Source organism: Micrasema longulum, unplaced genomic scaffold, assembly GCF_059751315.1.
Source record: "Micrasema longulum isolate JH-2025_06_02 unplaced genomic scaffold, ASM5975131v1 h1tg000460l, whole genome shotgun sequence".
NCBI classification, from domain to species: domain Eukaryota; kingdom Metazoa; phylum Arthropoda; class Insecta; order Trichoptera; family Brachycentridae; genus Micrasema; species Micrasema longulum.
The window spans coordinates 80,904-152,992 of record NW_028277658.1 but is presented as its reverse complement, the minus strand read 5'-3'; the positions used below and the strand labels follow the sequence as shown (position 1 = coordinate 152,992).

Sequence of the window (72,089 nt, the reverse complement as noted above, 5' to 3'; positions counted from 1 at the left end):
AATGTTACAGTGTGTAAAATGGCCACTTAAAACAGCCAAAGACAGGTTATAAGGCTTGTAAATACCTAGACTTCCACATTCCTTTCTCGAAAATGTTTTCCTTTTGTTGCAACAAATTTCGATCTAAATAACTCCCTAAGGAGGAAATCCAGCCAGTCTGCAAACATATGAATATATTTTTTCAATTGAAATGTTTTTTGACAAATAACTACGAGTATTTAATACTTTAAAATTCAGAAAATTAAATTCAGCACTCTTTTAAATGTTCTTCAACAGTTTTTTTTTTATAGATTGATTTAGTGTATATTTTTGTAGAACTCCATATTTAAACTTATAATATTAGAAATCAAACACTGATTAAAATCTGCTGAACACTCTATTTTATTTTTACAAATATAAAAAAAAATAATCATGACAATTGTTTCGCCTTGTTAGGGCATTTTAAAACGAATGTAAATTTGACAGGCGTCGTGGTGCAGTTAGTAAGACGGCCGACTGTAAAACTGGCGTCACGGGTTCGATTCCCGCCAGTTGTAAGAAAAAATCCATGAATGATTTTTTCCTCAATTGGTCTGGGTGTTGTGGTGAATTTTTCATTACCTCCTTTTTCGCACCTGCTGACAAGCCTCTTAAATAAAGGTTAAGCGGGTCATTCCTTTTTAAAAAAAGAATTAGATGGATTGAATGTAGTTATTTCATTTAAGGTACTTAAGTCAAAAATAAAAATAATCCTATTTAGTATAGCATGAACATTAATCATAATTATTCGAAAAACTAATAGTTAAGGGCAAGGCTAAGTGTTTAATAGGTAATGGGGAATTTAGGTATTTATATTTGAATTTGGGAAAATTTTATAACAAATTTAGTATTTATTGACATGCTTGTATGTATTGTGAAATAATTAATGAAGCTTTATGGTTTTATATTTTTTGATAACTGTTGTGGAAAGTAAATAAATAATATTTTAATAGGTTGGTGTTCTTTATAATTTTAATAAATGATTGAAATATTGTGAAGAAAGATATATAAACAAAAATAATTTCTAAACACATAAATGAATTTTAAAATTTTATATGAAAACAAAAATAACATTGAAACGACTAAAACCATTAACAATGACGTGCAAAAACTATGAGAATGGACCAACAAAAACTTCTTAACACTAAATGCCAAGAAATGCAACATAATACATTTTGAAACACAAAAGAAGAACCATAACATGAACATAAAAATAAACAACGAAACTCTTAAAGAACTAGAACATGTGACTTACCTAGGACTCACAATGGACAGACAATTAAAATGGACAAAACACATAGACGGACTCACTAAAGTAATGGTATCACTACATAGCCTATTCTACAAAATTAAAGATTTTATACAGAGAAAGGAAAAAATTATGATGTACGAAGCCTATGTCAAAAGTAAATTGAGTTACATGATCGCCTTCTGGGGAACTGGTAACAAGACAGACATAACAAGAATACAAAGACAACAAAATAAAATTCTTAAACTAACATACAACCTACCCTACCTGACCTCTACGACTGAACTGTACAAAAAAACACACCAGTTTGACATAAACTACTTGACTAAAATTGAGACCTTAAAAATTGTTCACAAAATAACACTGGGAAACATACAAGACGACGATATAATATTAGTCAAAAATGCTAACTTACACAAATATAACACCAGACAACAACAACACTATCCCATTGAAAAAGCAAAGACAAACACAGGACAGTCAAAAATACTACATAATGGACTTAATGTTACAACGACCTACCTTACTACTTGAAAACTTTTACTGGAGACAAATTTAAAATCAATCTGAAAAAGAACATGATGACTGAACTAACTAGACTAGACGAGACATAAAATGACTTGACAATATTAAATTTCTAATGTAACCCTAACGGGTTTTTTAAAATTGTAAATAAATAAAAAAAAGCAATTTCTTGTAAAATGATTCATCTGTTAATAACGCATCGTGCAAGCGTGTACATAAAGAGACATAGTGAAAAATAACAGTATATTTAAATATGTATAATAGTAGTGAAGATACATATTAGATTGACACAATTATGGTTAATGTGCTTGCTATATTTTATAAGATTATTTTTATTTTTTAAATAAGTGCCTTGAGTTATACAACTATATAAGGATATTTAATTCATCTTATTTTCACATAAGTTTGAATATGCCCTAACAAGGCGAAACAATTGTCACGAAATTTTTGTTTTTATATTTGAAAAAATAAAATAATGTGTTCAGTAGATTCAAATCGGTGTTTGATTTTTTAGTACTTAGTACTTTGACTTCACATTTTTTTTAAAATAAAAGTAGTGATAATTTTACCATAAATGAATATATTGAATTTTAATTTTGGCTTAATTTAATCGTCTTTTAACGAATGCATTTTGGTTTAAACCCTTAAACTTCCTCATTGTGTGATATATTTTTAAATACAAATTAGTTGCTGAAATCAGTTTTATTAAAATATGGAGTTTTACAAAATACACGCCAACTTAGTAAAATAGCGAGAGCTTAATTTGATTACTACACGCATACTCATAAAGCATGTAATGCCTTTCTCGTTTTGCCTCGAAACTTTAAAAGGGTTGTGTTAAACGTTGGAAAAACTCGGCCTGTCAGCGCCTTATCTCTAGTGCAAGCAATAACATGCTTAACGGAGCAGATGTCGTGAATGTAAACTGTCACTAATTCGGTAGAGAAAAAGTATCCCCTGAATACGGAATGAGCATCTCTCGCAAAGGATATTACGGCGTGCTTATGGGGTGTTCATAACGACAAATTTAGCTTGGCAGGAAAAGGCTAAACGATGCAAGCAGATTTGCATTATATTTTCGAAGGTTGTTTGCACAGTAATTGCTAATAAAAATAAGTAATAATAAGTCTGGTCATGTCAAAAGCCGACAGAACCGAAGGGCGTAACAAGATGTATGAATGTGGAAGAAGCTAGGAATATATGCCAGGATAGACGTGTGTGGCGGTCCATTCTCTCTGCCTGAAATGGCGTGATGGTAGCAGTAGTAGTAGTAGTTGAAAAATATTGTTATTTATTTACGTCAACAATATTTTGAGATTGTCCAATTTTTTGTAGACAAGGACTGGATTCAACTCCCTAGGAAGTTGTCAATATCAACATATTACAACAGAGATGAAGAACATTTGAGACAATGTAATATAAAAGTCTAGGCATCTACAGGGCTTATGACCTGTCATTGGCTGGTTTAAGTGGCCACTTTACACACAGTGTAACAATAACCATTCTGCCCATATTTTAACATCTATGTTTCTTCAACTCGTTCAATCAGTTTATGTTAAATAATAAGATAAGTTATTTTTTGTTTTGTACACCACTTTGTGAAAATGACCTAAATTATTTTGTTATGGTATTTGTTACAATCAATATAGTGTAAAGTTTCCGCAAACCAAGCACAATATGTAACATTCACCATTCTGCCCATATTTGAACATCTATATTCCTTCAATTCTTTCATCTGTTGATGTTTGTGATAGAGATACATCTAATTGAATTATTTCACCCACATACTAGGCAAGGCCTGAAAATTTTATTTTTTCAATTTCTATACTTCTTCATCAACCAGGTGGATTTATCAACAATCATCAAATATCAGAAGTATGATTGTACACTACATTTGCAACTCAACTCATGATTTTTATAAAAACAAGTTTTATAAACTACAGAATGACATCATAAACTACAAAATGACAGAAAAAACTGAACCGAATAGATTTTTTTAGAAAGAGTATTTATTTTATTCATACAAACACATACATATTACAAAAAATACAGTAATAACGTATCCCAAACTCTATGAGGCCAAGCGCCCTGTGTTGAGTTTTGATACAACATAATGGAAAGTGGAAGCACGTACATAATTAAACAATAGCAAAAATAAAAATTAAATATTATTACATAAACATATATGTATTTCAAAGGGCATCTGGACAACACGCTTAAAAGTATATAATTCTATGCAATATCTACCTATAAAAATGGAATTTTCTATGCCGGTACTTTCACCGTTTTTCAAAATTATTCACCATTATTCACCACCTTCCATGGAACCATTTCTCTACAATACCGCAGAGTGCGTGCGGACCAACTACTGCTTTACAAAATTATGACAGGAATGGTTGACTGTACAGAGCTGCTTGGTTTAATAACAATACATGTGCCAGCCAGGATTTGTAGACGGTACCACCTGTTTCATGTACCAATAAGTAAAACATCGTATGTTAAAAATGCTTTTTTTTCGTAGGACTTTACAATACAAAATTTTAAAATAAAGATTACACAAACATCACTCTGTCAGATTTAAAATTTACACTTAAAATGTATTATGTAACTTAGTAGACATTTTAATAATAAATATGTACATCTTCCCTCCCCTCCTTATCCTGTCTTCAAGCATTTTTGTCCTTATCCCGCCCAATTTACAGTAACTTAATGTTCTTAAAATAAAAATTTAAAAAATCTTTTATTATTGAGTACATGAAAATCACATTTTTATATGTATAAATTGTATGTATTTATTTGATGTGTAATATATTTTCTTTACTAACTTTTAAGTTAGTAAGTGAAAATTCTTGATGGAAGTTCATTGTAATTTATTATATAAATAAAACACGAGTGATACTTTAATCCACAAATTTGAAATATCCAGTGACCGGTTTCATCGCTTTCGCGACATCTTCGAGACTGGTATCATTATTAAAAAGTTAAATGTATTTTTACAAAACAGAGGTAAGGATACATAATTCAAAGTTATATGTAAGTAAATTAAATAAAGTTATTTTAATCTTAAGGATCATTATCAACAAATTTTCTTTGGTTTAACTAATGAATTCATTAGTTTTCCATATCTGTTTGTTTACTAAAAATATGTATGTAGAATTGTTGATTTCCCAAATAAAATAAAATAAAATAAATATGATACAAATGTATACCGTACGTCTAAAGACGGCAAATAAAACAAGTAACTTTTGTGGGTTTTTTATGGTCCAAGCTTCAATAAAAAACTATTTATAAAAAAATAATATACAGACAAAGCAATGGTAAATATATATAGTGTGTAAAAATATCACTATTTTAGGGCCTTAATCCTGGGAGGAAATACGGGAATATATTTGGATGAAGAAAAGTCAAACATGACATAAACTTTTTAAAATAAATGGAATTTGATTATTTTCCAAGATATTTCGGTCTTATTTAAAATGTTTATTAGCAAATCGGTACATTTTTCCTTCAGTAAGATCAAATATATTTTTAATGTAATTTGAATCGAGTTCTACGACATTCTTTTGTTCTTTCGTCTTCGGACTTCTTTTGTTATGCCATCGTCCAATCAGAAAGCATACAATTATTTTCTATTATACCTAGTACCGTCTGTTCCAGCTATTTTCATTGTTTACCCATTCTTTGTGCGTTCAAATTAATAATGTTATTATTTCTTTCAATCAAGTAATAAAATCAGTAACGGAATATGATTTTTTGTTGTTAGCTGAAATAATAACCCTCGATACCGGGTAATAAAAAGGGTTAAAAATTCAATTAAAAAACTTCAAAAATACCTTGATTAAAGATAATTCATTAAGACAAAATAGTCTTGACCACTAAGTAAAACTCAAAACACCAAACTGCTTGAGGTTAGGCATAAATTAATCACATTTAAAAAAAAATCTGATTTGCATTCTTTTTTACATTATTTGTAATGTCAGCTTCGTTGTGGAGTGATCTGCGTGTTGGCCTACCATCAAGCGATCTTGGATTTGATTCCCGACATGGTGACATGGAATATGTATTTCTATATGTGTCTTCACACTAGAATATTGCATAGCTCCTTGAATGGCACCTGAAACGTAAAACTAGTTATTGTACCTTCATGTAATGAGAATGATCAATATACACTGCGATTAGTGTACCAGTACAGTGCCCTATGCATCATTGAGTGTGGAAAGAGAAAGATAATGATGGTAATGTACAACGTTTATATTTACTTTAAAATGATCATTATTTATTTGTAAAAAATTATATTAAATTTACTTTAGTTAAAAGGTGTATTGTGTTGAAAGTTATTTTTTTAATTTCGTTTATTTTATTTTATTAAGGATGAGTGGAGGGAGGCACCATTTTACCAGGACCCATTTAAAGGTCTTGTGGCCTTACACATATATAGTTGGAGCATTGCATTCGCAAAAATGTGAAGTTTTGTTGTACAGCGTCATTTTTTCAATGTCATCATCTCAAATTTAAAAGTCATCTCAATCATAAAAAAAATGTGAATAGTACATTGTTCAAAATACATATTTCAATAGGGAAATATCACATGCAATAAATATTAATAAAAATATATGGAATAGATCTAGAATAGCTAATTGTATTTTCAAAATTGTAAGTTATCTGTATGGTGTTCTATTAACAACCTTCAATTGCATATAAAAAAAATTCCATATTATGAGATTTTTCACGATAAAAAATCCTATTTTATTTGACTACTCAATCGGTAGCACTGCATTGGATTCAGTTACTGAAATGCGGGATTTGGGTGTGATTTTTGATCAGAAATTGTCTTTTATCAGTCACATTAATGATATTAGTAGTAGATTTTTGAAGACGCTTGGGTTTATTTTGCGCATCACTAAGGACTTTAAAAATAAAAACACTTTAAAAATTTTATGCACCTTCTTGGTGAGAAGCATATTGGAGTATAATTCTACAATATGGAGCCCTTATTATGCCTCTCACCAAATTACCATAGAAAGAGTTCAGAATAAGTTTTTGAGATACGAGTATGTTAATTTTAAATTAGGAATACGTTATGAATTTCTTAACTATGATTATTTATTAAATATATTAAATTTGATTAAATTAATGAACAGCAGAACTATTTATGATTTCGGGGGCTTAGGGTCATAAGGGCGAAACTACAAAAAATGCTGTTTTGTGTTAAGTACTAATCTGATATCCAAACAAAATATCCTGTTAGTGACAAAAAGATGAAACTCATCCGATAAGTAAGTACTTAGATAAATTTGTGTGAAACTACAAATGAAGCGTTTTGTTTAAAGTCAGAAGAATAAAACACCTTTTACATTATTTTGTTAATTTTCTAATGTAAGCGCAAGTTAGGGTCATATAGACGAAAGCGTAGTTTCATATTTTTGTCTCTAAAACATTTTATGCTCTATTAACTGTATTTTTTATTTTCTTTATTTGTTACCCTTAAAAGACAGTATTATTTTTTGAAAACTGTTTTATCATTTATCTCAAAACTTTGTTTTTGTAGTTTCGCCCTTATGACCCTTAACCCCCGATTTATAAGTTCTATTTAAAATCGTTAATTCAGTATTGGACAGCCCTTAAATTTTGGACCTCATTGGTTTTAAATTACCAGTTAGAGTGACTAGGCTAGTTCAACTTTATCACTGCAACAATCATATCTCAATATATTCTAGCAATTCAGTACTGAAGCGTCTACATGCGCTGGGTTATAAACATTCGGATTTAGGTGACATATTTTTATTGAAATTTCCAGCTTATAAACAATTACTTGTAAAACATTTTAGTGTGGAATCAATATTTTGATTATGTTCTTTCTAAGTAAGCATTGAAAAAGTTGTTACTGTATATACTCCACTGTAAATACTTATGTATGTATGTAATGTGAAAGGTACTTGTACCGTTAATTTTAAAAAAAAATAATTTTAAAAAAAATGAATGTAGATATTGTGGAGAAATGTGTAAGTACATAACTTTTAAGAAAATATAATTGAAGTTGACGTTCTTGAGAAAGGGGTGCTGCGTCGGTTTGGACATGTAGAGTGAATGGACAGCGAAAGAACGGCTAAAAGAATCTAAGATGCGAATGTTGATGGATGCAGAAAACGAGGAAGACCGAGAAAGATATGGCACGATAAAGTCCATCAAATACTTACAAATGGACATGTCAAGAGTAGGAATAATCGGCGTGCATGCATGACAATAGGTATGAATGTAGAGGAAGCGGGTTTGTATGCAAAGATAAAGTGAAATGGCATTTTTTCCTCTCTGCCTACCCCTACGGAGTAACGGCCTAATGGTTTGTTTGTTTGTGTTCGAAGATTCGTGACGATGTTCTATGAAAATTTAACGGTTCCTAAACAAAGTTTAAAATTAACATAAATTGTGACATACAATCCCTATTATGTACACAAGAATTGTTTATTTCTTTTATGTAATGGAAAACGTTAATGTTAATATATGTTTTTAATTAATGTAAAATTGTAGTTAGTTGTAATATTGTATTTGTATTTGTTATCTGAAATATAAATATAAAAGAAATAAACAAAAAATTGTTCATAAATTACCTTAAACCAAAACTATACATAACGGGAAAAAGAGGAAAGGGGAAAGAGGAAAGGAGGAAAGATTAAGGAAGAGAAAGAAGATGTTTCTTCAGACGTGATTTAAACAGAGATACTGTAGTAACATCTTTAATGGTGGATGGGAGCAATGACCGTTTTTGTGGGAATTCAAAATCACAAATTCAAAAATATCTTTTAAGCTTCTAATAAGTTTTTTTTGAATAATGGTCTACTCGACAGTATTTCATAGACAAAGTTATTAAAAAAAGCGTCATTTTTCCTTATTCTTATTATTTACTAGAATATTTAAAACTTCATTATAATAGTCGTGCTAGAAAATATGGGATCGAGTTGTGGTTGAGCGGGGTTCAGACCCCGGACCTCTGATCCGCGAGTCAGTGACATTTCCACGCGACCTCAACCGGGTCAAAATGTTTAATTTATTAATCGACTCATTTTATGAAATCCACTTTAACGGAGTTTTTCCGAAAGAGATATATTTGATTTTAAAGGCAAGTCCCAGGTATCTTTAATTAACCTTCAACGTAACACAGTATCTAGTTAGTTAGTCGAGACAAGGAATTAGTTAGACGGAACCAAGATAAATACATATTATGTAGTTTGAATTAAGGTTGTGACACGGTACAACTAAAAACAGGGTTGGCAGCATTACTCGTTTTTATTTTTTTTGCTTTATTATTTATCTTGCTTATAATGCCAGTTCTCCTATATGGGTGTGAATCTTGGCACCTTGCCAAAGCTCAAAACACCAAACTTCTGAGTTTTGAGAGTAAGTGCTTGAGGGACGCAGCAGCCTCCTATAACGAGCGTCTTGAAGATGCAGCGGTGGACATCGTTTGGACACGTGCTAAACCCTAGTTGCCTCTTCTTTAAACCTGCGGGATTACGCCGTCCTGGAAGGATGTGGCAAAGAAAAAGAAGGTGTTTAGCGGGTACAAATAGTTTAGTTTTGGAATTCAACAGGGCTCAATTTTTAAATGTCAGAAACACTCGCCGACTTGAACTCGTGACATCGCGAGCGGTATAATTTCAAAGTTTCAGTGAGGATTTTCAAAATTATAAATTTTTAAATATCATGCCTCATCAATCATCATCATTCCCTTCCCGCACTTAATAATGCATAGGGCACTGCATTGGTACACCAATCGCAGCGTATCTTGATCATTTTTGTTTCATGAAGGTAAGGTGATCAGTCTTACGCTTCAGGTACCAGTCTAGGGACTTTAAAATATTCTAGTGTAAAAACACTATTTCAAATAATTTTTCATATCAACCATGTCGGGAATCGAACCCGAGACCACTTGCATGGTAGGCAAATGCGCTGACCATTACACCAAGAGGCAGTACATATTTACTTTTTTCGATTTACTTTGATAGTATAACAAGTTTTTTTTAAAAGCAGTTGAACTTCTACATTGACGTTAAGTTTTAAAAACAACAACACATTACCAACGGACATACACCTAATAGAAAACGCCTTTTTTTTTTTTTCAATTGTTGAAAATTTCAAAGTTTAAAAGTTACAATATTTTACGTCCAAACTTCCAGGAATCGAACTTAAGACATCAAAATCACCAGGCAAACGCGCCAACTCGTTCACCATCTCGGTTTTAATATGTTAAAATATTGAGTTAAATAGTGTAGTCATAAAAAAATACTTCATTTCCTCATTAGATCATCTAACGGGTAATGCTAAAAAGCTCGGGAGACTACGCTCAAGAAGACAGCCTGCAATTTTGCCGATTTTCCGCTCAGCTTTGCCAAAAGGAAAATAAAAAGCAGGACCCTTCAACTCTGGAACGATCGTTATTTGAGTGAACCTGCCGGAAGTATTACTAAAATGTTTTTCCCTACCATTTTCTATGTCTATGATTTCAGGAGAATGCAGAATGCTGGCTACGAGCTCACCCAGATGCTTACGGGTCATGGTGGGTTCATGAGCTTCCTACATCGCTTCAAGCTCTCCGAGATCGACAGCTGCCTATGTGACGACGAAACTTTTCAAGATGTCCACCATCTGTTGCTGCATTGCCCCTTTTTCAGCTTTCAGAGACAACAACTGGAGGCGCGATGCAGAAGCCTGGGTGAAGATCTTTGCGACATCCCATCGGTGATAGATAATAAAAACTCACACGAGAGGTAGTATCATACACGATCAATGTAGTGTAGGCAATTGGTAAAATGAACCAAAGTAGGGAAGAAAATGCCGAACACTCCTCTAGTGGAACGGAAGAAACTGAAAATCACCAACACACTTTTCAAAAAAGACTGCATCAGCTGCATATTCCACGTCGCACAACTTTAGGGGGGAGTTCACTTCTATATCTCGATCAGGTGGTATTGATTTGCATAAGATAAAATCCATCAGTATGATGAATAAGAACGGTGCAAGGGCGCAGCCTTGCCTCACTCCAGTGGAGACTCCGAACCAATCAGTCAAAGAGCTACCGGTTCTCACACGGGAATTGCTATCTATGTGAAGTGCTTTTATAACAGCAATAATCTAAACATCAAAACACCCTAACTATGAAAAATATGGCTATCCCGGAAACCAATAATATGTTGACGCTTTCCACAACACCATTTAACGCTTTTTATTTATTTATTTAAAATAATTTTCTACTCATATTTTGAGACAAAAGTCCCAACTCCATGCGATCGAAAGTCCTGTGTTAATTTGGGACGAGTTATTAGTTGACACATGCATACGAGACTATCACCTAAAATATAAATAAAATAAAAAATATATGGCATAAAAAAAGCAAACTTTTGGAGAGTCATCAAAGAGTTTTCCATTCAAATCCCTCCCAATTTTTTATTTTTTTTATTTGTTTTTTTTTCATACATATACATGTATACACTTAGGTAAAATACATTCACTAACTCCTCTCTTGAAAATAGTTTTTTTTATATTTAAGAGCCTACTACGCTTTTCCAGTGTATTGAATAATTGATTCTTGCTAAAATTGATTGATTATTGTAGACACGTGTTCACATGAACCTGCGACGTTGCAAAGAAGTTCATATTTATTAAAAAATGTTTTTTTCATGAATTTTCAAGATACTTGAACGATTACATGCTCTATTTTTTACAGCGCGTAACAAAACATTTTTATTTCTTATTTCCCGTAGCACTGAACTTTTGAATTAAAGAAACAATTATTTCTAATTTACGTACATAACAGCTTAGAGGAAGACAAATAAAACACTATAAAAAAGGTTTATTTTTTTTCAGCCTTATTCTCTCCAGTGCTGGATGGCGGCTTCTTCCAAACGTCTCCATTCCTTCCCATCACCCGCTTTTATCATCCATGTTTTCCCGGCTATCGGGGCAACGTCATCGACCCATCTTTTCTGTGGCCTTCCAACACTTCTTTTGTTTGCCCATGGTCTACACTTTATTATTCTGGGTGTCCACCTGCCATCATTTTACCTCGCCAAATGTCCTGCTCACTGCTATTTTAATTTTGCTGCACGATCCACGATGTCCATGACTCCGGTTCGGCGCCTTAGTAAGTTTTTAAAGTAAAAACCCATCACGTGAAACTTCATTGAAACCTACAAAACTTGATTTCAGCTTCGAAAAAAACTTGTTCCGTATAAAATACAGAGATTATCCTGTTGACAAAAATATTCATTAATCTTACAATAAATTTGCATAAATTTTTTATTTATTATTGATAAATTTAAAAAAACTTTTATTTCAGATAAAAACCACAAGGTGGATTGAAATTTTTTTTTAATGTGTATGGTTAAAATACTTAAACTATTCACAGAAAATGTGATTAACGGTAAAATTTTAATAACTTGTTAAAATATATTTTTTTAAATAAATATTTGTGTTCTTATGATAAACCCAAATATTCAATTTTGGGGGCCATTTTCAAAGAGTTGTAAATAATTTACTATTAAAAAATGGAAATCAAGTTGGAGTTGAGTAGAATTCGAACCACGGACCTTTGAGCTGTGAGTTCACGACACTAATCACTTGACCACAACCCGATTCGATATCATAGTAATATAAAACTACCAAAATTAAACATTAAAAATTCTGAAAATATTTTTCAAATATTTGGAAACTTTTTATTAATTTGTTAAATAAACTAGTTCAACATATTTAATCATTCAAAATAAAAATACAACGTATTTAATTATTTATGCTTATATTACCATATACATAATTTCATGTTTTACTCCGTAAATGCGGGCAGTAACTCAACGGACATGGTGAATATGTTTTGTGATAACTTTAAAGCATGGTATTCAATTTATTTATTTATTAACGCCCAAAGGGCTTTTACACATACCGAGGTTTTAAACAATTTGCAAATATAAAAATGCAATTAAAAATTAATAAAAAACAAATAAAAATGATAAGAACGTATACATTTTTTTATAGTTTTTTTATATTGATTTATCTTGTACATCTGTTCAAATAAATTAATGAAATCAAATTAATAAATTAAATGAAATGAATAAAATAAAATAAAGAACAATTAACCGTAGTTATGCGGAAAGCAGCTAGCCATATACTGAGATAATAGTACTTTTGAAGTGTGAATAATCAAATCAACAAAAAAATAAATTGCAGAGTTATCTGCAGGCGATTACTAGTACTTAATTTAACTCGAAAGAGTCTTAACTACATAAAATAAAGTAATCTGCTAATTAAAATACTTAACTTCAATATCAATACATAGATGGCGCTCCAACTCGCTTGTGAATGGTTTCTCGTTTAGTAACATGTATACAAAAATCAAAAATGTTACCTGTGTGGATATTCGCTAATAAGCGGAATGGGGAATGTTGTAGTACCTACTTAAAGTGGCCACTTAACCCAGCCAATGACAGGTCATAAGCCCTGTAAACGTTCGAATATCCATAATCCTGAATTTGAAAAAATTCTACCTCATCTCTGTAGGGATATAAATAAAAAAAATAAAATAAAAAATTACCAGTTTTAGTGATGTTTAAAGTCTGGCCAACCACACAACCTTAGATGTGAATTTTGCAAAAAACAGCCAACCTTACTCAAACTCTGAAGTATGTTGTTTGATTTTTTATTGAATTATTTTTTTAATATGTACATATATTAAATCATTGAGTTCACTTGTTAAAATAACTTTAGAAGTACCGAAATTTGTTGCACCAGAAGGAAAACATTTTTAAGATGGGAATATGGAAGTCTAGGCATTTACAGGGCTGATGACCTGTTGCTGGCTGGTTTAAAGGTTAAAATATTCACATTCCCTCATTACTTCCATCTGTTAACTTTTGTGAAGTAAAAGAGCTGAACCTATATCATGTGGGTGAGATTCATCCGTCTGAACCAAATCACTTACTAGGCAACGCCTGAAAACAATTTTCTATTTTTTATACTTCTTCTTTTACCAGTTAAATTATTTAATAATGCTTTGAGTTTGTTCAAATGTTTGTAAACTGGTTGGATTTCCTCCTAAGGGAGTTATTCAGATCAAAAGCATTGTAAATGCCTAGAATCTCACCCACATGACAAAGGTTTCAGTTCTTTTACTTCATAAAAGTCAACAGATTGAAGAGTTGAGGAAATATAAATGTTTAATCATAGGTAGAAAAGAGAATGTTACAAAATGTGTAAAATGGCCACATAAACCAGCCAAAGACAGGTCATAAGCCCTGTAAATGCTTAATCTTCCATTTTCTTCTCAAAAATGTTTTCTCTCTGTTGCAACAAATTTAGATCTGAATAACTCCCTAGGTAGAAAATTCTGCTAGTCTGCAAACATTTGGACATACTTTTTTGACTTTGTTGACTTTAAAAAAAAATTATCGTTAAATTTTCCTAATGCTAACAATGTTTTCTGCAAAATGAGAAATTCCGTTTTTGTGATCAACACTGTTTTCAGAAGGTGATTATTACAGTTTTTGTATGGAAGCGGCCTGGTTGTTTTTATGAAAAAAAAATTTATTTAATCTTACTGCACCCGATAACACCAATATTTGTTTTTTTTTAATTTTGGGCCAGCTGCTTTCTGCATAATTACGTTCAATTGGTTCTTGAAGTTTGATCAAGTTATAGCAAATACAGAGAATGAATTCTCGGGAACTAAATTAATGGTGCCAGGCACCTACTCAGCACCGCTATGTACTCATCCTCTCCGTCCGCTAAGCCGCTTCGCCCGGCCGAACACCTCGGCACCCCCATGCACCAGGCGTCTACGGAGCCATCTAGGTGTCCACCGTAACAGATAAGCAACACCATCTATTTCATATCAAATCCGCTGCGAGGCACCGTGCCCCTGCGGGAACAGTCACCTTAAAGTATGTTATATATTAGGTCATGTAGGCATCCGCCCATATTGAATGACGCCACGACAAAATATTCTTGTCTCCATGTCTTCTTCTTCTTCCTTTCTACATCTGCTCCTAAGTGGAGCATGTGGGTATCACCAGTTGCTTTCAGGAGACCCTATCGCCAGTCAGCGCTCTCGCTTCTTCCCATGTCAATCCGGCGCCCCTTAAGTCCGCCAAATAAAGTCTTAAAATCGTCATTGATGGCCTTCCAGGACTTCCAGCCTTGCCTCACTCCAGTGGAGACCCCGAACCAATCAGTTAAAGAGCTACCGATTCTCCATGTAACTAACTAACTAACTAACCATCACGCCATTTCCCCGGAGGGGTAGGCAGAGAGGATAGAACGCCACACCACTCTATCCTGGCACACTTCCTTTGCTTCCTTCACATTCATACATCTTCTCATGCACGCACGTCGATTATTCCGACTTTTCACATGACCACTTTCAAGAATTTGTTGTACTTGATCATGCCATGTCTTTCTCGGCCTTCCTCGACTTCTACAACCAGACACATTCGCATCATAAATCTTTTTAGCCGTTCTTTCATCATTCATTCGCTCCACATGACCGAACCATCGCAAAAGACCTTTCTTAATTTTGTCGATAATGCTTAACTCAGCCTTGCATTCTGCTCTAATTTCGACATAAGGGCACCTATCATACATTGTAACTATTTTAATACTTGTGCAAGCCTCACCATACTTTATTATGGTGATAAACTGTATCTAGTTCAGTAAACATGATATAAGGTGTCATGTCATTGTCTCCATGTAACCATTTAAATACTTGTACATGTCTCACCCTTTGTACTAATTTATTGCAATAAACTGTCTATGGTCTAGTGAATATGAATTATTAATAATGAGATAGTCTCCCTACGCCTCGAAGAATACAGCAGAAGAAGATGCTTATCATCAGGTTAAAAGAATCCGCCCCCTTTGGTCTCATGCCTGCCGAAGCCCTACTTTCTATTACCTATCAAATTTAAAAAAAAACAGATGAGATATTTTCTATCACTAATTTTAAGTAGATTAAATGTATCTTTTTAATAGAAGATTATAGTTTATATTTTAAATGCCCGCGGTAAACGCAGTTTAAAATTTATGAACCGGAGAAATTCATGTTGGATTTTGTTTTTTTTAATTTTACTATTTTTATAATTTTTATATTTGAAGCACTTACTTAGAAGTAATTCATTATAATTAGATAAATAAAATAACTTTGTTTTTAAACACCTTTTTTCCATCAACCGGTTTCAAAGCAAACAAGTTTCTTCGTCAAGGTTTACGTAGCTAATTAATAATTTTCTATTTTACTATATCCATGTTTACAAAATACCACCATTTTAGGGAAAAAATGACTTGATTATTTAGCTTCACACGTAGTATTTAGTAATGATTCATTAGTTACGTAAACCTTGACAAAGAAGCTTGTTTGCCTTGGAACCGGAAGGAGGAAAGAGATCAAAAATTAGTAGCTAAAAACAAAGTTTTAATGTTTATTTTATTACTTTTTTATTTTGAATCTTAAAATGAGGCAAGAAAAAACATATGGGTAGCATACAGAGGTGACCAAATTGAAGAATCGTATTCTAACTGACATCTAACAAATGAAAAACTCAAAGGATTAAAAGATGAAAGGATCAAGGATTTAAATCTTTTTCTGACCTCAATTCAAATCCAGGCATTTGCGTATAGTTTTTTGACATATTATCAATATTACTACTAGAAGAATGTGTTTTATCAAATGTTTCATGCTAGGCTATCAGTCATTATGGAGGAGGTGGACGTTCATTTGGGTGTTCACTTTTTCCAGGTGATCGGTGGTCGCATACATAACTCAGAAATTCTGATGGATGTAGGTCTGTTTGTACCTGATAACTATCTTCGACAAATACTGCATCGATTGTTTTACCTACCACGATGCAGAACCAACCTGCCAATGCAACTTTCCAACTTTTAATTTTTGGCCGGTTAGTAAAGCAATCTTGCTACTTAATCGCATCGCCTCGGATGTCGACATATTTCACGACAGTGGGCCTTCCTTTAGGAACGCACTTTCCAACTTTTAATTTTTCTTTTTACATTTTGTTATATTATTTTAATAACATAACTATCTACTGTAATTTGTGATCTATCATTGTATTTAGAATGAATTGGGTCTTTTTTCTGTAATGTTCTAAATTTCTGAATAAATAAATGAATAAATGATACCGAGGTCTTTAACTTGCTTCGCAATAGCAAAAATGACACTGTCGAGTGATTAAGGACTTTTTCTTTATTTTTATTTTTATTCTTTAATCATTCTTTTTTGAACGTTTAAACCTATTTTTTTTTAATTATCTAAATTTTTTTAAATGTGCTTTTTGCTATACACATTCATTTTTTACTATGACTTTAAAAATGTTTCTAAATATGTATTCTGTTTTTATTTTGCATTTTACTGAGTTTTAAAATATTTTTTCATACATACATATCTTTTATGGTTTTTACTATGTTTTCACTACATTTAATACTTTGTTTTTATTTTGTTTTTACTTTGTTTTTTTACTTTATTTTTACTTTGTTTTTACTACATTTTTATTTTGTTTTTACTACATTTTTAACCATATTTTTACTCCATTTTTTACTTTGTTTTTCACTGTTTCTATATATTGATTACAGTTTTTTTTACAACATTATTTTTGGTACGTGTATTTTTGTACATACACAAATCTGGATTTCTCTGGAGTCATCTGCAGGCGATTACTAGTACTTAATTTAACTCGGAAGAGTCTTAAATACATAAAATAAAGTAATATGCTAATTAAAAATACTTAACTTCAATATCAATACATAGATGGCGCTCCAACACGCTTGTGAATGGTTTCTCATTTAATAACATTTATACAAAAATCAAAAAAATGTTACCTGTGTCGATATTCGCTAATAAGCGGAATGGGGAATGTTGTAATACGTAAAGTGGCCACTTAACCCAGCCAATGACAGGTCATAAGCCCTGTAAACGCTTGAATATCCATAATCCTGAATTTGAAAAAAAAAATCTACCTCATCTCTGTGGGGATATTAATAAAAAACAGTTTTTTTTATTCTTTTACTGTCTTAGAACGAAGTAAATAACCTTAGTTAGGCAGTCATAGCAACATTAGATAAATTATAATTTTATGTATGTAATATAATGATAATAAATAATATATAATAATAATGAAGAAATTTTCTGAATAAATGCAACATGTAGTTAAAAATGTCCACTAAGTTGATTTCGATTTTTACACCTAAGTCTAGTAAATTAATTTGAGGTTTAATTGTTTTTACAAGTTGGAATAAAAAAAAGGAATTTTAATCTGGTATAGTGCAGAGGACAATGGAAACTAATAATTTCTAAATAATTTCTAAAGGGTACAGGAAATCAAACATGTTATTTAGAATTTTGAAAAGAAAAATTAAATCACATGTAAGACGCCTTTTATAAAACCTTTCAAATATTTTTAGGTCAAAGACAAACGTAAGAATCTCGGCATTTTCAAAAATATTGACAATTTCGTTTTTTAACAAAATTAACGTTTTTTTTGTAGTGCAAGTAAATCGTAGGTACCGACTATTTTTTGACGAGTATACGTTGTACATGAACACTGAAATTAAACAATGAAGAATTGAATTAAATTAAACACAAAAAATTCGATTATTTCACAATTAATTAGCCACCACCGCGAAAAACTCGTCCTGAATATTTTCATTCTGCTTCAATTTCGGAGTGGCAGCCCTGTTTCTACCTTAAAGAGCATTCCATTTGCCATGACAGACGAATTATACCGGAGCCTAGAAATTGGAGGCATCCCTTACATAGATACCGGGGTAGAGTAAGGAGGCGGGTGGCGCGCGAGACACGTGGGGTAGGTATTAAGACCACACTGCCACGTGGATGGAATTACTTAAATTTCTACATTCACCTGAAACAATGCACGATTGAAAAGGATCTGTAATAAATCATCGTCTCAATTTTTTGCAACAGAGAAGGAAAACATTATTGAGAACAGAATATGAAAGTCAGGTAATCCGGGTCAAGAATAAAAATTCTATAGTTCTTTTCAAGTTAATATTAATTTATTTAGGGTAATTTATATGGTGATATTTTTGTGAAAATCACTTCACGGGCGCTGTACAATAAGCATCCCAACACGCTTTGCAGTTACAGAGCGCGTAGGCAGTTGGGATTCTAAATCCTCATTTTCATTAAAATTCAGATTAAATTTTAATAATTATGTAAGAGCTAGATTACAACACGTCTTGCAGCTTCGCGCACGGGCGTTTAGAAATGTCCTCGTCCCAACGTTACCGTTCATTCTCGCCATATATATGTAGGATTATAGTAGTTGAAGGTTGGAGCTCCTACCCCAGTTAGAGATTAACACAAACCACTAGGTTGCTCTTTAATTGCATATTTATTACATGGCGAATAAATAATTATTGAATGATGTCGCGCGAATGTCACGGCGATGAGGTGTTAAACTAGCTGCGCTGGGACTCACTGATTGACTGCATGGCGTTACAACGCTCTGTGGTCTCTTTATAGGCCACGTTTCTTTGTTCTTCATATCTCCATGATAATGTATGGATGGGTGCGCGTGTATTGATTTCAGGTTAAATTAAAAATATGGATGACTATTGAAGTTATTTATTGCGTAGATACACACGAGTTACATCCTTACAATTTTGTACAGAAGGAATTTACAAAAGCAAACACTGGCGAGGAGCTGGCTATTCTTTCGCTGCACGACGTTTAATTACTTAGTCCGAGCTGATGTTGCGTCGGGTTACGCGTTGCGGGCCAAAACGGTATTCGGCTCTGTCAATTTTACGGCTTGATGATGATGACCTTCAACATTATTGTACAACAGGACAACGCTCTCGTCATTATGTGCAATACTTTTAGACTTGCATAATATGTTGTACTGTATTCAATATAAAACGATGACTTGCTTGGTCGATGCACTTTATTTCAGGTGAAATTATTACGCACGTGTGTGTGTCATCGATCAATGGACTATGAACCCCACATATATACATGTTTAACTTTTCATTCGTCATCCATTCGTTCCACATGACCACCATCTCAAAACCCTTTCTGAATCTTTTCAACTATACCTGACTCAGATTAAAAGTTTCGCCTGATTGCATCATTCGTAACCCTATCATACATTGATTTCCCACAAATTCGTCTAAGAGATCGCATTTTAACCGTATTTACTTTGTTTTCATCCTTCCTCTGCCAGTTCCATGTTAGGACTCCAACTCAGTTTATTTTTTTTATTTTTTTTTATTCTGTTTTATATAATTTTTTTTTGTTTTTTTTTTTAATTTTATTCTATTTTATTATATTTCAATTTATATTATTATTATTTTTTATTTTTATTTTAATTTTTTTTTTTAAATTTAATTTAATTGTATTACCATAAACGGCATATCTGTCTTTTACAAAAAAATATAATACTAACATATATAGCGAAGTATATATATTTTTAAAAACATAATTTTCCTTTTACCCAAGATTTATAAAAAAAATAAACCTAAAAATTATACAGAATATTTAAAAAAAAAAAAAAACTAAAACATGTACAACATATTTAGTAGAAAGTTTAAACAATTTAAGAATAAATGCAAAAAACTAATTAAATAACAAAATATTATAAAGTTATATAACAAGAAAATCGTAAATATTGTAACATGCAGCTGGGTAAAGTCAACAAAAAATTGAATGTATTATAAAGTGTATAAATAAATAAATATAATTACCATTCACCATCTTTGGAAAAGTTCAAAAGGTATGTTCTATAGGAACAGTACCCTACACTAAATATATCCGATACGTGGGAATAACTAATGCCGAGTTCATGAAGTCTATTTAATACGGCATAGCAAGTATACACTGTCCGTTAATTGTTGCTACAAAACGGTGGCACCTGTCTAGTCATTCTTCCAGGCAGCTTAAAGTTGATGAGAGATAACAGTTCAGCGCAATCCCATATAAAATTTACAATTTTGAATAAATTTAAAAGGTCAATAATTTTTCTTTTAATTATATTACATTATTTTAAATAAATGCTTTGTATCAAACATTTTGTGAATCAAACCTGTGACCTTTTGCATGGTAGGCAATCGTGTTGATCATAAAAAAGAAGGAAGTGGAGTAAAGGAGAAGATAGAAAAAAAACTTTGTATTTTTCTCCATAAACAAAAATTTAATAGCGTATAGTATGCATACGTGTTATTTTCATTGTTTCATATTAATAAAATAACCATTTATGTACGAAGTAAACAAATAATACTGGGTTTCGACATAAGTTGTGTTCGTTTTGTTCCAAATTTAAAAATATTTACAAAAAAAAAAAATAGCAAACTATAACACGTTTTTTTTATTTAGTGACATTTTTTTTTATACGCCTCATATCGTTTGTTTTTTTTTTGTTTATCATCTATCACACAGGTACAAAAATTATACATTTATACAAAGTTACTTTGAATGTCTACCTAGGGTGATTTACCTCGTTCTTAGACATATAATAAATAAATAAAGACAGTAGACAGTGAAAATAAAGTAAAAAAACATACCTAAATACACATTTAAAAAAACCTAATAAAAAATGTAGTAAACGACATAACGACACGATTTAAAACCTAGTAAAAAATATAATTTAAGACAAAATATTTATTTTGTATACATTTTCAATGTGTTATTTTTTACTTAATATCACCATCATCATCATTCTCTTTCCGCACCGAATGGTGCGTAGGGCACTGCATTGGTACACCAATCGTATTGTGTCTTGTTCATTTTTGTTTCATGAAGGTAAGTTAATCAGTCTCACGCTTCAGGTGCCAGTTCACGGACTTTGAAATAATATTCTAGTGTGGAAACACCTTTTTAAAATAAAAAAAATCATGTTTACCATGTCGGGATTCAAATTTGAGAACTCTTGCGCGGTAGGCAAATGCGCTAACCACTACACCACGAGGTCGACAATATTTATGTGAATCGTGTGTTTCGGAAACAACACAATTTTTTACTGTACTACTGGTTTTCTCTATGATTACCGAATGGAGCTTCTCACTACTATCCGTGGCCCTGTTATAGGTCCTGTCGGATATACAGATCTGGTGGCTTCCAAAAAAAAAATCAAGGCTTTAAAAAAGTTTTGTATTCATTTCGGCGAATTGATCATGTCCAATTAAATTAATCCCAGTCAGTGAATAATTCACTTCTCTCACTTCTCAATATAATGAAGTACATATTATGAACTTCAGGATTACTTTCTTTCAGCACAAAGATGCTAAGGCTACCAGATTTCAGAAAGCTCTTTCGGGCAGCTTTTCTCGTTTGACAACGAGCAAATTTTCCGTTTATGTGGGCACCGCAAAGGAGACTAATGTCCTCAGATGCGGTGTGCGGTATGTGGTGGGCAAGCTGCTGTACTACTTGTTTTGCTTGTCAAAGTTGACGTGTAATGACTTGTCGATACTTGCTCCCTCCGCTGGTCATTTCTTTCCTTTTCTTGACTTGTTGGCTCGGATTTGTAAAGAGTGTTACTCGTTATATTGTATCTCAATGGTTATATACTGCCTTGATGTAAATAAATAAATAAATATGAATTGTTTCAACAAATTCAATAAATAAATACTGCATCCTTTGTAAGGACGGCAGTCTCGTTTTCTTCATTTGGAAAAAAATCGGACACAACTTATGTTGACACCAAATACTTTTCGTTTTCCGTGTCCTTACCAAACCGGTTTGACCACGACTAAATGAACCTCGGCCAGTATTTTTGAGTTTTAAGTCGACCCAGTACCTCCTTCACAATATTATGAATTGGATGTTCGCTGCAATCCTCTAAAGTTTGGTGTAATCAGAATATACAAGAAACTGTGAATTTACATCATGTCAATTAAATCGTAAGCATATTTTAAATATTTTCTTTTCAAACTATTGTACAATATATTATTAATAATGAAAGCATTTACTATTAATATTTAAAGCATTAACTTTGTTTTCAAACATTGCAAATATTTGTACGAATGTTTTTAAATATTAATACGTAACCATTTACCGGCTTTATTATGTCTACCGGTTTCGAGACGTACCCGTCTCTTTGTCAGGACACCAATCAAATCGTTTCTCAAACAACATAAAATATTTTCATAATCTTATCAGTGTATGTTTGTCCTAATCAGTGCATGTGCTTTTTGGTTAGTTTTATATATTTTTTTATATTTTTATTTTCTTTTATTTAGGAAACATACAGTACAGTTACATAGTTTTATATTTTACACAGTTAGACTTAACTCTAATGGACCAGTGAAGTTTCCATATAATAAAGTAATTATATGTAAGGTTATTAATTAATGTACAAAAAAGAGAAGGAAAAAAAAACAAAAAAAGAAGTTGTTTAAAAATTTAAATTAAATTAAAAAATGGAGAATATTTGTAAAAGTAATTAAAAGTTAAGAATTAAAATAGAGAATGAAAAACATGCTCAGATGTAAAAATAAAATAAAATATTAATAACATTTTTTAAAAAGGAAAAACATACACATACACATTTTAAGGGATTCAAAGAAACCATGAGAAGAATCTTTAAATAAGAAAATAAATTTAAAAACATCTTCAAAATTAATGATGATTTATGTTGGTTTTATATTCTTGTGCAATAACTATGGTGAAGGTGTAAAGGGGGTTTCGCGTGTTGGTTTAATTAGTGTTCTGACGAAGAGACGGGTACGTCTTGAGACCGGTTGACATAGAGTAAATAGAAAAATTTCATGACAAATTTGACAGGCAAAATTGACTAAGTTTTTCGATTTTTTGTTATATTTAAAAGTGATAAAGTTTTTGAAATACATTTTGACTTTATATTAAAGCAAAAAGTACCATACATATAATGTATAATTATTACCCATCACTTACTTGAAAAATCTGATATTTGAAAAGCAATTAAACTCTAGAAAAACACAAGTCAAATACTCTCTACCCTCTTAAAAAATAAGTCAGTCAATAGATTTATTTTTTATTCATTTCAATAACATGTGTACTAACATATTATGGTTTTTTCGGCAGTGCCCGTAAAATAAACTAAAACAATTAATAATTATTTACAATACAATATAACAATTAAAATTAATGTTATACGCAACTACTATGGGAAACAGGATACCTAAATGACACGAACAGACTACAAAGACAACAAAATAAAATATTAAAGTTAATATATGACCTTCCCTATCTAACTGCAACTAAAGAACTTTTTAAACAAACTAAGCAATTAAATATAACTGAACTGTTTCAACTAGAATCATTAAAATTTATTAATAAATTAGCCACTAATGTAATTGTATATAAAGAACTAAAACTTGTAAAAAAATATAGTCAACATGGACATAATACGAGAATATAAGGAAAATATCTAAACAAGACAAGGACAATCAAAACTAATGAACCAGGGACTGAAATTATACAATAAACTACCAGACAAAACTAAACAAAAGACTCAGTCAAACTTTTCAAAAGATGTGAAAAATATTATTTTGAACAACAGAGTATGAATAAAAAAAGTTTATACTATTTTTGTAAAATGAATGTAATAATCCGTAAGGATTAATAAATAAATTTTCAAATAAAATAAATTAAAAAACTACGATTCGAATACATTAAATAATTGAAACATATTACAACAGAGATTAGGAACATTTTATAGAAGGTAATATAGAAGTCTAGGCATCTACAAGGCTTATGACCTGTCATTGGCTCGTTTAAATAGCCACTTTACACACTGTGTAACATTCACCATTCCGCTCATATTCAAAAACAAATACCTTAAAGTCTTTCATCTGTTGATGTTTGTAAAGTTAAAGAGCTGAAACCTCCATTCATGCGGGTGAGATTCATCTAATTGAATTATCTCACCCACATACTAGGCAACGCCTGAAAATTTTATTTTTCAATTTCTATACTTCTTCGTGGACCAGGTGGATTTATCAACAATCATCAAATATTAGAAGTATGATTTTAAACTGCATTTGCAACTCAACTCATGATTTTTATAAATAATAATTTTATAAACTACAGAATAACATCATAATTTTTAAAAAAATGTTTTGGAGGTTGGGGGTGCTATCTTTGCTTCCAATGCCCTCAAGATTTTTTTATTTGAGAAACAAAGGCATGGCATACTAACGGGTCTGATTTTGTATCTATTTCAGAAAAGCCACAATGCCCCTGGTCGAAAAGTGGCAGCAACTCCTTTTCCAAGTCTCGGAGAGTAAGTTCCGGGAGCTGGTTAAAGAAGAAAACGTTTCCGATAGGCTCCTGGTCGACAGTGTTGTCGTCCTTAAGGAATGGTTCGAGAAAGAACCCCATTTACCAGACATAGAATTAGGTAAGATTTTCCGTACTTTGTCGAGGAAAAGTCTTTACTAAATGTTATGAATATTTGTATACAGATTATTCTTTAAACCCTGTCACATCTGAAACCACAATGATCAGTATGGGCAAGTATACATATTAGTATATTTAAAACAATAAAGAACGCAGAAATAAAAAAATAAAAAAAATTGAAATCAAGTTGTTGCTTACTTCTGCAGGGAAGAAGCGAGGGGGGCGTAGCCATGTGGTTGACGCTGTTTATATTAACATCAGACTCCCCCCTCCCCTCTCCTTGCTTCTCTCGTGCAGACGTAAGCAACCATTTGTTTTTTTAAATATTTTATTTTTGTAAATTTTATTCGTTCTAAAAAAATATTTTAATGTGCCAATATGTCTTTTTGGTCATACTGATCATCTTAGTTTCGGATGTGACAGGGTTAAATAACTCCCTGTATAACCACTTACCGACTTTTCTAATTCTACCGGTTTCAGGTCTTACCCGTTTCTTCGTCAAAACACCATTTAAACCAACATGCATACCAACATGCAAAACCCACTTTACACCTTCACCATAGTTGTTGAACAAAAATATATTTATTAATTTAACTTTTTGTACATTATGTTTTTTGTACATTAGCGGGCTTATTGCCAAATGGCAATTTCTTCCGACCAACCAATAAAATAAAAGTTTTATTTTTATAATTCAAGTCAAAGAACATTTTCAATAGAAAAAAAAATAAAAAGCTAAAGATATATAAAAATATAAATTAACGTATTTGTTTACAAATTACCTTAACTATTACTGAATGGGAAAAAGGAAAAAGAGGAAAGAGGAAAAAGGGAAGGAGGAGAGATTAAATAAGAGATTAAATAATTGACAGGTCATAAGCCCTGTAGATGCCTAGACTTCTATATTACTTTCTCTCAAATGTTCTTCATCTCTGTTGTAAAATGTTAATTAGTAGTATTACTATAATTACTCTTGACGGGATATAAATATTTAATAAAATTTATTAAAATGTTTGACCACAAAGCTAATGCTTCAAATATTAATAAAAGAAGTCTTTACCTTTGGATACTGAAAACGCTAGCAATCTCCCGAAACTGTTTATAATTAGTAGTTAATATTTGTATATAACCACTTCCTGAATTTTTTCAGTCTACCTGTTTCTTCAGAACACTAATTACACCCGTTTACAAGTCCCAGTATTCACTTTCACCATCGTTGCCTAAAATTCAAAAATATTAATGCCATTTAAACTCATTTCTTCTTACTAGTTTGACCCCATCTAGTAATATGCTTCTCCAATTGAATTTCCATTTTTTTTTTACTCATATTTATTTATTAATTTATTTCGGCGGCTTACGCCTTTGAAAAAGTATAAAATAACAAAAAAAACATGTGCACAGTATAGGAAATATATAAACATGAAACAAAATTAGCATAAAATAAAGAAATAATAAAGAAAAATTGAATAAGATATTATGACATAGGATGCAGCAAATCAACAAAAAAATTAAAGCGTTTAAACGTAAAAAGTATTGAAGTAACAGAGGCGATGAACAGTAAAACAAGTATAACACTTAGTACATTTTTTATAATTTTGAAAAGAATTGATTAAAAAGTAATGATTTTCATTTGTATAAAGAAAAATGAAGTAAATCTAAGTTACCATGTTTGTTTGCTAACATATGAAACCGTGGAATAGGTGAGTATTTCCCATAGTTTGAACTATGCAAACTAACAACAAAAGAAGTATTTTGTCTTGTCTCACGCTGTCCCACATAAAAATTCACACAATTTAAAAGTTCGGGACTGTCAAGAACATTATTTAATAACTTGAAAAGCAGCACTAAATCTGAAATTTCTATCACTAATACTTATTTATTTTAATTGCTTCATTAATCATTTATAGTTAAGCTTTTCAATTGGAATGTTTAATTTAAAATTCATAAATCTTAAAAACTTGTGTTAGATCTTCTCCACACTTTTTATATTGACCATATTGTGTCTGTCCAACACTGTTCTCAGTTTCATGATTGCACAGATTGCAAATAAGTAATTATTTTAATATTATGTTAATAAAATTTGTATAAGACTTATATAAGTCACTAACCCTCGGTGGTGGCGTAGTGAAGCATGTGTCTAACCTGCATGTCGATTTTATATTTTTGCAAATCTACTATGGTGAAGGTGTGTAGTGATATTTGCATGTTGGTGTAGTGTTGTTGTCCTGACGAAGAGACGGGTTACGTCTCGAAACCGGTAGACAGATAAGTCGGTGAGTGGTTTTATACTAATTTTATTAACATAATATTGTTGGACCACAAAGTTCATGCTTTGAATATTAATAATTATTTTTATGTTGAAATAGAGCAATCTAGTGATCCATCTTTATTTGAGAAACGTAGAACGTAGTTGAACAAAATACTTAATGCTATAAGTAATGTCGCATCTCTGATGCAATCAATTTTTTTTCATGTTCCCAACCATGACACAACATGTCAAAATTTGCTATTTGTCAAGTCTTCTAACTGCATTTTTTTTGTTCTTTTGTCCCAAAGTCCAGAATGTGCATATTAGTCAATTTGTCGCAGGATTTGGAATTCTTTGGGATGAATTTTCCTGCTAAAAAGCATACATCTCTTTGCCATTAACACAGTGTGAATGGAGATTCATTAGCATGGCATATCTTGAAATCTTGATCTTATTGTTGTATGATATTGTATACCATTGTGGTGCCTCAGAAGTAGGTACCACCAACCGTCGGCGTCGGGCATAGCCTACAAACGCGTCAGTTGTGACGTTGGCAACCCAGAGGATCAGTGACGTAGTAAGCCAATAAAAGTACCGACGCACTGATCGCTCGCCCTTCTCTCTACCTCTGCTGCCCACCACTTACCAGATCAACGATCGTAGTCTTCCGAAATTATTGTTAACCGGAACGTAGAAAATATTCGCATTAAACATAAATTCAGTGTTCCAATTTTTCATTTACATATTCATTAATATATCTCATTATTTTACTGCATTTAATTTTTGCTGGAATAAACAGTGTTTAAATATTATATAAGTACGACTTATTTTTGTTTATAATATTTTAAACAACCTTTTGAAGAGTAAAATGAGGACCACGCGTGAGATGCCACAGCAGCAAGGCTTATTTACGGGAGTAAAAAAATATTATCACATCCCACAACATCTTCAAGATTTGCACAGGTCAAAAAGCTCAGAGAGAATATAATACAAATGTTGCTGGATAGTATTCAAATCCCTTTATGAAATGGTTCCAAGATACCAATCGAACCTCTGTTTTAGGGAAAATACATGTCAAAGAAAATCTACTCTTAGGCCGGCATTTGATTTAGGTAGCGAAAAACTTGTCGAAATCCGGCGCTCCCCAATCACTAGATTCGGAGATCGTGCTTTTGCCGTTGCCGGCCGCTTTGCCTAGAACCAATTGCCTTCAAAACGACGAATCATCGACAGTCTTAGTCAGTTCATATCCTATCTCAGCGGCCTCCGTGGTGTAGGGGTCAAGAGGCTTGACTCACGCACGGAAGGTTCCGGGTTCGATTCCCGGTGAGAACACAAAAATTAAAATGTGATTTTTCTCAAGCCTGGGTGTTCTGTGATGTAATTCACCACTGTAATTGGGCCTCCTGGCCTGTTGTCGTGCAAAAATAAATATAAAAAAATATCTAAAATCACAGTTTTTTTAGTTTATCATACCCTGAATTATAAATCAGACAATATAATATTTAGTTTAGTTAGAATGTAAGTTAACGTATACGATTTTTTACAAAAATGACGCTCTTCAAATCAGCCAAATATCATTATTATTATATTGTTGGATGTAGGACTTTCGCCGACTTCCTTCACTATACTTCAGCCTGCATTGCAGGTATAAAAACATCTCCTCGTAGCGTAAGCACGCTGACCGACCTACCTGCAAAAACAGAATAGAGTCGACGAACTGGGTGTCCAATACAACTGTTGACCCCAAGAAAAGGCTTCTTCACACCATTATTTTATTACCTTTGTTTTTTTTTGCTACAAAGGCTTTATGTTCTTTTTGTTATATTTTTTGTACATTAATTTAATTGTTGTAATTAGCTTTGGCCAATATATATATGTAAATGAATCGCCGTGTCGTGTCCCACAAATACTCGAAAATGGATTAACAGTTTTACGTGCGGTTTTTTGCAACTTTTTTTAATTAACGTGCTCAAGGTTTACAAATAATAACATCTAAAATATGTTGAGTGGAAAAAAGTTACAAGCATGTTTGTGTTTTGCGACTAAAATGCATGGATTGAAAAGTTTGGAGGATGTTGTTTTTTGTGTATTAAAAAGTTTGTATTTTAACGTTGACAAACATCAGTGAATTTTACTTTTCGTTTATTTTGGTTTCGAATTAAATGTCAAGCCCACGTCTGAACATGGCTGGCGATTAAAGGATGACTAAATTCACGTTTAGCATGGGTTGAGTTTAACAATTTTAGAGGGTTCATGTTTCCCCGAATATAGCCTATAAATTGTCATTAAAGTCAAAAGTAATATGAAAAAGTACATTATTTTTCTTAAATTAAAAAGTTCAAATTAAATTGATATCTTTATATAATCACTTTGTAAAGCGCCCTTGAGGTATTATATTACGAAAATGGCGCTATATAAGTTGTCCATAATTATTATTATTATTGTTAATAACGTATATACGTAAGTATCTCGCTGTTTACTAAGATAGATATTTAAATTTCAAAACACAATCTCAATATGTAACAAAAAATAAATCCAAAAAAAAAATCACCAATTGAAGATTAAGAAATGTAATAGATAAAGTAAGTAGTGCTCTTGATTATAAAACAATCATATTTCCACACATAGATTACGGTTCCTCCATTTTTTTTTATGTTATGAAGGGAAAACTAAAAATGTACAAATTCTTCAAAATAAGGCAATGAGGATATGGATATACTCAAAAGAAATATGCATTCTAACGTAGAAAAAATGAACAAAAAATTGACTTGCTCACAGTAAAGCAGCAAAAAAAATATAACTTAGCAATTTTTATACATAAAATTATAAAGGGGATGAATATATTAGAAAAAATATTACTAAGATTTAACCAACAATGTCAGGGATAAAAAAAAGATAAGATTACCAATGAGGAGAAAAACATAATCTCTAAACTCTTTGTACAAGGGATCGAAGCTATATAGTGAGTTAATTAAAGAGATAGAAATAGAAAGAATTTAATTTTTCAAAATTATTTTTAAAAATATGGTCTCGAGAAATTTTGAAAAAAAAATTAATGTTAAAAAATTTAATTTAATATTTTTTTTCTTAAGATATTTTGAACTAACCTAATAAAGCTGAAATAAATAAATTAATTAACGGCCTAATAGGGCGGATGTAAAAAATACGAAAATTTGGTTAAGGGTCTCCACTGCCGTATCCTTAAAACACTCTTTATGTGAAACTGTTGCCTTTTTTTTCAGACTTTGATGTTTTATTTATTTATTTATTAACAGAAATTGTCCATTTAGTGTTAAAGTGTTTAAATAAAACAATAAAATAATAGTTAAAAACCTTTTTAAAAAAAGAAAAGAAGCATTAACAGACATAAGGGACATCAAGACAGGATCTGGACTATTTATTTATTGCTTGTTTAAATCGCTGTAAACTTAAAACAAAAAAGTCCAGATCTTGTCTTGAGTTAACAATACAAAAAAAACGAGTCTTTGGAGAAGTAAGGCCATGATCGATGAACAGTACTTCATTGTTCCTCAACCTACGAGTCGGAATATTGAATTATACTTGTTCCAGTAATGATGGAACATTGATTATACCATTTAGTATGCCAAACATACATATATATGGAATCAATATTAGTTCTGCGTCTTTGTAGACTAGAAATATTTAACGTGGACTCTATTTCTGCTTAAGAATAACTACCTCTCTCTAGTCCAAGCATCCACGCTCCTTTTTGAAGCAAGCGATGTTGGACTAATTCAATGTGATTTATGCGATTGACATAGAATGGAGATCAGACCACGGAAGCATATTCTAGAAGAGGGCGAACAGTCGAGCAATAAAGAGTTTTGATTGTACGGACATTTGTAAAATCAGAGGATATTCTGTTAATGAAGCCAAGTAATTTTAGTGATTTATTTACTGTATTATCTTTATGCTTGTCCAAAACAACTCCTTAATCTCCTAAATATTAATTATTAAATCCAATAACCATATATTTAATGTTCCCCTAAAACTCTTACTCTCATGGTTTGATTTTTTGTGCTTTTGTAAGGCGCTTTCTCACCTATAAAGTACCCTCTGGTACTATTTTTCCCGACCAAATATAGTCGCAGACATTGCTCACCGTGTTAAAATTTGGTTACAATTTGGTCACAATTGTACATGCCACCATTCAGTCATGTGAACTTTCAAGTATTTGAGGCTGTCAACTTTCTCCATTCTCTGCCCAGTGAAGTAGAGGGAGTGATCAGGGTCAGGACAGGACTCGTTTCAGATAATTTAAGTATTTTATTTCTCCTGTAAAGACTCAGATGAGCTGAATTTGTCTGCGATTCATTCATATCGTGAGCATGCAGCGAAAAGTAGCCAAGTCGTACGTCAAAGTGGTATCTTTTACCGTAAAAAACATTTACACGTCTTATAACCGGTCATTGGCTGGTTTAAGTGGCCACTTTACCCACTGTGTACCATTTACGTGTTCATCATTATATCCATGTTTAAACATGTAAATGCCTAGACTTTCAGATTCCCCTTCTTAAAAAAAATTTTCCTCTCTGTTCCAATATATTTCGATATGAATAACTCCCTAGGAATGAAATCCAGCCAGTCTGCAAGCATTTGGACATACTCAAACATTGTTGACCACACCACCTTGGGTAGGCCTTAGATGTATCTGAGAATCTCTTTCACTCTTTTTAACCTGCTGCACTTCATCTCAAGGGGTGGTTCTCTGAATCTTCTCTACCCCCTAGTGAGTGGTTAATTTGGCAATTTTTATTTTTTTGAATGCGATAACACATTGCACAATAAGTTTTTCTAGGTTATTATGCCATGTGTCGTTCGTACTCTCTACCGACGTTTCGGATCGCGTTACAGCGTCCATCATCAGGGTTGATGTTATTTGTGTATGAATATGTGTTACTTTAGGTACTTAGAATTTTTACCGTGTCGAAGTCGTTTTTGTGTTATGTTATGTATTTGGGACTTGTACCGTGTCGTAGTCGTTTAGATTAATGTGTACCATTATGTACGTTACTCTAGATCCTAATTACATAATGGTACACATTAATCTAAACGACTACGACACGGTACAAGTCCCAAATACATAACATCACACAAAAACGACTACGACACGGTAAAAATTCTAAGTACCTAACGTAACACATATTCATACACAAATAACATCAACCCTGATGATGGACGCTGTAACGCGATCCGAAACGTCGGTAGAGAGTACGAACGACACACGGCATAATAACCCAGAAAAACTTATTGCGCATCTTAACGGCCGTGAAAATCTAAGAAGTTTAATCGCGATAACACATTGTTTCACATAATGGTCACAATGATGATAAAACGTGAAACTACATAATTCATACATATGCAACTATTTAAAAAACGAATACGAATTATGAATAACTTCCAACGTTAACGTACCGCGCTGATGCAGTCCATCCGTAGCAGTTAGACCTTCCTGGTCTTCGTCATCCTTTTGGTATGGAGAACGTTAGGCGTTTTTCGGTATTGTCGTCTTTCATTCTAATTATATGGCCAGCCCTCCACCTTGATAGGGTTGATAGCATTGGGCGCTCCGTAGACGTAGATGTAGTTTTTTTTGTGACGACGCCAATGGATGTTTTCTTTCACAGAGCCATGAACACCTCCGAAGATCCTTGTCTCAAATGCAGCAATAGTTTTCTCAATATCCTTTGTTCAAACCCTGGTTTTGGAGGCATATGTCAGAATAGATTTGATCAATGCTTTGTACAGTATTATCTTAGCATTTCTTTGTAATTTGGACTGTTGTTTCTGGGAGACAATTACAAAGGTTATCTTCATCGGTACATACCGAGACGGTTAACTTAACCTCTGTACTATTTCTATCTATCTCGACATGCTTTACTGATTTGTCATCATTTGTTAACTTAAGGCTGTAGTCTGGTAAAACGAACGCAAAATTAGGAAATCATACGATTTTGCCATTTTAAAACGAATGTTTGTTAAAAATCGCGCAATAAAAAAAATTAAAAATGAAATATTAGATAAAAACAATACTTTTTATAGGTATTTCTATCAAAAAATGTACTTCAAATTTTCATATAACTAAAATATAATTACTTATAGACCGGCAGATTACGCCATTTCAAATTTAGACTAAGCTTATTAATCTGGGATCTCAATAAAAACTAAGTATTGAACTAAAATTTTTAATAAGGATTTAAAGATAATAAATTTAAAAAGGAGATGGCCGCGGCAAAATATAATTTTTTTGTTTTTGAAAAGAAATATAAGCATTTTAAATCACATAAATTTTTCTAAAATTTTCCTTTATTTCTACGTAAATTATGCAATAAGCAATACCATAAAAAAATTTAAAATATTGAAATAGTTTAGTTAAAACCTTTTTTTATAGAACTGTATTTTTTTTATATTTTATATTTATATTTATATATGATTACTTTTAGACCGGCAAATTACGCCATTTCAAATTTAGACTAAGCTTATTAATCTGGGATCTCAATAAAGACTAAGTATTGAACTAAAATTTCTAACAATGATTTGAAGATAATAGATTTAAAAAGGAGATGGCCGCGGCAGAATCTTATTTTTTTGTTTTTGAAAAGAAATATAAGCATTTTAAATCACATAAATTTTTCCTTTATTTCTACGTAAAATTATGCAATCAGTAATACCATAAAAAAATTAAAAATATTGAAATAGTTTAGTTAAAACCTTTTTTTATAGAACTGTATTTTTTTTTTTTTTTCAATACGATAATTCTAGTTTTAATATTCAATTTTAAACAATGTCTTATTTGGGTTTTTATTACATTCAGATCGGCCCTCAGAGCGGCCGCAGACAGACGTGTTTTCTGTGCTCAAAATTTTAATGCCTTTTTCAAAACAAAATTTAGTTCGAAACATATATTTTTTGTGTTCCTTCTTACACAATTTAAACCAGGATCAAAACCAAGTTATTTTTTGAATGAATAGTTTGTTCGAATTTGATAAATAATTGAAAAATGTAATTTTACGTCATATTCAAATAACAATTAACGACGTCGTTTTACACGTACACAAAAACAGTCAAATTGCACATTTATCTAGGACATACCAGCACTCGGTAGGTACTATGTACAAAAGTGTACACTAAACAGCCATATAATTATTCCAATGTCGCGAACGCAGCCAACTTCATTCTACTTGTTTGACGTTTCGACGTTGGCGACTCAGACTAATAATATTTTCTATCAATCAGAATTACTTTATTATAGAAATCAAAGACGAGTGATACTTTAATCCATAAATTTTGAATATTTAGTGGCCGATTTTATCATTACAATGCCGAAAAAACCATATGCTTTAGTCCCAAAACGAAAACTAAATCAATCCCAATTTCCAAAGGAGGAATGCAATGTAAGTTGGATTTGATTAATTTATTAGTATTAAAATTTAGAATACAAAGGACAGACATTTGATTAACATAAATAATTGTATCACCATTACAAATAAATGTAACAGTTTATTATTTGCTTATTTTAGGATTCAAAAAAGCTCAAAATAACCAAGGCCTGTGGAGAATACACTGTAAGTTATTGTCTTATTTACTTAGATAAATGAAATTCCTACAACATTTATTATTAATTAAGTAATAAAGTACAAAGTATTCTACCAATTGTCTGCATTCACAATAAAAAAGTACAAATAATAATTATTATTACCCTTATTTTATAAATATTGACTATCAATAAGTAGGGTTATATTTGCCTTTTGGGTAATATGCAAATTGAAATGTTTTAGGGTGTTCCAGCGAAATGTCTTTCAACTGATATTCTAGAAGATGACGGTTGTCAGGTTAGTATTCATATCAAAGTAGGAATATTTTAAGTATTTACATTAAAATAGCTAATGAGATCTAAATTGGATTATGATTATTAATTAATCTGTATTATTTCAGGCGCAACAGCTAGTTCCAGAACTGCTAGCACAGCCATTACACCCCTTTAAGTTGGAAGGCAGGAGAGTTGTGGACATCCAGGAATTTTTCACTAAAATCCAGGAAATATTTTCTCATTCTTCCATGTTTGATTGCAAAGGAACGAATATAGTGATTGTGGATGAAAAGTTGCATGGCTTTAATTCTATATTAAATTTAAAATGTAATATGTGTGGATTATGTTTTTCTGTAAATTGTTGCGAGGACAGATCGAATGAAATGAGTTTAAATGAATCGTTTGTGTCTGGAATATCAAGTATCGGTTCTGGATATAGTGGTTTGCAAGAGTTGACTGCTGCTGTTGGAATTCCTTGCATGAGTAAATGGAAGTATTTGAAGATCAATAAGAAAGTGTGTGAATGGTGGGATACTGCGAAACTAAAAGTTATGGAGGAGGCAGCGAAAGAAGAGGGACAACTGGCTACTGCGAATGGTGAAATTGATGAAAATGGTATACCAATGATAACTGTTGTGGCTGACGGGTGTTGGTCCAAGAGATCATACAAAACCAACTACTCGTCTAACTCGGGCGCAGCTTCTTTAGTAGGGTTTCGTATGGGGAAAGTTCTATATATGGGTGTTAAAAATAAATACTGTGTGATTTGTGCCAAAGCAACTAATAAGAATATTGAGGCACCAAAGCATGAATGTTTTAAAAATTACTCAGGATCTTCAAGTGGTATGGAATCGGCGATCATTTTAGAGGGGTTTAAAAATTCCATATCGACGCATGGTTTAATTTATTCTAGATTAATTGCAGATGGAGATTCGAGCACGTATAAAAAAATTTTGGAATGTCGACCATACCCTAATATAACTGTTGAAAAAATTGAATGTCGCAATCATCTACTAAGAAACTTTTGTTCTAAAATGTATATATTCACTTCCGATACTAAATTTGATGTTGCTCTTCGTAAACTATTAAAAAGCAGAATTATGCGATTAAGAGTAGCTATAAATAGTGCAATTAAATATAGATTTTCACAAAATAATATATCTGTGGAAGAAAAAATTCGCCTTTTAAATCTAGACATTTTAAATACACCGAGGCATGTTTTTGGAGAACATGCAAATTGCGATACATACTTTTGTAAAAAAAAAGGTTTCAATGAAAACGTCATTTTCAATTTAGAATCTTGTGAATTATTTACTAGAATTATATATCATACTTCTCGACTCGCAAATAATTCTCGTAGCTTAATCCATAATGTAGACAGTAATATAGTTGAAGCTTTCAATAGTATCATAGCTAAATTTATTGGGGGCAAAAGAACTAACCTGACTGGTAGGCAAACTTATAGTGGTCGTTGCTCTGGAGCTGTCATATCATTCAACACTAGAAAAATTCACTATTCCACCAACAAAATCATATTCAATCGAAGTCCAAAAAATATTAAAAGGTTTGAAGAAAATAAAATAAAATACAGTAAATTAAGAAAAAATTATATAAAAAAATTTTATTCAAAAAATAATTCAATTTCCCAGGTAACTCAAGAAGCTGAATATGGCGAACTCTGCCAAAAACCGGATTTGGATGAAGAGTCTTTTGAAAACTCCAAAACCATTTTCTTAAATAAATTGAAATTGTCAAGTCCTGAAAGAAATTTGATAGAAAGAAGAACGGTTTTACAATCAGATAGCGGGGAATGGTTAGAAAAGCGTAGAAATTTACTCACTGCGTCATGGTTTGGTAAAGTTTGTAAAAGAAGAATAGGAATTAGTTGTTCAGGGTTAGTTAAAAGTATGCTATATAGTAAATCGCTAAGTAATATTTTTTCTATTAAATATGGTCAGGATAATGAACTGACCGCATTAAACCAATTAAGCCTCCAAGAAAATATAAAATTTCAGAAGTGTGGGCTGTTTATTGATAGTGAATATTGTTTTCTAGGCGCCACACCAGATAGCATTAGTACGGATCATGGCGGTATCATTATAGAAATAAAATGTCCATCGTCTGCTTCTAATATGACTGTTGAAACCGCCATCGACAGTGGTAAAATTAAGTTTTGGAAAAGAAATAGAAACCATACCGAGTATTATGTAAATCAAAATCACGATTGGTATTACCAAGTTCAAGGACAGTTGCATATTACTAAAAAAAATATATGTCTTTTTGGAGTGTGGACCGGAGCCCAACATAAAATTAAAATAGAATACATAAGTAAAGATGATGATTTTTGGGAATCTAAAATAAAATTAAAATTAGAATCTTTTTATTTAAACTGTTTGCTTCCAGAGCTTGTTGACCCCCGAGTTACACGATCCATGCCTATCAGAGATCCACCAAATGTTTTCGAGGCTATCGAAAACAAAAAAGTTGCCCCCAATAAAGTCATAAATTGTAAAAAAAAGCTGTTTAAGGAAAACATCCCATCAACCAGTAAAAGTTAAATTATACTCACCAGTTTCAGAAAAATATTTACCTAAATCAGCTTAGAAATTCCGCCCTCTTTCAACTATGATGGTTTTTTTTTTTTTTAAATTTATGTAGATGTTGCTTTTATTATTTTTTAATTTCTGTTTCCAGATACACAACTTTGATTGAACCTGTCCCTCCTAAATCAAGACCATTGTAACATGAAATATATTCTTAGTTCTTTTTCACAATGTATTTTTCATAAAATAACAAGAAACTAAATTTACAATAAATTATTACAGTCATAATGACTAACGATCTATTGTTATCAAAAATATTGGGTTTCTTTACTGGTTCTTCCCAATAATATATATTTTTGAACCATTTGCACTTTAGTATTTTTTCAATAATAAATGAAATTTTCCTCCACAATTTGTTTATTTTTACTTACAAGCGATCCCACGATCAATTCCTGGCAGGGTTAAGTGAAATATTTTTTTTTATGTGTTTTTACGCTGGAATATTTAATTCTCCTTGGACTGGCACGGGACTGCAGGATTGATCATCTTACCTTCATGTTATATATTATTAAATACGCTGTATTTTGTTTTCAAATGCAATCCCTTATGCACCAATAGGTGATAGGGATGATGATCTATCCAAAATTCTATTTACTTCGAAAAGGTTTATAACACTTGTATATATTTTAAAAATATTTTACAACGTCACTCTCACATAGGTGTAAAAATAGAAATAAAACTATTATGTAAGTAATTAAGCATATTTATATTTTCTCAATGCATATTAAAATAATCGCTTACAGTATTTTGTCAATACAAGGTTTCCACTCTATGCACAAAACTCTTAAAATGCTTGAATTACCGTTTTAGTTTTTTTCATGTAAGATTATGCAGACATCCTTTTAGTATTTTCTGAGAGGAATACATGCTTTACAATATAGAACTTGATACACAACTCTCAGATAGGTGATTAAATGCGCTTTTATAGGTTTTTAGTGTAAAAGTTGGTAGGCTGACTTTATTCTTTTGTCTGTTGCACCTGGAATGAAATGTATTTATCAATTTTACGTAGATTAAATGCAATGCTTACCTTAATTGATAGTTATCATGGTTTTGAACTTAAATAGTAACTAAGAAAATTAAATCAAGTGAAATAATATACACAATACATTCTTAACCTATAAAAATATTTTTAGGTATTTGGCCGAGTCTTTTATCATTATACGTTGTTAAATTTTCAGAATTTATCTACCATATTTTTCCAATTTTATTACGAAATACATGATCAAGTGCAAATTTAAAAAAACTTATCAGTTTAAAGGAAAAATATTATAAAATGTCATACTGTCAAAAAATGTTTTTACTTACGTAATTTGATGAGATCAAATAATTTTTCTCTTGAAAACAATATTATGAAGTGCATTATTTTTTTGGCATTCACTTTAGTGACATGGTGCATTTTCATTAAAACATAACAGTGTTATCTGTCAACTTCGAAAATACAAATATCTATAATTACCCAGAAGCCAGAAATCAACAATCAACAGATGTCACAGATTATCCGATAGTTGTACAATTCTACATTATCTCTGCAGTACGCTAGTCAGGAGTGCTATTTATAGATTTTACCTATTAAATAATCACGCAAAAACTCTATCTATCTCTGTCTTTCTCATTTTGTCAAACAAAGTATGTAGAGTACGTAAGAAATTGACGAACATACAATGTAACAGGATATTTTTTTTAATTGCTTTGTCTTGAAGCGGTATATTTTACGCATTCGGCGGCAAACCGTACGATTCAATTTACCGACTACAGCCTTAACCTCTGTACTATTTCTATCTATCTCGACATGCTCTACTGATTTGTCATCACAGCGTCATAAGGTTGAATTCAACCAACAAATGACGCCGAAAATTTAATCCGCGTTCCTTTCTTGAGAAAAATTTAAAAAGTTCTCATTTATATTTTTAATATGCTTCTGTTATAAAAAATTGCTCCTTCAAAACAATTATAAACTCAAATAAATCCCAATAAAGCAAAAGATGCACATTTGAAAATGATTTTTATATGACTTTTGACAATATGTATGTGGGTGAGTGTGCGTGCGCGTGTAAAGTGTGTGTAATTATACATGCTTGCGCACGCATGCTCATTTGTATACATATGTATATGCAATTATTTATAAAAAAATGTTTTTGTTTTTGTATTTAAATTATTAATATTGTAATCCCACAGCAAGAACAAGTGGTTGCTTCATTTTTGGTTTGGTATTCCGTTTCGTTTTTCGTTTCTGTACTTTTGATTGATTGTGTATGTCTTTTTGTTAACATGTAACTTTATATTAAATAATTTTTTTTATATGTATACTTATCATTCATCTTTATTTATCTACTGAAGTAAAACAAAGCTCTGGCTTTTGACATCTCGATAAGTACACTCTAGAAAACAGTAAAAAAAGGTAGAAAAAACATAATAAAACAAATCTGTTTTATGGTGGCAATGTTTTTACGGCTAGATGCTCTTATACGTTTATAGATCAGCACGAAGCCGTACGGATTCAAAACTGACAGTTATGTCAAAATTTAATTCGACTTAAAAACTTACTAGTTACTGTCTCGTATTTTAAATTATTTTTTTTAAGAAAAGGACTTACCACCTCAGAGCGATGAAAAATTTAAAAAAATGTAATTAAAACAAAAAAATTGCTTGGTGAAATTTTTATAGATTTTGACACTTTTATAGATTTGTGTACCGTGGGGTACTAGATCCGTTAGTATAAACCAACGGACATACCTCAAAACTTGAAGAGAGTATCGATCGTGTATCTTCGCGATCGCTTGGGAGAATTTATTTTCAACTATGACTTCATGATAAGGGATACTGTCTTTAACTTCTGATTGTAATCGTGGCCCTGAAGCGCATAGTAGCAACAGTTTGCGGCCATTTTTCTCCGATATCGATTATTGCTTATGTTTTTGTATATTTTGTATATTTTTTACAGATACCCGATCCGCAGAGCGTTTTTTGTCAATCAACAAATTCAGTATTGAGAAGACTAAAAAGAAACTAGACAATATGTTTACAGCAAAAAATGCAATGCCAGAATTGTTTAGTGACAGAGACCCTTGGAAAAAGGGCATGTGTGAGTCTTTTGATTCATCTCAATGGATCATTATTCCGAAAATTACACCAGAAAATTACAGAGTGCAAATCATCCGGTATGTTATTTTTTATTTGTTTGATTTATTTCTGAATTTCCTTGAAGACAATAGAAGCTCTAGGAAGTGGAATTACTAACACAGCTTTGCGTGAAATAGAATCGAAAACGTAAACATAAAAAATAATATTTCCAACGTAATCAAAATATTGAAATCTAAAAATGATCATTTTTTTCAATTTCAACTATCCATGGCCCTTTTACAGGTCCTATTAAAAGTACAATTAGGGTGGACTGACAAATTTTTAAATAAAAGGCGTCTAAAAATTGCCTTTTGGATTACTTGGAATGCAAAAAATTTCAAAAAAATAAATTTTGATATTACTTTTGTCTCAACCAGAGCTTGAATTTGTCAAAAATGACAATTTTTTGCGCAAAACCTGCTGTTATTTCGTATATACTCGTAAGTAAGAAATCAGTCCAATTAAATTTTATTATTGCATTGAACCTTATTTAAAAAGCATCTAAGGGCGTGAGTTTCAGTTTGTTTTGTAATAAATGTCGCATTGTTTTAATGAGCCATTGTTTTTGTCAGGCACTCAACAGAATCAGTTCCGCGGAGAGTAAACTTTTTACATTTAGGTAGTTTTAAAACGTGTTTGAATTAGTAATGTGATTAAGTTATATCTTTACTAACAAAAATATAACGTTATCTATATAGATAATAAACAAAATGTTCAAACAAATATAATATTCAAACCTCGGTTAAGGGCCAAAATTGGGATGGAATATTTTTTTAAATAATTTTTACGTTCAATTTGATCAAAAATCAACTTTTTGGACCCCTTTCACTTTTGTGTCTAAAAAAATAAAAAACTTTACACATCCTTGTCACAAAATTGTCAACGAGTTATTCTTATCCAATCAAAAAGTCCTGGTCAGTGAAGAATTCATATCCTTCTTTTGCTCGATCTAACAAAGCTTATGTATTGCCAGTGTTACTGTATGGAGTGGAGGGATGGACTGTTAAAGTTTCAATGACGAACAAAATTTAGGCCTTCGAACTTTGGTTGTGAAGAAGAAAATATCAAATCTCATGGACTGGTCGTGTCTCCAATGCAGCGGTTTTAAGCATTATTCACAAAGAGAAGGCGTTAGTGACCACTGTCAAAATAAGAAAAGCCCCATACTTTGGTCACATATTCCGCAATGAGAAGTATGCCCTTCTTTAACTTATTATGGAAGGAAAGATATAGAAGGCAGGCGGAGTATGGGTCAGAAAAGACCATTAGGGCTCAGATATTTCTGACAGTGGTTCGGTGTGCTGGATGCAGCAGCGCTGATTAAACTGGCCCAGGATCGTGATGAATTCAGAACGATGGTCGCCAACTTTCGGTAGGAATGGAAAAAGAAGAAGATGAAGAATAAAGAACATAGACTTATATACTTCTCGATTATCTTACATCGGCAAAAAGTTGTCAGGGCTAACAGATTACAGAGTGCTTTTTTAGGTTGCTTTTCTTGTTTGTTAACGAGCAATTTTCCTTGTATGTGGGCACAGCTAAGAGACTTAAGATACTTAACTTACTTTCAGATGTGGCGTGCGGTATGTAGTGAGCAAGCTGTTGAATTTAATATGTTTTTATGGGTTATGATTGTATTATTTCACCTTCGTACTAAGCAATGTTTGAAGTTCTTTTCTCAATAATTCAGTCAGAGAAACCTCATCCGCAATATATAAAGATTTCAGCTTTTAACTTAACAAAAATCAAGAGATGAAAACATTTAAACCAAGCCAAAATAGTGTATTCAACACAGCAATTTAACCACTGGTCCAGTCAATTTTATTTTTATATTTTATTAAAATAAATGTCACTAAATGTCTCTTACATATAGGTTGCAAAAAAAAGCATGTAAAACAAATAAATACTTAACAGTTATTTACAAATGAAGAAGCCTAAAAAAAAAACAGTAATTTATAAACAGTTTTAAAAACATTGATACAAAAACAAGTAAAATATTTTGAACTAGTAAATTAAAAAATAAGAACACATATTAATAAAGAAACAAAAAGTATTAATGAGGAAATTAAAACTATTTTATATTGTTTTATTACTAACGATAAAAAAAAGTTATTATGCATTTAATTATTTAAACTGCTGCTTAGTAACATAGTTTATGTAAATATAAATATGTATTAAGATATACCAATTTTGATAGTGAGAAATCGTTTGTACCTTTAAATAAAATCTAGAAAAGAAAAAAAATCAAGATTTCTGTTAATTTTAACACAATTTTGAAAAATACCAAAAGATAAAAAAAATGTGATCTAAACCTATTTTCTTTATATACTAGCTTCTCCTCCCAATACATTACAGGAGAAGGCCCGCCATTTATGTATTTCACTTTTAATGGAAAGGGTCACTAACGTCTTGGTATTTATTGCCTAAAGTTGGAAGTCAATTGATGACTGTCAATAATAGTTCTTATAATGTTTCATTAGCCTTCTAATACACAGACTTCCATTCACTGTTGCCATCAATTTTAATCAAGATAACTCTCTAGGGAGTGAAATCCAGCCTTGAGTTATTTATTTTGTTTAAAAAAAGCCTTTTTGGCGTAGAAATTATGTCAATTTGCATAAAACATCTTGCAATTTTTTTTCCAGGGTCGTTGGTGAACCTGACACTTTTCATCCTTTGGAAGTTTTCGTGTCATCTTTTATGGTAGCGGACATAAGACTGTCCATGGAAATTGTGCTTGGTGATATTTACATTTGGGACTTAAGCAACCTGAAGTTTGGACATGCTATCAAGATGACTCCCACTATGTTAAAAAAGAGTATGTTCTTAATACAGGTAGGTATATTTATAATTAATTGTTTATTTATTTATTTAATTACAACATTATACAAACATTAATTGAATACAGTGACACAACTACATATGTTTATATTTATATTATGTATTTAAGAGAAGACAAAAAACAAATAAATAAGAAAAACAATATGATGCCCAGTTTATTTCTCCTTTCTATAAAACACTCTTTCTCCTCAGTTTAATCCCTTTTACGGTTCCAATCAATAAACTGTTATATTAATAGTTCACTGCCACCGTTTTGGCTACCATTGCATTGCCATCTTCAGGGCAAACGATTTGTTTTGTAGAAAAAAAATGTATTTATTTACTAATAATTTTACCGAGTTGCAGTCAGCAGTAGGCGCATTCTGTATCATTTTTGTGGTATGTAGTGTCGGGAACCATGTTGAGTTTAATTTCAGCCCGTCGTCTTTTTTTATATTATGTTTTTGTCTTTTCAAATTTAGAAGGTTGCTTATTTTTCGCCTTAATTGTTATGTTCAAAGCTTATGTTTACTGTAAAAGGTATTTTTCTTCCTATTATTATAATTTAGATGATCAGGGGTGATATTCCAAACGCTCTTACAGCCATAGGAAACACTCTTATCTTTTCACTGGAGAATGGCTATGGTCTTGTTAAGGAATCTCTTTGCAAATTAAAAAAAAAAGGATGTTGAGTTGTTTAAATAAATGTTTTATTTTAAATTTAAGCAAATGCTTGCAGAAGAGAATGTTATGTTATCAGGATGTTTGTGTATTTCAAATTGCCTATTTTATTATCTGCACACTATAGTTTCTAGGACTATTTGAAATCTTTGGTTCAAATGCAAAAAGATGCCTGGTGTCTATAAATTTCCGCTTTAAGGTTAGGTTAGATTATTATTCTTGTTTCTATTCTAATTGTTGATTTGCAGCCAATGCCTGTATCTCCATCTCCAGTTTGGATGATTTGATGATTTGATGATTTGGATGATTTTGATTAAGCCTATTTTTGCAGCTTATATTTCAATTCCGAAGATGCAACCACGTTTTCTATGATTCATACTCTCAACTGCTCTTTTTTTCTAGTATAAATCCTAAAAATTGACTTTCACCAAACACCTGCATTTCTTCGATTCTTCAACTGAGCACATAATGTGCAGTTTATATATTCTTTGTCCTGGTACGCTCATCCTTGTACTTATCAAATGATTGATACCATCTAGTGTTTCTTTAAATATACGTCTTCTTGTTTCAATCAATGAGATTGCTTCGTCATAAATCGGCCATGTTCTTTGCGTTCTTCAAATAAGGCGTTTACTTTAATTTTTTTTTTTTTTTTCTCCGAGTACTCGTTTTTTATGGATCACACCCTTTTCCATAAATGCCTTTGATTTCACTAGAGTAAAATAAGATATTACTACAGTATCTCTGTTTAAATCACGTCTGACGAAACATTTTCTCCCTCTGCCTTTATCTCTTCTCTTTTCCTTTTTCTTTTTATTCCCTTTTCACATTATGTACTCGTAATATTATTGATTTAAGGTTGTTTATATACATAAACAGTTAAATAAATAAACAGATAATTCTAAAATACTATCACATATAGGAGATCTGTGAAGCTGATTACTATCTTCAAATTAATTAGTGTCTGTTTTATTTTTCCAAGCACTGTTACGGAGCCAGGATCAAAGCATTCCATATTATCAACATTCCTTCATACGCTGAGTTCCTGATTATAGCTATCAGGTCGGCTTTGAAGAAAAAAGTTGCAGAAAGAGTGTACATCCACAAAAATATGGACGAACTGTTCAATTATGTCTCCAAAGAGTATATTCCAATGGATATGGGAGGAACGTATCCTGAAACCTCTTTCGAACTCATGGGTAAATATTTTGGATTAAAATCAATATTCGTCTTTTACGTCATCTTTCTGAATGCTGAGCGTCATGGTTTTTAGGTATATCAGGACCCGCGCATATGATATGATAGCATTTTGGAATCGTTTGAAGAGTGGATAAATCCCCCGATTTGTTTAACATTAATAATAAATGTTCGACAGTATTAAATATACGGTTCAGTCTCTGAAATAAATCCAGAATCCTAGACGAGTGCTTTCGACTCCATAGTTACTCTCAAGTAAAAACCCTGGATAGAAAAATCTAGTGGAGATAAGTCAGCTTCGTAGTTTAGTGGTTAACGCGTTCACCTACAATGCTTGAGGTCCCGGGTTTGGTTTTTGGGAAGGTCGCCAACAAATATTTAGTTTTCTTACTGATATTTCTAGGTGAAACTGCATTTTAATTATTTAAAAAAAAAAACGTGTCTAGTTTTTTTTTGCTAAGAATATTTTCGTTAAGAATCACCTGAACGACTCAGTTCTCCGCTGCAAACGGAAGCTGAGTCTCATTTACAATAGTAATATTGAGCCTATATTAATAGTAATAATTTGTCGGCCTCGTGGCGTAATGGTCAGCGCGAATGCCTAAGAGGTCTCGGGTTCGATTCCCGACATGGCTGACATGAAATATTTATTTGAAAGGGTGTTTTCACACCAGAATTTTTCAAAGTCCCTAAACTGGCACCTGAAGCGTAAGACTGATCATCTTACCTTCATGAAACAAAACTGATCAAGATACGATGCAATTGGTGTACCAATGCAGTCCTCTATGCTCCATTAGGTGCGGAAAGGGAATGAAAAAAGAAGAAGAAGATTTTTTGCACCATAACGGGACAGGAGACCCAAATACAGTGGTGAATTACATTACAGAACACCTGGACTTAAAAAAATCACATTTTAATTTCTCTCCGGGAATCGGGCCCGGAACCTTTATTGTGTGAGTCAAGCGTCATGACCACTACACTGCGGAGGCTGCCGGTATTTAGTATACCAGTCTAACGATGTCGGTCACGACGCAAGCCAGTCACTGTTAAAATTAAAAATAGAAGTAGAATAAAACAAAATACGTATTTTTATTATTATAACAAAAAATATTATTTTGAAAAGGTGTTTCTACACTGCAACAGCTCATGTTTTTGGATTGGCGACTGAAGCGTATTATCACCTTATGTAACTGATGATCGATATACACTGCATTTGGTGTATCAACGCAGCGCCCTATGCACCATCGAGTGCGGACAGGAATATGATGATTACTCACTTAGCGTGTCCGGTTGGATTATATTCTGCCACTTCCAATATCTGGCGACAGATATCGCCCGGTCGTTTGCCACAATTAGGTCCCCAGAAGTGCAGCCTTCTTCCATGAGCGGGCATGTCAATAGGTGGCTGTCGTCCTGGGTCACACAATACATCATCACCAGAGAGGTACTCCCACCTTTGGAGATTTTTTTTACATCGTGTAACACCCACCCGTTGTCTATTGAGGGCGATCCATAGAGAGTATGGTAGGTATTCACCTCTTTAGATACCCTCATTTTGATCCATCTACGGTCTCGCTCCAAGATCCTGTAGCCATAGTTCTTCTCTCCGCTGTTGTGAGGGTTCAACAGGAGTGGTGGCTTTGATAAAACGGTTTCTAAATGTAGGGAATGTCTAGGATCGTAGGTTTGTTTGTACCTCTCTGCTTCTGCAGCTGTCCTTCTTCGGTGGAGCGATTCCGATGATTGGGTATACTTTATCAGTCGGTGTTGGCTTGAAACATCCTGCTACTATTCGTGCCATTTCATAAACTGCTATGTCCACCTGTTTGGAGTGGGCAGATTTTTGCCTCACTGGGCACGCATACTCCACAGCTGATATGTATAAGCCTTGCGCCGAAGTTCTAAGTATTGATTGCGTTGCACCCCATGTGGTCCCCGTGAGTTTATGTTTTATATTGTTTTTTGTACAATACATGCATACTTACGTATTATAAATTTATTTTGTGAAAATGTCTGATTAATAAGCATATATCTCCAGATAAATGTATGTACTTTCGACGCTGAAGCTGAAGCAAGCGGATCGACGTACTAACCAAGTCTTATTTAATTTTAGATAACATCAAGACGGTGATGAAATCGCCGGAATGCCGACAGTGGTATTTGGACTCCATGTCTCACAAAACTGACGAAACTAGAAGGTCTGGTCAGTCGGAGACTCTGGTAGATGATCTCCTTGGACTAAAAGGAAGCTTTAGAAAACTTGACATTGATTAAATCGAACATAACCTATTTAATACATTATACTAGTTATATTTCCATGCTTTCAAATAAATTTTATATAAAATTTATTAAATACATCCGTCACTTGATTCACCGTATCTAATTCATTTTATTTCCATTCAAAAAAATCAATACGATTTGTTTCTCTAGACCAGCGTGGCATTTGAAAAGCAAAACAAACCATCTACTCTCCATTACAAATGCTTTAAGGGATCATTTGTAGAGTGTCAGAATGATACATAACATTTTAGCGGGCAACACCAACAGCCGTAAAGTTGGCAGGCCCGAATCCTTCTTTGATCCGCAAAGCGTGGTCCGCTGCAACATCAGCCTTGACGAATCTATGTAATATGTTTGTAGACTGTTTATGTATATAAATTATTAAAATAAATAAATGTATACCAATTATCATTTTGTTTTACGTTAAAAGATAATTTTTAAATTTGGAAAAAAGTACTCAACTAATGTTAACACCTGATATTTTTGAAGAAACAGTAGAAAGCGCGACCTATGGCAGAAGTTACCCGGATTCAATTAAAATAAATATCATACACGTGATTAGGTAAATATTGAACACTGAAACGACTTATGTGCAACAAATTCTGTCCTGACCCTGATCAGCCTCTTTATAATAATGGACAGTGGATCGAGAAAGTTGACAGCTTAAAATACTTCAGAGCTCACATAACTGAGGATGAAAGCATGCACAAAAGCTCTGACTATTCAACTTTTGTAAAATGCCATTACTCTTATATGGGTGCGAATCTTGGCACCTTACCAAAGCTTAGAACACCAAACTTCTGAGTTTTGAGAGACAATGCTTGAGGAGAATATTAGGCATAAGATGGTTCAATTTTAAAACTAAGTTTGAAGTCCAAAAACGAACGCAGCAGCCTCTTATAACGTGCATTTTAAAGATGCGGCGCTGGACCTGGCGTGGAGACGTGCTACACATGCCTTTGGAGAACCTAAACCCAAGTTGCCTGCCTTTAAACCTGCGGGCTTACGCCGTCCTCGCAGGCCGTCAAAGACGATCTTTCGACCTTATTCGGTGGAACTAAGGGGCGCTGAATCGACATGGGAAGAGGCAAGATTGCTGGCTGGTGATAGGGTCTCTTGGAGGCAACTGGTGATATCCACATGCTTTTTTTTAGTAGCGTATGTGTAAAAGAAGAAGAAAAACACCGAACTGATCTGCACTATGCTTATTTTACAGGTCGTGTTGCTTTGTTCTTGGCGTCTCTATGGCGGAAATGAAGTTTATGCACTTCTGCAGGGTTATTCTGTCACAATTTTCTTTCGTAAGTTCGTTCGTTTGTCAAATATCCATCTCACTTGACGCAATTAAAATCGTATTTTGCTTTCTTTCACTCATACAAAACGAATTAATTACAGAATAAGGTTACAGAGCGTTGCTCTAGATTTGTCGTCCTATTTTAAGAGATAACGTCCTGTGCGTGGAAGTTATTTTATTTATTATTTACATAATATTTACACAGTAAAAACAAAATGCCACCTATATAACACCTATTCAAAATAAGGACAAAAAAATACTACTACCTCGAGACAAGATCTAGGCCTCGAATATGATGGGAAGATAAGGACGTTATACCTTAAACTTGACGGAATAGTTGAAGATAAATTTTCTCTAGCGATTACGAAGATACACGACCGACCCTCCCCCTTCAAGTTTTGGGTATGTACATCAATAGGAAACAAGGGGAAGCGTACGCCACGGTACACATATCTAGGCACTAAAATGACATAACTGCTGACTGTTTGTCAGCAGTTTATGACAGAACTACGGAACGTGAATCTGATTAGGGAGGATGCACAGAAGCTGGCAGCCAACAAAGATGCTCGGAGGTTCTTTGTTGACACCATACGCTCCAATCAGGGAGCGGACATGGAATAATGAAAAATCAAGTTTTTATGTAAGTACATCGGTTTGTATCGACGAGTCTAGAACCCCTCAATATCGTTTATCTACGCATTAAAAGTGACAAAAATTTTGCTCCACCGAGCAGTTTTTTCTTTTAACTACGATTAAGTAAAAATTTTAATCGTTCTGAGATTGACACTTTTTTTTTTAATAACCTATTTAAAATATGAGAGAAATAAATCAATTTTGATATCGAATTAAATTCCTACATAACTGTCAGTTTTGAAAACGAGCGGCTAGATGCAGTGGCTAGACTTGTTAAATGCTGCTCTATTAACATACAAGAGCATCTAGCCGTAAAATGTTGCCACTGTAAAAAATAAATTTAGTTATTATATTTTTTCCACCAGTATAACTATTTTTCGTGTACGTATCGATAGCGGCCTTATAATCGCTCGGTAGATAAATACAGCCAATTGTTAAGCATACCGTCTTGGTAATTATCAAAAGTCATAAATATAGCGAGCATTTTTTGCCTGAATTGGGATTTATTGTAGTATGATGTTTATTTAAAATATAAACGAAAACTATTTTAAATGTTAGTGACGCAAACTTAATCTTCGGGGTCATTTGTTCTATTCGATCGTATGACGTCGAGATGACAAGTCAGTAGAACATACCGATAGTACAGAAGTTAAGTATACGGTCTCGATATGTACAGATGAAGATAGCGTTCATAATCGAGGCGCTGCTATATCTCGAGTTTACAATGCCACCATCGGAACATTGGTGCATACAAGACGTGGTTTGTTCTTTGCTTATCAAGAAACGGCACATTATTATTTCGCAACCGGCGGATCGAAACATTAAATGCCACTTGTTTCAATAACGATGGTACATCATTTAAGCCATTTAGTAAATTAAACGGGAAAATTAAGTCAATGTTATTTCAACGTTTTGAAGACTTTAAATTTTTAAAGTTGAATCCGTTTCTCCGTAAATGTTGTCTCCCCTCTCGAGGCCAATCATCCATGCTGATTTTATTAGCAGACGCTGCACTGATTCAATATGAATTCTCCGGCCTACATAGAAGGAGAAACCAGATCACTGGGGCATATTCTAAAAGAGGACGAACAAGTAAGAAATGGAGAGCTTTAACTATGATCATATAAGTAAAGCCATTTAACGCACTAAACATTACATCAGCCTGGATATACACATATATTGAAATTAAAAATAAATGCTTACTGCAAATAAATCACATTTTCGTAATTTCAGCATATGTTAATTTGGTTTTTCTTTTATTAGTCTTTTCTTTTCATTTATTTTTATTTTTTTTTTTTTCATGGTCATGTCATACCATATACATGTGCTATGAACTTTTTAATAAATAAAAAAGGAATGGCCGACGCTCAGACGCTGTAGTCTTTGTGGGCATTTGTTCCAATTTAGCTTATATTTTTTAGAGCTCAATTTCAATATGTATTTTTCTAAAGTGTATTTGCGTAATTATATTTCTATCTTAATTATATATGTATGCAAAATTATCATTTTTTTTTTTTTAATATAAATTTTTGTTTATTCACATGGGTATACAATATTACTATTAAATACAATTTTCATATTAATTTCATACATATATTTATATTAACGTTTCCCATTACGTAAAATAAAAAACAATTCTTGGATCCATAATGAAGAGTGACGTTTTACAATAATTTGTTTGTTTTATTTTTGATTCATTCAAAATTACACTCGTTTAAATATTAATGAACTTATTAATTATTTTTAGGCTGTGTCCGTGCCAAACCGTAATAATGATCAGTTGAAATTATAAATATTTTAAGTATATCTTTCCTTTTTGTTTTTACGACATAACACTTTTATCCACTAATGTCTTTAATTATTCTCCATCTCTGTTATTGTATTTTAAACTTAGGGCCTTCCTCATAAACTTGGTATAAGTTACGCCTAGGCGTTGTGGTAGAACACAAATGGGAATACCATCCTTAATCTACCAGTATACTAAGGATTGTATTCGCATCTTTATTTTACTACTGTGCCTAGGCGTTACTTTATACCAGGTTTATAAGTAAGGCTCCACAAGTTCGTTTTAGTATGAGAAAGATATGTATTTAAAGATTTGACGTTGCAGGTAAATTTGATATTTTTAACTGTCAAAATGTCATGGTATTTAAAGCAGTTGATTTTAAATATTATAATTAACATATTATTTTCCTTAAACCTCGAGGTTTGGATTAATCCAGGAACCGGTTTTATATCGTCCGAATGCCCCTGAACGTAAAAAATTTACCAGTTCTGTGAAATTTTATTTCGTTTTTGATCAGTCAGTGACTCCGACATTGAGAGAAAACAGGCTGTTATTTGTTCAAATAGTTCTTATTCAATAAATCCAATTGAAATACAATTTATTAATAGTTCTGTGTTTAAAATGAAATCGTAAGTTTAAAAACGTGATACGCATGTGTTTTTTTAACAATTATGAATGCTGGATTCTATAACTATGATAAGGAGGGTATTTCTGTGCCTAGGTGTAACTTTATACCAGGCTTATAAGTAAGGTAGTTTATAATACTCCCGGGAGTTAAACAAAACTTATTTGAGACGGTACATAAAAAAAAAAATTATGGCAATTCATAATAGCAATGAGTTTAATCCAAAATAGTAATAAAACATTAACATTTTACAACAGAGATGAAGAACATTTAAGATAAGGTAATATAGAAGTCTAGGCATCTGTCTAGGCATCAATGGCTGGTCTAAGTGGCCACTTTACACACTGTGTACCAGTCACCATTCTGCCTATATTTGAACATTTATATTTATTTAATTCTTTCATCTGTTGATGTTTGTGAAGTTAAAGAGCTGAAACTTTTATTTATGCGGGTGAGATTCATCTAATTGAATTATTCCACCTACATAATAGGCAACGCCGGAAAATATTATTTTTTCAATATCTAAACTTCTTCATGGACCAGGTAATTTATCAACAATATTTTGAGCCTGTCCAAACTTTTGCAGACAAGGACTGGATTTAACTCCCTGGGGAGCTGGTGAATGTTACACAGTGTGTAAAGTGGCCACTTAAACACAGAACAGAATTGTAAATGTTACACAGTCTGTAAAGTGGCCACCTAAACCAGCCAATGACAGGTAACATAAGTTCTGTAGATGCCTAAACTTTTATATTACCTTCTCTCAAATGTTCTTCATCTCTGTTGTAATATGTTAATATTAACAGCTCCCCAGGGAGTTGAATCCAGTCCTTGTCAACAAAAATTTGGACATTCTCAAAATATTGTTGACGTAAATAAATAACAATATTTTTCTACTACTACTACCATCACGCCATTTCCCCGTAGGGATAGGCAGAGAGAATGGACCGCCACACACGTCCATCCTGGCATATATTCATACATCTTGTAATACGTGCCCTTCGGTTCTGTCTGCTTTTGACATGATCAGACTTAAGATTTTGGTTTATCTGATCATGCCACGTCTTCCTCGTCTACAATACTTTGAGTTTGTTTAAATGTTTGTAGACAAAATACTAGATTTCACCCCCTAGGCAGTCATTAAGATAAGTGGTATAATGGTCAGCGCGTTCGCTTACCAAACGAGAGGTCTCGGGTTCGATTACCGACATGGGTGATATGAAATATTAATTTTTAAAGGTGTTTCCACACTAGAATATTTCATAGTCTCTGGACTGATATCAGAAGCGTAAGACTGATCATCTTACCTTAATGTAACAAATAATGATCAAGATACGCTGCGATTGGTGAACCAATGCAGTGCCCTATGCATCATTAGGTGCGGAAGGGAATGATGAATCACGATGTTTATCTTAATGATTCCCTAGGGGATAATGAGGAAACACCTATACACATTCTATGAATGTGATGCTATACATCATAAAAGGAGCCTCATCCTCGGGGTACCACAGGTTAAACCTGAGGATATTAGAGAGCTTGCTCCCTACCTAACAGCCTGATGCTTTACGGATCTGGGCATGGAGGGGGCAATTTGACAAAATTCAAACTTTCGCCTTCCACACAGTAGCCCGGCTCTTTAAAGTCCTGGGCTTGGAAGGGGATAACTATTCACGGGGACCCGTCACAATAGATCTTCACAGGTCGCAGTGACGTCATGAGCTTGAATAACACTGACTCCCACCACTAAGTATAAGAATAAGGGGTTTAAATCCAGTATTTTTTCTACAAACATTTGGACAAACTCAAAATATAGTAATAAAACAAACTGGTCTAAGAAGATAAAAAATTTGAAAATTGCTATCGGGCGTTGCCTAGCATGTAAAATAATTCTATCAAATTATTTATTTATTAGTTCATACATACATTGTTACAAAAATGGCACAAAAAACACTTCTGTTTGTACTAGGAGTAGGCTCAGTATATGAAGGGTCGGCAAGCCAGAAATATTAGTGTGCCTAATGTTGCAATCGGTTCCTATATGGGCAAATGCCTGTTCTAAGAAACGGATTTGTTGCGGCAAATATGGTTTTCGAATATGTTTCCTTTAAATAAAAATAATAATAAAGAAATAAAAAAACAGTTAAAGCCCAAAATAGAAGAAAAGAAAAAAAAAGAAATGATTTACTTCACAACAGTAAAGGTTTCAGCTATTTAATTTCACTCAAATCAACAGATGGAAGAATTGAAAAAATATAGATGTGATTCATATCATTAATTGTAGTGCTTTCACACTTATAGATTACGCAGACAGGGTATAGTCTTAGCTTATAACCGAGTTGCACAGTTTAAGCCCGCGCTGTGCCAGCGGGTACCCTGCAAGACATCAGACCCTCCCAAATATAGATGTTTAAACATGGGCAAATGGTGAAAGTGTCCAAAGTGGCCACTTAAACCAGCCAACGACATATCATAGGTCTTTAAATGCCTAGACTTCCACATTCCCTTCTGTAAAATGTTCACCATCTCTGGTGTAATTTGTTAAACGTAAATAAATATTTAACTCCATAAAATTTACATATCTACGATTGTGATACTAGAAAACCTTAATAACGTAACCTCTAAACATGTTTTATAAGTAAAATTAAAAGGTCAAATGCTAACTAAGTGTATTTAGCGGTTGTTATTCAAATCAGAATAAATACGGAGTAATCGTGAATATGTTTATTTAGTTTGTCAGCATAGTTAATTAAATTTATTAAATAAATATGCAATTAATTTACCTTGTAAAATTATCTAGAAAGCATTGTTACACAATTGCATTTGAAATTTGCAAATCACCACCATCTGATATTATTATAGTTGGATTATTTATATAGATATTTTTTTTGTGAAAATCACCTACAGGTCGCTGTGCAGTAAATAAATATCCCAGCACGTCTTGCAGCTAGATAACGCAGCTAAACAATATCATCATCATCATTCCCGTTCCACACCTAATGGTGCATAGGGCATTGCTTTGGTACACCAATCGCAGTTTACCTCATTAATTTTTGTTACAAGATGGCAAGCTGATCAGTCTTAGGCTTCCGGTACCAGTCCGGGGACTATGAAATATTAAAGTGTAAAAACACATTTTTAAATCGGGTTGTGGTCCCGTGGCCAGTGTCTCGGACTCACGGCTCAAAGGTCCGTGGCTTGAATCCCTCTCTACCCTAACATCATTCCCATTTTCTGATAGTGGGCTATTTATTATTTTATGAAATATTTACGTAAATCAAAAGAACGTAAATATAAAAAATTAAATCGAGTGGTCTAAGATTATTGGGACACTTATTTCACTAATATGGAAATCCTCTACACACCTTTACCATAATAATTGCGCAACGTGCTGATAAGACACATGCTAGCAGAAGTTATCAGCAACGTGTGCTTTATGAATAGTTTAATTTTTTTGATAAACAAATACGATAATTACTTCCAGAAAAGCAGCAGTCAACCCGAATCCTGTGTGGCAAGATCTGCTATTCCAGGTTACAGAAGATATGTTTATAAACCTTATGGACAAGTACAATATATCAGATAGGATGCTACAGGACAGTATTCACTCCTTCCGGGATTGGTTCAACAAACAACCCCACATGCCGAGGATTGACATGGGTAGGTTGAAAGCTCCTTGAATACGCCTTAGCGTCACAGCTGTCGAGTCGGCATTCCGCTCTATTGCACGTAACAAAAGCGTTGCAAATTTTGAATAGGTTTTTGGTTTAAGGTGATTCTAAACGAAAATAGGAAACCAATTATTCATTGATGGCGCTTTTGTATTTTTTTACTGAAAAATACCATTTTCACGTTTCTATTTAATGGAAATTTTATAAAACTTGGTTTGCGGAAACTTTACACTGTATTGATTGTAACAAATACCATAACAATATAATGTTAGTCCTTTTCACAAAATGGTGTACAAAACAAAAAATAACTTATCTTATTATTAACACTTTGTATCCCGGAGCCGTGTAAACACGTGATTATATAACCACGCGTTGTGTCCCGGTCGCGTGTTTTCACGTGATTTACCAGCTGTTCAAAACAGTGCATTTTCTTGACATCTAGTGATTTTTATTAGTACTTTTTCGTTGCTGGTAAGCTACGTGAAAACACGGGACCGGGACACAACGCGTGGTTATTATAATTACGTGTGTACGCGGCTCCGGGATACCAAGCACAAAAAAAGAAGTGAGACGCTTATGTATATGTGCGAACAATGCAATGTGGTTCTCCATAAAGGCCAATGTTGGCAAAACTATCATACAAAAATGACTTATTTAATTGTTTTAAATAAATATGCGAAGTTTAAATTGATTTAACCCAGTATTTTCATAATTATGACACGTTTAAGAAACCCTTCACAAAGTATGAAATTTCACCAAAATGAGCCGGGTACAGGGTAAATTCTATGTGTATTCGGCCGGTGCTCAAAGTGTTAACATCAACAGATTGAACGAATTGAAGAAATATAGATTTTTAAAAATGGGCAGAATCCTGATTGTCACACTGTATATAAAGTGGCCACTTTAAACAGCCAATGACGGGTCATAAGCCCTGTAGATGCCTAGACTTCTTACCATCTTTAAAATGTGTTTTAACTATGTTGTACTATGTTAATGTATAATGTGTTTTCAATATTTGAAAAAAAAAAGTGATTTTTCTGAAGCCTAGGTGTTCTGTGCTGTAATTCACCACTGCAATTGGGTATCCAGACCTGTTGTGGTGTAAAAATAAATTAAAAATTAATCAACCACTTCAATTTTATTATTTTATTTTCTAAGAAAGACATTTATATTCTTCTTCTTGTGGTACTTTATCAAGCCCCCTGACGTTGGCGATCACTACAGCGAAGCCATCTTGGTCCTGCGCTACTTCGAAGCCAGGACAACTGCTTGTTAGATGTTCTCGCCATTATGGTTCCTCGGAAAAGATGACCAGAGTGGTTTTCCGTTGCCTTCAGTGGGTTTTTCTGTCGAAGTTACCTTTTCTTAGCTGATTGGTTCAGGTTTGGAGGCGCCAGAGGCGCCAGAGGCTCGTTTTTCATAATCTCGTTATCTGCTGTGATCACACCGTTATAAAAGTGATCCCATTGCCCAGGGTTCGCGACGCGGACTAGTCAGAAGTGTTGCCGGTGGAATGCAACTGGGCATTCGCAGCATTTAATAGAATCACACCATCCAGCAAGATGTGACTCACTGCGACCCTACTGACGCATGACGGTTCGAACCCCACTATTTTTGAATTCGAACATTTTTATTAACATTCATTGGCAACAATAAAATTGAAGTGGTAAAATCTTTACAAATAGCCTAAACAAATACTTACCTGAGATTTTTTTACGTTTAAGATGATCGAACCATCAAACGGTTCCTATCGATCAATAAATTTAGCGTTGAAAAAACAAAAAAAAAAGTTGACAACATGTTCACGGCGCGAAATGCGATGCCAGAATTCTTCGCTGATAGAGATCCGTGGAAGAAGAACATATCGAAGGCTTTTGACACCTTCGAGTGGATGATCATCCCTAAGGCAACTACAGGAAACTACAGAGTACAAATTGTCAGGTACCAAATCTATAAAACATTTCTTCAAATTGATATTTGTATTCTTCATTTTTTTAATTACTTTTTTTTTCAAGCCAATCAACAGGCTCGAGTAAGCCCTAATAGATTGGCATTAATGAGAAATTTAAAATCTACTTAAATTAACAAAGTGTATAGTTAACAAAAGGTATTTATATGGCATAATCTAGGCGGAAATGGAAAGTGTGACATCGCGAGTCAGGAGAGACAACACCGCTTGCTTCTTAAATGCTTACCCTTGCTGTAGGAACACGTCGACAGTACCGTTTAGTGAGATTTCGTTCACTGTTCTGAGAATCTTTTGAAGAGGGGAAAAGAATCCAATGTTAGTTTTATAATTTCCCACAGCAAAGACAGGATTGGTACGCAAGTTACGGCGAGGTACATTAAGATTTATCTGAGCAAGGATATCATGGGCATATTTACAGTTAGATATTAATTTGTGAGAATATTACTCCAGCCAAAATCGTTCTGAATTCTTCACTAAAGATATTAAAATATGATTATTGTACAATATTTATATTTTTTAATAGTACAATATTGATTGCTCATTATTTTAAGTTAGTGTAAGTGCTTTCTATAATTGGTACACATATTATTTATATTTTTATGTATTTCATTGCTTTATATTTGTTTTAATATATATTATTCTATATTATTTACGTTTAAGTAACATGTATTCTTGGCACATATATAAACTAAACATTATACACTTATAATTAGGTAGTTTTAGTTTTTCTTTTTTATGTTATTGTTTTATTAGTATAAGACTATTTATGCTCTAAAGATAGAAAATCTCCATCTTAGAACAGACTGTGCCATGTTAGATGAAGACTATCATAAACACTCCGTTTACATTAATTGCTTTTATATAAATTCCCTGTTATTAAGTATGTTTATTATTTATTTGCAATAAATTTATGAGTAAAAAAAAATAAAAAATATATATAACAGGGATTGCCAACCTGTCGATCGTTGCCATTAGGATTAGAACATAGACTATCGGTCCATTTTTCTAATACCGGTATTTTTTCGATATTACAATTTGAAATATCGGAAACTCGGTATTCCGATATTTTCTCGATATCTTTGCTTAATATTTAATAAATACCTAAAAATCATCCCTTTGCCGTATCTTCATATAAAAATCGTTGTAAAAGTTGGAAATCCTGAAAATAAAATAGTTCAAAGTCAATCAACAACAAACAATAAACATTTCAATTCAATGTTAATTTTGAGGTCTTTAACTTTAATTTAAGCTTCACCAAGTATATGTATTTTAAACGGGACAGTTATATCTACTAATATCTTCGTCGGCTTCGTGGTATAGTGGTCGGCGTGTTTCCTTACCATGCAAGAGGTCTTGGGTTCAATTCCTGACACTGTTAACATGCAACATTTTTTTAAATTGGCTAATGCGTAATTGATACATATTTGTTTTCTGTACAAAACCCTTTTGTGATTTTTGAATTTTACGCCTGTTACTTTCCAAAAAAAGACTAGCTCTTGTTCTTGGAGAGTGACTTACACTGTAATATTTCTAAGGGTGTTTTTACACAAGACCATTTCATAGTCCCTGGACTGCCACCTGAAGCGTAAGACTGGTCATCTTTCCTTCGTGTATGAAATATAATCACGATACTCAGCGATAGGTGTACCAATGCAGTGCCCTGTGCACCATTAAGAAAGAAAATATCGAAAAAAGAGGGATATTTCAATATTGGCTTTACTATTTGTACAATGTTTGATATTACTAACTAACTAACTAACCATCACGCCATTTCCCCAAAGGGGTAGGCAGAGAGGATAGAACGCCACACCACTCTGTCTTGGCACACTTCCTTTGCTTCCTTCACATTCATACATCTTCTCATACACGCACGTCGATTATTCCGACTTTTCACATGACCACTTTCAAGAATTTGTTGTACTTGATCATGCCATGTCTTTCTCGGCCTTCCTCGACTTCTACAACCAGACACATTCGCATCATAAATCTTTTTAGCCGTTCTTTCATCATTCATTCGCTCCACATGACCGAACCATCGCAAAAGACCAAGACCAAGTCGTCATGACTTATTACGTTTTGTCCCAGTAAAAAACATGATCTAAATATCTTTAAAAAATTGCATGCGTCATATTAATTTTTTAATTTTAGGATAAGTGACGGAGATCCTGAAGAGTACCACGCTCAAAGCGCATTCATAGCCGCCTTCATGATAGCTGACGTCAGAATGGCGCTAGATATAGTTCTCGGGGACATATATGTCTGGGACCTGAGCAATTTAAAGTTTGGACATGTTGTTAAGATCACCCCAGCCATGCTCAAGAAATGCATGTTCCTCATTGAGGTAATTTTTAAACTTTTTACATATTTAAGTTTATGCAAATCGGCCAGTTGCAACAAAAAAATTTAATCCAATAAAATTTAAGATTAAACATTTTTTATTGTTAATAGACCATCAAACTCAACATTATCATCATTTCCTTTCCGCAACTAATGGTGCATAGGGCACTGCATTGGTACACCAATTGCAGCGTATCTTGATCAAGTTCCCTAATGAAGAGAGTGTGTAGGAAAAAAATCTGCGTTATCTGCATGTCAGGGAGTATGGATTTTACCCGTGGCTTTTCACGACTGACTTCTTACTAGGAATGCTGGACTACCAATCATTGTTGGGGAGAAGGGATATTCATTTGGGTGTTCAGTTTTTTCAACTCATTGGTTACCGTATACATAATTCCGATATTCTGAACGAATGCGGTCTATTTATCCCTGATAATAATTATCTTCGACAAAGGCGACACAGGTTGTTCTACCAACCACGATGAAGAACCAACCTGCCAATGGTTATGCCGGTAGGTATAGCAATCGTGTTATTCAATCGTATCGCCTCGGATGTCGATATATTTCATGACAGTGGGATAACTCTTAGGAGGGCAATTTCCAAATTGCAATATGTATGTCAATTTTACATGACTCTTTTTTCTCTTCTCTATTTAATAAATCTGATATGTATATTTTTTAATGTGTGGAGACTTAATGGGATACTCTGTAATGTTCTCAATGTAACTAAATTAAACAAATGAAATAAATGTTTTGTTTCGAAAAGGTAAAATGACCAGTCTTACGCTTCAGGTACCAGTCCAGGGAGCATAAAATATTCTTGTGTGAAAACACCCTTTCAAATAAATATTTCATACTTACCATGTCGGAAATCGAACCCGAGACCTCTCGAATGGTAGGCAAATGCGCTAACCATCACACCACGACTATCAAACTGAGCATAATAAATAAGTGTATGCATCGTTTTATCATCGCTATGATTTTTAAAGGTTCCGTAATTTTAAAATTACTCCGCTCGTGACGTTGTGAGTTCAAGTCGACGAGGTTTTTTGACATTTTAAAGCCGAACCTTCTACCTTTTAAAACACGCTTAACGTTAAAAATTATTGCCAACAGAAAACCGGGAATCTATCACAATACATGACAAAGATTAGTTATTGTTCACCCAAATCTGTGACGTATTAATAATAAAAAAATTCATTCATTTTAGATGAAATTTTAAAATCGTTCGCCCGTAATATTGTTTTTTTACCGCGTGTAAGAAAAGGGCCAATGTCATAAATCGCAACATTACGGGAGAGTAATTTTATGGCTGTTTCATGACATTAAAATAAACTGTTTTGGGTGTTTAAAACTTGTTCGTTCAGCTCATTACTTTTTAGGCTTTATATTATGTATATAACACTTTATATACACATACAATAATATACATAATATAAAGGTGGGCATTTCTACCTAACTACCCAAACCGTTCAGTGTGAGAGAATTACAAGTACATGGTCATATTGTGATTGTGCAGAATTTTAATTTTATCCGAAAAATTCGAACAAAAATAAACTTAAAATTTACACTGTACTATGAGGAGAGGAAAGGAGAGGTGATGAGAAGGAAAATATAAGTAGAAGGAAAAATTTCAATCTTGATTTAACATGAGTAGATAGATTATTCCACAATCAAGGCTTCGTACACTGATAACATCCGAAATTCTGCGGACTTTATGAAAAGTGTCATCATCATTCCATGTCCGCTCCCTAGTTGGAGCATATGGTATCCACAAAGAGCCTCTATGCATCTCTGTCAGCCGCCAACTCCTTTGCGCCCTCCCAAGCCAGGTTCTCGTCCCGAAGTATTAACATAAACTGCCGGCGAAATGTCAGCTCTCAGGAGGCATCCGCAGTACATGGCCATGCCAACCGTATCGCCTCCGCTTGATGACAGTTGTCACCGGAGTTTGCTGTGTCCGTTCTCTCATTACTTCATTACGCTCAAATTCAAACCACCGCACACGCAAGATTCTTCTGATACACCTATTCTCAAAACTCAGTATTTTAATATTTTGGGCCCTATTGAGTCGCCACGATTCGCATCAATAGAGGAAAATAGGTGCTACGCGTTGTATAGGTGGCATTTGGCATTCACTGAGTAAATATCCGATCTCCCGACAGCCTTCATACTGTTAAATGTCGCGCCTGCTACTCTTAATCGCACTCCCGTGTCTTTTTGAAAGCTGCCATTTTCTGTAACATATACTCCCAGGTATTTGAAACTCTCGGCCCTTTCGATGATTTGGTTTGACGGAGTCAGGGGATTATGAGCATCAAGGCACAAACTATAACACAGTACATAAGTTATAACAATATTGATTTTTAACCTTTGCATGCCGTGACCTGAAGACCCCCGACTGAATTGTCAATTATAACCGCATCATCGGCATACTAAGTCGCAGAGTTTTTGGGACGTGGAGATGGATATTTCTTAATCTAGTGGAATCGACTTTTTAAGGATGAAGTCCATAAGGATTATAAAGAAGAACGGTCCAAGGACGCAACTTTGGCGAACTCCGGTGATGACCTCAAACGAATCTGTGACAACATCGTTTATTCTGATTCGGCATTCGCTACGCTACGCGGAGTGAAGGACAATAATAATTTCAATTAGTTTAGATATCCATTATGCTTCATGTATTTTCCAGAGTGAAGGTCTATGCGGACTATCAAACGCTTTTGTAAGAATTTAGAGAGATAATTATTCTTATGCTGAAATAGAGTCAATGTTAAATATTTCTAGTCTACAAAAACGTAGAACTAATATTGACTCCATATATATGTTCGGCATACTAAATGGTTAAAATCGATGTTCCATCATTACTGGGACAAGTAAAATTCAATATTCCGACTCGTAGATTGAGAAACAATGAAGTACTGTTCATCGATCAGCATAGAACAAACTATGGCCTAAATTCTCCAATGACCTGCCTTTGTCGTATTGTTAACTCAAGACAGGATCTGGACTTTTTTGGTTTAAGTCTACAACGATTTAAACGAGCACTAAATAAATAGTCCAGATCTTGTCTCGATGTCCCTTATGTTTGTCAATGCTTCTTTCTTTTTTCTTTAAATGTTTTAAACTACTCTTTTATTGTAATATTTAAACCTTATAAATTGTATACATGGACAATGTCCGTTAATAAATAAATAAATAAATAAATTTAATAGTGTAGTCACTATTATTAATTTTTTCGTTTGTTTCTTTTATGAAGCACATTACTTTTACTATTGCACGGAAACCGGTATCGTGTAGATGTTGATGAGATGTATATTTTAGGCTTTTTATGTAACACTAATTGCACTTTATCAAAAATATGCAGATGCAAGTATGTGCTGATGATTTATCAGAGAAACACTTTTTATGGTGTGACTTACTCACAGGACGGTAGGACAACACCATTTTGAATAAGGAAGGATTTAGGTAGGAATGGGATATTTACATTCTTTCAAGAGTTGCGAGTATGCAAAAATGTAAATTTAGTACTGAACGTAGTATGATGTATGATGTTTTTTATTAGTTTAGACATTTAGGTGAAAATGGTTTAAACAGTTGCATTTTGGACCACATTGAACGTTAAACTTATGTTTAAAAAATATTCCACACTACTTTTGGCCCTCAACCAAGGTTTGAAGTTTATCACTGCTTGAACATTTTGTTAATTATCTGAATTGTTAAAATTATTTTATGTTAGTAAAGATATAAATTAATCACATTACAAATTCGAACACGTTTTAAAACTACCGGAATGCATAAAGTTTACACTCCGCGGAACTGATACCGTTGAGCGCCTGGCTAATATTGACAAAAACAATGTCTCGTTTAAACAATGCTACCTATTTGTTACAAAGTAAAGTGCAACTCACGCCCTTAAATGCTTATTAAACAAGGTTAAATGCACATTATAAAGTTTAACTGGACTGATTTTATTAGTTAAATACGAAATGACTGCCGTTGTTTCAGCGTGAAAAATCGAATTTTTCAAAAACTTTAAGCTCTGGTTGAAGACCAAAAGTAGTATCGATTTTTTTTTTATATTTTTGAATTCCGAGTAATCCAAAAAACAACTTATTAGACACCTTTCATTTCAAAATTCGAAAAAAAAATTCAGCCCACCCTACTGAACAGGCATATTAATGATTTATAACTTATTTTGCTATTTTATAACACTATAATTTTTATAAATTATGAAAAAAAAATATTAAACAGTATGTCTCTATCTCCATGTTTTTTTTCAAATGCCTGAACTTCAAAATATCCTGTGTTTTGCTTGAGGTAACACGATGTTACATCAGGGTGTGTTAAGATTTTTTTAGCACAGCCTTGTAAGAGTCATTTACCTTCTGAAGTTATTATTTGATTTCAGCGCTGTTACGGGGCGACTATAGCTGGTTTCCACATATTGAACCTTCCACCGTACGCTGAGTTCTTGGTAATGGCAGTGAAGTCAGCCCTGAAGAAGAAAGTCGCAGACAGACTATTTGTACACAAGAACTCTGAAGAACTCTTTGAGCACGTCCATAGGGAATACATACCAAAGGACATGGGAGGAGATTTTCCGAAAACTTGCAAGGAACTGGCAGGCATGTGATTCTATTGATATTAATTAAAAAGATTATTTTTGTGGTCAAACGTTTTATTTAATGTAAATAAATCGTTGGATATAAATAATCACTGACGTTTTTAAGTATCCGGTTTCGTCAAGACACCATCAAACACACCCTAAAACATTTGCATTGATTATAATCAATGCATTTTAGTGTTAGCTACTAAAAGTATATTTTTCCATTTTTTGTGCAACAACTGTGATGTAGGAGTATAGTGGAGTTTCCATGTTAATTTAATTGGTGTGCTGACAAAGAGACAAGTGCGTCTCAAAACTGGAAGACATAGAAATATGGACAAGTGGTTATATACAACGATATAGTAACATCAAATAGCATTCATCTATAATCAATAATTCAAGCAGTCAACTCTGTCTGAATTTATTAATTTATTTGTTATTTACAATACAAGGGAACTTGACTGGTTTAAATTATTATATTTCACGCTGTGCAATGTTCACGATTCTGCCTGTGTTTGATCATCCACATTGCTACAATTCATCCATCTGTTGAAAACGCCTAAACATTCTTTACACTTCTTGAAACAATGTTTATAAAACAGTAGTACCAGCAAGAAACTCAAACTTTTTTTATTTTGTATCATGTTTCTAGGATTATTTGTTAAATATAAACATCGTGTCTTTCCAAAGTCCTGTTATTTTGTATAATATTTATTATTATTTGTATATAAATAAATTGGTGTATTATTTATTATGTATGATAAAAACTAGATACGAAACGGATATAAAACTGGTATCTGGCGGCTAGACACTACAAAGTATCTACCCAGATATCGGATACTTTGCCCATCAGGCCAGATATCAGATACTCGGTACTATTTGGTCAGATTCCTGATACTTGGTACTATACTGCCAGATACCAGATACTCAATTGTGTAAACAGAACAGCATTGCGTTTAAAAATAAATTATTTTTTAACAACATTACATTGCTAATCTAATAATTGATCAGAGGTAAATTGTTAAAAATAAGTTCAGTGTGTTTGAATGTTTAATATACAAATGTTTACGTGCATGTCGTTGAACCAAGAAAATATGCAAATTTCATTTGTGTTGGCAGGAACAAAAGAATGAATGATTTATTTATTTATTTAAAGATACATATTTAAAAAATAATAATAACGTATCCTTAACTCTATGAGGCCAAGAGCCCTGTGTTGAGTTGGGATACAATAAAATAAAACGTAGAAGCATGCATATTGTTAAAAAATAAATCAAATTATTTCATAAACATAGATGCAAAGTTGATGTCTGGGTATTTACAGGGCTTATGAACTGTCATTAGGCAAGAGTAAACAAAGAAGACCATCTTCATAAACAGAGATGATTAACCAAATTTTCGCACAGTTTTAATGTTTATAATGATTTATATATTACAAAACGCACAATGAAAGATCAAAAACAAAACATAAGCTATACACTTAGGGAGCAGTTGATTCAATATTGAGTTTAGGCAAATGAGACAATCCATTTTACTTCTACCTAGCTCCACTATCCATTTTTTATAGCCTATTTGAACATTTTCTGGTTACTAATTGTATTAATAGATTGCGGAAGTAGGTTATAGATTTTAATTGAATAATACTTAAAATCCCTATGTCTAAAAGTGGTATTCGTTTGTATTCGTTTAAGTTGTCTTTGTGTTGAGGATCTAGTGATTTTATTTTGTTATATAAATTCAGGAAATTTCATTTTGATATGCGTATTTTGCATTTGAATTGTAAGTTATGTTGATGTTTTTCCAATAATTTTATGAAAATGTTATGACCGTTAAAATTTCAATCTTTGATTTCCAGATGACATAAAAAGTGTCGTTAAGTCTACAGAATGGCGGGACTGGTTTCTGGAATCGTCCACCGTGAAGGCTGATGAGAGTAAGAGGCTTGGTCAGTCGGAAACCTTAGTGGACGACCTTCTGGGGCTAAGGGGAACTTTTAGAAAACTGGACATCGACTAGACCAAATATTTTGGTAGCCAAAATTGAAATACTTTCTTGAGTATTTATTTGATTTGAACGAATCCTGTAAAAATATCAATCAATTACTTCATTTTTTATATGGAAGTTGTCGACTTTATATTTACGTCTGGAAATTTGATTGTCCTATGAAATTAAATCGGTAACATGATTGGATAGATCGGTATGCCGTGTACCAAACGCAAGAGTAGGTACTTTTAATCAGTAGAATTTAAAAATAATTGAACTATACTTGAAGTATTAAATTCAACCGTAAAGTTTGCGGCTCAGCTTACTAAATTCAAAATCTCATACCAGTTTTTAGACCTTTATTGATAATTTATGTCCCGTGTCACTTAATTTCAAATTTCACACGAGCGTTTTCAGAGAACATCTGAATTATTCTCACGAAAAATTTCATATTGTATTCAAACTAGTGATAAAAGGGAGTGGTTTGGCCGAATACCGAATATTCGGCGGGCTCCTAAGCCGGATAGCCGCATATCCATACCATTGTCTTTTTAACTGAAAAACAAATTTCGATAAACATTTTTTATTTGTTGGTTGAATTATTTTTCTCGAGTGTTTATTAATTAAACTGGCTGATGTTTTTGTTTTTAAAAAAAAAATAAAAATAATGAGGGATCCTTTTTCCTTAACCCGGTCGATATAAATAAATCAGTTAGGTGGCTTTGATTTTATGTTTTTTTTTGCAGTTTGATGAATATAAGGTATACGCCGGATATTAATCTACTATGTGGTATCCGGACAGATACTAAAATTATGCCGGATACCAGATTTTTTTATATAAGTCGCAATGTGGTTGCTAGTTAGTTTGAGTAAATTTTGCATTTTTTTAATTGATTTGTTTTCGGAAAGGTTTTTTTTTGTAACAAATAAAAGAACTTTATATAATTACACAAAACATTTTATTAAAAAAACAATACGTACAAAAGTAAAAACAATAAACATTTTTTAATGATCTATTTTACACAAATAAATACACATTACACACAAAAAAATATATAGAATTATTTAACAATAAAAAGTGTAACAAAACAATTTTTATTATTTATTTATGCGTCATCAAACAAAATATATTTAAACCCAGGACCTATTGATTGACTACCTACGCCTACGGTGCTACCAACTATACGGATTGAAAAAAATATTTAGCGAAGTGAATTTTTTTTTCAATCGAATATTATTTTAATTAACCTTAATAAATTGTATATGACGACATATAAACATATGAACTGACAATTTTTAATCTTTTACGATCTAGAGAAATGCATAATTAACCCTTTGCTCTCTGACTGTAAAAATTTGTACATGTGTAAAATAACTAATATTTAGACGATTTTTAGTACTTTCGTTAATTTTAAAGTAATTTTTGCCCAAAACTGACTCATTGGGATCTGTTTTGCATAGAGTTTTACCCGTTTGGCTATGTAAAATAAATATTTCATTATAATCCTCAATATTTAAAGTATTATAGCAAGTAACTAATAATGCTGGTTAAGCTAGGGTTTCCTAGGACAGCGGTGCCCGTATCTTAACGGCCGTAGTGAACGGTGATGCGGTGGAAAGCCGTCGTAGTGGTGACTAGAGAGTAGTTTTATTTTTTAACGGTGTTAATAACACCATTTTTATAGAATACCACTCTCTAGTCACCGTTACGACGGCTGTCAACCGCGTTAATGTTCACTACGGCCGTTAAAATACGGGCACCGCTGTCCTAGGAAACCCGAGCTTTACTAATTTATTTTTGTAAATACATATATCGTATTGGAAAAATAACAACTTTTTAATTTTAAATTCCCTGGATGCATAAATTTGTACACCCTTTTCTTTCCATAGTGTTTAATAAATCACAATTTAAAAAAAAAGTTCTGAAACTTAACTAAATCTATGTTCAGAGAACAAAGAGTTAAGAAAGCTAACGGTGGCGAAAGTTCGCCGTTTTTATACAATGATTTGAGAAATTGTATTTTTTAAATGTAAAAAAAAAATTCAACTGTACATACATGCACTCATTATGTTTAAAATAACTTAATTAAACTTAATGCGTCCATCGGTTTCGGAACACGTCGACATTTTTTTTTATCAAGGTGTTAAATCAAACCGAAATCGGTTGCATTAAGAAAAAAAAATCAAACAAAATGTTAGTAATGAAATATTGATTTCATTAAAAAAGTAAAGGTTACTTACCTGTTAGAAAATATTTAAATATAAATTATTTTGTACAATAGAAATAAAAAAATAATATTTTCTTTATGTTACAGAAACAATTTTTTTTTTAAATATATTTAACTCTTTAACAAGCAATACACTGTAAATAAGTAAAAATAATTTCTGGAAAAGTTCAGTGGTATGGAAAATTTGAATATTTTCTTACACAGAAAAATTATGTATTTTTTTTAATAGTCGCAGGTTCAGGTGGAAAATAATCAATCAATTATAGCGTTATTATGTGCTGCGATAGATTTCCGATTTCAGGATAGCCATGTTTTTTAACGTTTAGCGTATTTGACAGGTACAGGATTCTCCCTTTGAGTGTTTGGTAAACTCATAGACTCGAACGCGTGACGTCACGGGCGGAATAATTTCAAAATTAAAAAACTTCACAAAATCGTAGCGGTGATAATAAAATACACAAAAATAGTTTAATTAAACTATTGACTAAAAGACAATTGTATTAGTATCAATTTTTTTTTTAAACCATTGAACTTCTTCATTTTACATGTTCATTTCGACACTATATTTTATTTTGTCATGCTTTTAGTAGTGCACTTTATTTTAAGAAAAAAAAAACAATAAAACGGTTTTTTTTTATTTACATAGGTACTTATATAAGTTGTAAGATTTATTTTGTAAAATAACACAATATAACTTAAACTGTTTTTTAACTACGTAATTTTAATTAACAGACGTATAACTAATATTTTTTATAATTTATAAACGTTTGGTAACAAACACCGTCGCTGAAAGGAGAACAACTCTGACTTTCATTTAAAATTAATTATTATATAATCTTAATTATTTATAATATATTATAAGCTAGCATCTAAAATCTTTCATCTCTATTGAGATATATGTCTACCTGAAAGGATTTTTACCTTATATACTAGATTATTGCAAAATATCATAGAAATGAGCACACAATAGAAAAATGATGAAAATATATTATGAGGTGCATTCCAGTCTAAATTTATTTTATTTGGGAAATCAACAGTTCTACATACATATTTATAGTAAACAAACAGATATAGTGTATAAACTCAGAGCTAATAACAGATTTCCACAAAGTATACAAAGTTAGTAAAGAAAATATTTTACATATTAAATAAATACATAAGGGTAAGTTTATATGTTTAAAAATGAAATTTTCATGTTGCCGTAAATATTTTTCAATAATCAAAGATTTTTTTATAATTTTTTAATAACAGTAAGTTATTTTTAATCGGGTGGGATTAGGACAAGAATGCTTGAAGAGCGGATAAGATTTTTAGGGTAAATTTTAAATCTGACAGAGTGATGTTGGTGCGATCAATATCTTTAAATTTTGTATTGTACACTGAAAAAGTCCTACAAAAGTCCTACGTCCTACGTCCTTATAAAACGCAAATAATTTCAATCACCTCTATTGATGTTTTTTAAGTGAATTTTATAGACAAAAAATATTTTCGAGTAGTCATCGGCCCCGTAGTGCAGAAGTCAGTGCATTTGCCTACCATTTTTTAGGTCCTGGGTTCGATTCCAGACAAGATGGACGTGATTATTTTGAAGGTTGTATTTCCTTGTGCCTGGAATGACATTTGCCTCAAGGTCTGATCATCTTACCTTAATGTAACAAAAAAATATCTAAATACGCCACGTTTGGTGTACCAATGCAGTGCCCTATGCACCATTAGGTCCGGAAAGGGAATTTTGATGTATTAAGTCACGTTTTGTACCACAGTTCGTATTACAAAGAAACTAAAAGCTTTTTTGATATATTTCGATAAAGTCGAATCGAAATTTCAATGCTAATATTAAAATTTTTATACGAGTTGTTGAGTTCGTTAAAAATTTGAATCACGAAACGTGACTCAAAGTGACGTGAAGAATTTTAAAAACGTTTTAATAGGGTGAAAATAAACGATTTTATAATCATAAAGGTGAATTTCTAGAGCTTAGATAAGCCCATGTATATTTTGATTTAATACAACTGCTTCGTCTAGACTCTAGACGTTCATAATATCGTTTTATTCATATTTTTGAATAAATTAAACATCTTTGAAATGTTAAACGATTGAATAGACTAACATAAATGATGCCTTCGTTTTTATAAATTTTTTGTCGAATATTTAATTTTAGTTTAAATTACACTATAGTTCAAATATTTTAATAAGTATAAAATAATTTTCTACTTAACTAAAAAATACACATAGACATCAAATAATTAAGGCTTTATTCTGATAAAAGGTAAGGAATTCGTTTCGATTTTGCCATTTTAAAAAGCCGTTCTTTCAAAATTGCGCCATTAGAAAAATAAGAACAGTAAAACTGCAATTATCCGAATCGCTTTCAGAATTAAAATAAAATAATAAAAGGGAAACGTACTGCGATTCGCAAAACAATGATTCTGTCTACGCGCGCTATTGTCCCTTCCTCCACTGTTCGTTTTGATTAGTCAGTCAGTGTGTGAAAACGGATGATGACAGTCAAACAGCTTACTTTGACCGAGATGTTTAGCAAGTTTGTTGATGTTTTACAGTACGGTACGTACATACTGTACTAATGTTCAGCACTTGTAACTACGCTGAACGTGTAAAAGTGTTGCCTATTAATTTAATTAATTAAAAGCTCTTATTCTTTAAAAATACTTTTCTTTTCGATTTTCAACATACTAACAGTAATTAATTAAAATACACCATTTTGTAAAAAATCCAATTATCCGATTTTTTTTATTGAAGTTCTACTGTACTTTCTAATGTATTCTTTATATAAAATATACTAAATAGATTTATTTAAATCAAATATATACTTTACGATAAGCAGATTACGTCTTTTGAAATCTAAACTAAACTTAAGTATATTAGTAATCAAAGGCGATTTTGAAAGAACGGTGTTTTTAAATAGCCGAATCGTATGATTTCCTTTTTTTTTTATCTGAATATAACCTTAAAAAAATGTTTTACATTCAACAAAT

General features: G+C 32.5%; 1 protein-coding gene and 3 long non-coding RNA genes across 4 annotated transcripts; 2 read left to right on the top strand and 2 right to left on the bottom strand.

Annotated features, from left to right (window-relative positions):
- Positions 1-22,576: 22,576 nt before the first annotated feature.
- Positions 22,577-67,336, top strand: LOC148281457 (uncharacterized). The gene is made up of 12 exons (XM_088226679.1): positions 22,577-22,699; positions 25,004-25,179; positions 40,805-41,021; positions 43,629-43,818; positions 45,467-45,683; positions 47,795-47,947; positions 52,192-52,303; positions 55,781-55,956; positions 57,692-57,908; positions 60,085-60,277; positions 64,685-64,901; positions 66,738-67,336. The coding sequence occupies exons 1-12, from the start codon at positions 22,686-22,688 to the stop codon at positions 66,896-66,898; spliced, it is 2,043 nt and encodes a 680-aa protein (XP_088082805.1). The 5' UTR covers positions 22,577-22,685; the 3' UTR covers positions 66,899-67,336.
- On the top strand, positions 34,622-36,843 carry LOC148281459 (uncharacterized). Its single transcript, XR_015822354.1, has 4 exons — positions 34,622-34,841; positions 34,968-35,012; positions 35,226-35,279; positions 35,383-36,843. It is a non-coding gene; the product is annotated as an uncharacterized LOC148281459 (long non-coding RNA).
- LOC148281458 (uncharacterized) lies at positions 38,274-39,398 on the bottom strand. Its single transcript, XR_015822355.1, has 2 exons — positions 39,169-39,398; positions 38,274-38,839 (listed from the first exon to the last, which is right to left on the bottom strand). It is a non-coding gene; the product is annotated as an uncharacterized LOC148281458 (long non-coding RNA).
- A 471-nt stretch (positions 67,337-67,807) lies between the features above and the next one.
- LOC148281456 (uncharacterized) lies at positions 67,808-69,567 on the bottom strand. The gene is made up of 2 exons (XR_015822356.1): positions 68,654-69,567; positions 67,808-68,418 (listed from the first exon to the last, which is right to left on the bottom strand). It is a non-coding gene; the product is annotated as an uncharacterized LOC148281456 (long non-coding RNA).
- Positions 69,568-72,089: the final 2,522 nt, after the last annotated feature.

Excerpts from the sequence above, each read along its gene's own strand:
- LOC148281457 (XM_088226679.1), top strand. Across the intron at positions 57,909-60,084 it reads TACAGAGTACAAATTGTCAG|GATAAGTGACGGAGATCCTG; the intron begins GTACCAAATCTA and ends TTTTAATTTTAG. Across the intron at positions 60,278-64,684 it reads AATGCATGTTCCTCATTGAG|CGCTGTTACGGGGCGACTAT; the intron begins GTAATTTTTAAA and ends ATTTGATTTCAG.